Source organism: Strongylocentrotus purpuratus, unplaced genomic scaffold, assembly GCF_000002235.5.
Source record: "Strongylocentrotus purpuratus isolate Spur 01 unplaced genomic scaffold, Spur_5.0 spur5_scaffold_18, whole genome shotgun sequence".
In the NCBI taxonomy this organism is placed as follows: Eukaryota; Metazoa; Echinodermata; class Echinoidea; order Camarodonta; family Strongylocentrotidae; genus Strongylocentrotus; species Strongylocentrotus purpuratus.
This window is the reverse complement of record NW_022145603.1, coordinates 11,209,871-11,281,959: the sequence shown is the minus strand read 5'-3', so window position 1 is coordinate 11,281,959 and position 72,089 is coordinate 11,209,871. Positions and strand designations below refer to the sequence as shown.

At 38.3% G+C, this 72,089-nt stretch overlaps 3 protein-coding genes and 1 long non-coding RNA gene across 5 annotated transcripts in view; 2 read left to right on the top strand and 2 right to left on the bottom strand.

The window, feature by feature from the left end:
* Nucleotides 1-8,910, top strand: part of LOC100892391 (hemicentin-2) — a 23,374-nt gene extending 14,464 nt beyond the window's left edge. The window contains exons 9-14 of one of the 2 annotated variants that reach the window (XM_030989200.1): nt 160-450; nt 1,919-2,191; nt 3,056-3,139; nt 3,700-3,859; nt 4,436-4,594; nt 6,694-8,910. In XM_030989200.1, coding sequence (XP_030845060.1) covers nt 160-450; nt 1,919-2,191; nt 3,056-3,139; nt 3,700-3,859; nt 4,436-4,594; nt 6,694-6,892 — 1,166 coding nt within the window. In that variant the 3' untranslated portion in view covers nt 6,893-8,910. The remainder of the gene's footprint in view (nt 1-159; nt 451-1,918; nt 2,192-3,055; nt 3,140-3,699; nt 3,860-4,435; nt 4,595-6,693) is intronic. The other variant, XM_030989201.1, reaches the window with a different exon arrangement.
* Nucleotides 8,911-24,680: 15,770 nt separating this feature from the next.
* Nucleotides 24,681-26,918, top strand: LOC115925528. The gene is made up of 3 exons (XM_030989569.1): nt 24,681-24,735; nt 25,603-25,815; nt 26,433-26,918. The coding sequence occupies exons 1-3, from the start codon at nt 24,681-24,683 to the stop codon at nt 26,726-26,728; spliced, it is 564 nt and encodes a 187-aa protein (XP_030845429.1). The 3' UTR covers nt 26,729-26,918.
* An 11,590-nt stretch (nt 26,919-38,508) lies between these two features.
* LOC105436631 (ankyrin repeat domain-containing protein 50-like) lies at nt 38,509-48,779 on the bottom strand. The gene is made up of 4 exons (XM_030989567.1): nt 48,210-48,779; nt 47,451-47,675; nt 39,479-39,572; nt 38,509-38,773 (listed from the first exon to the last, which is right to left on the bottom strand). Exons 1-4 carry the CDS (start codon nt 48,757-48,759, stop codon nt 38,509-38,511), a joined length of 1,134 nt encoding a protein of 377 aa, XP_030845427.1. The 5' UTR covers nt 48,760-48,779.
* Nucleotides 48,780-68,114: 19,335 nt separating this feature from the next.
* Nucleotides 68,115-70,647, bottom strand: LOC115925322. Its single transcript, XR_004064619.1, has 3 exons — nt 70,522-70,647; nt 69,063-69,266; nt 68,115-68,356 (listed from the first exon to the last, which is right to left on the bottom strand). It is a non-coding gene; the product is annotated as an uncharacterized LOC115925322 (long non-coding RNA).
* Between the last annotated feature and the right edge of the window lie 1,442 nt (nt 70,648-72,089).

The following is a 72,089-nucleotide window of genomic DNA, read 5'->3' as shown; positions in this document are numbered from 1 at the left end:
TCCTAACCCTTCCTTATTCTTAAGTACGGAACTCTTACAGAAAGAAAATTTGAAAAATAGCCAAATTAATTTATCGGTTCATGAGAACGCCGACGAAATATGAAATATACAATTTTGGTTACTTTTGATTTTCCAAACTATTTTTTAAAATCTTTTCAGCTTCGGCAGCTTTACCACGAATCACCGAAAGCCCGTCCAATGCGACCGTCTACATTGGACAATCCATACGTTTCCATTGCCAAGCATCAGGCGACCCTGTTCCCACTGTAAACTGGTTGGTGGACGGTTTCACTATCGGTGTCCCTCCTCTTGATCGAGACATGCGGTATTCGTTCAATGGCACCGATCTCGTCATTGATCACGTCAATGTGCGCGATGCCGGGAAGTATACGTGTTTGGTCACCTCGCCGCATGGCATGGAGCGAGTCAGTGCACAGCTGCGTATTAGAGGTGAGATTAAAGGAGGGGTAATGGTGGTGGAGGTGGAGTTGGAGGTGGAGGTGGTGGTGGTGGTGGTGGTGGTGGTGGTGGTGGTGGTGGTGGTGGTAGTGGTGGTGGTGGTGGTGGTGGTGATGGTGAGTAGGTTGAGGAGGAGGAAGGAATAATGGGGATGATGATTACAATTACGATTGTGATGGTAATCAATAATAGTCGAGATGACGAAGAAGATGATAACAGGAATGATAGTGATGATGATGATGATAATGGTGATGGTGAGGGGGTCGAGGAGCAAGAATAGTGATGGTTATTATAATTATGTTGGGTGATGGTAACACAAAATAACCAAGATGACGACGAAGATGATAACAGTAATTACAGTAATGATAGTGATGATGATGATGATGAATAGGAGGCTGAGGAGGAATGGTGATGATGGTTACAATTACGATGGTGATAGTAATCAAGAATAGTCGAGATGACGAGAAAGATGATTACAGTAATGATGGTGATAGTGATATTGAGGAGGGCACGGAAGGAAGAATGGTGATGATGATTATAATTACGATGGTGATGGTAATCAAGATTAATAAAGATGACGAAGACGACGATAACAGTATCGATAATGATGATGATGATGATGATGAAGGGGAGGTTGAGGAGAAATGGTGATGATGGTTACAATTACGATAGGTGATAGAAATCAAGAATAGTTGAGATGACGAAGAAGATGATAACAGGAATAAATAGTGATGGTGATGATGATGGATAGGAGGCCGAGGAGGAATGGTGATGTTGATTATAATGACGATGGTGATGATAATCAAAAATAGTTGAGATGACGAGGCAGATGATCACAGTAATGATAGTGATGATGGTAATGATGATGGTGAGGGGGTTGGGGAGGAAGAATGGTGATGATGAATTATGATTAAGACGGTGATGGTAAATCAAGAATAGTTGAGATGACGAGGAAGATGATTACAGTAATGATAGTGATGATGGTAATGATGATGGTGAGGGGGTTTGGGAGGAGAAATGGTGATGATGATTATAATTACGATGGTGATGGTAAATCAAGAATAGTCGAGATGACGAAGAAGTCAATAACCGTAATGATAGTGATGATGATAATGACGACGACGGTGAGAGGGTTGGCGACATTGATGATGATGATGACAATGAATACAAAATAGTAATGATGATGAAAGTGTTGACAATTTTGACCGTGATTACGATGATGGTGATTATTGAAGCTTAAGACAATAGTCAAAGATGATCGTAATTACAATAATGGTGATGATGACTAGAATGATGATTAAATGGGGATGATAAACACTGACCATATTACCTCTGCTCAAATGCCAGCTCCTCCATCAGGACGACTTTGTTCATGCTCCTACCATCTTTTCACTCTCTCCTTCCCTTCACCTCATCCCTTTTCCTCATCCTCATCCTCATCCTTTCTCCTCCAACTCAGAACCCAAACTCGAAATGGAAACTGCCATCAGCGACACCAACGTCATCATCGGCGACGATCTCGTGCTTACCTGCGAGGCGAGCGGCGAGCCCGAACCCAGTCTGACCTGGTACCGCAACGGTCTCCCAATCAATGAAACCCTTCAGAGATTCTCCCTCGAAGAGAACTCCCTTATCATCCCCATCCTCACCTCCAAGATGGGCGGTTCCTACAAGTGTATCTATGACAACGGGGTGCTGACGGCGTCATCTTCGGCGATGGTAGAGATCCTTGGTAGGTTGACGTTACATCGCGTTGCGTTATTTCATGTTACATTGTGTTATGTTACATCAGCGACTGCGCTAATTTTTGAGTTACGCGTTACACAATATTATTGTATGTTATCTGAAGTCTTCTCATGATTCATCATGTCAATAACATTAAATTGTGTTCATTGTGCTATGTTCCGTCAAGCTGTCCCACCACCCGTCATTTTTCTTATCATTTCAGGGTGCTTGCTTTTATGATCAAAGTAAAAGAAAATAATGCTACAAACGTGTTGTTTTATGTGTATTTTTATATTTTCGCTTAATTTTTTTTTACTGCTCTTTCACTAATGCATGTACTTCAATTGCACATGAGATGTGAATTGGCGCAGAACAGCGTCAGAGTGGTATTTGACGCACAATACAAAGAGTGATCGTGAAATTAACAGTGCAAATATTGTGCTGATTTAATTCTGTGTGGGTTGGGTGCATTCACAGAGCTGCTTATTGCGGCTAGTAATTCCAATCCAAATGACGTCATATGTGCAACCAGCTTTGTCAAATCGAAATGAGAAATTAAATGAGCAATCTTGCATGTAATAAAGCAACCACAGCAGCACATCACTGGACAAAAATGTTTTTCTCAGAAGGTAATTTAAGCAGTGACCTAGCTTCATGGGCATCAGGAGAAAGGAAATGTGGACTGTTCTTTTTTAAACCGCATCATTTTTTTGTCTGTCATGTAGAAACGGACATTTCGATATTCTTTTTTAAGTTCTCTGCCAATACTAACTTAAAACTTTGATTTTCATTAGTTTTTGTCACTACATGTTGAGGCAAAGTCGGTGTTTTCGGGTAAAATTAACCTTCATTCGCTCATTCTTCACCGCAGAGCCTACTGCTATCACTCCTGCATCATCAATGCCGCCCCCTATGTCAAACTCAACGACAGCCACCCCGCAGCCATCGGGCACGAGTAAGCATGAGAAAATAGCATGTAATTGCAATCCCGCCTTAAAACAAAGTCAAAACAAAATCATTTTGCTCATATTTCTTTTCCTTCTGCATTGCAAGTTCGGGAGATGAAAAGTATGACTGATTTTTGGTGCCGTTGCAATTGTATTTGAAATTGTAATTTGTATATGGAAAATGGGACCAAAACAATGGAGAAGAAGAGAGAAGAAGAAGAAGAAGAAGAAGAAGAAGAAGAAGAAGAAGACAAAGAGAAGACAAGGAGAAGAAGAAGGAGGAAAGAAGACGTAGGGGAGGACGGAAGTTAAAAAAAAAAATCATTTTTAATTTGAGGAAAACAAGTTTGTGTCAATAAATTCTAAAATAAATCAGTGAAAAAAAGCTTCTGTGTGAAAGAAGACAATGTTTATTGTGGATGCACTGCTCCACGATAGCATAATTAAACAAGCATGCTAGTCTGATCGTGATTCTTCAGATTCAGAAATACTCGATTCATAATGAAATTATTCTAATATACGATAAACCAATGCAATCTTTTCCTTAATTTGCATGAATCTATTGTAGATGATATGTCAGATAATGATTTGTCAGAACTTGGAACCGCTCCCTCATCTCTAATGGAACTCAAACTACGTCGCTATGACGTCACAGACACAGGCATACCAGACCTGTTTCGGGGATGGGCCGACGTCCAGGGACAGGGCGCCGCCAACGACTATTGCAGGTAAGCAAATCCAATGGATATTTGTGAACAGTATACGAAACAAATTTCCCAATTCCTTTTATTTAAGTGCACATAAAGTTCACATATTCTTAAAGCTGCTTTATGACAATTGGCTTCCTCTCGTTCAATAGATTGAATGTCATTGAGTCTGTTTGATCATCATCATGAAATAAACAATTCAATTTTATATTATATAAATATTGACTGCTCATGACGATGATAGTGGGAATTATCACTCCCAAGGTGGTGTTCATACCGGCCCATCTATCACCCCGAGGCGAAATGTCATTGAATTATTAACAATGACTTTGTAGTGGTCGTTGTTAATCTGAGAAAGAAATATACATTGTTTTTTTAAAGCACCGCTGCACTACTTACAGCTACTTGCGCCATCTTTATAGCAAACAATGTCTAATCGGTGACCGTTGGTCCCCCTTTTTTAATGTTAATTGAGAGCTGATTTGATGAGATAACCACCTGTCAGTGACCTTGCAGGGAGCTCTAATCCCTTCTGGAGAAACTAATGTAGACGGGCTTTAAATATTGATCTAATATTGGAATCTTATGTGCATTCAGAGTGATTGAGCCAGTGGAGGGACAGTACCAGCTCTCCTGTGTCCTCGCCGGGAGTGAAGGGGAGGTGAACTACACGACGAATCTAGGCTTCGAGATTGGTGAGAGAAATACCTGGTATATGAAGGATGAGGACGGCGATGGAAGAGACGATTACTGCAGGTAAATACTCCCTTGAATACACTTTGTCTAGATATAGTCCAAGTTCTTGGTTTAGGTCATGTTTAAGAAACGTGTTACTAAAATCAAATCATAAATTTCCATGTATGAAGGATGAAGATCGTGATTGCAGGTTGGTTCTCTCTTGAATATACTTTCACATTCAAGTTCATATTCAAGTTCAAGTTATACTTCAAGTTCAATTTCAAGCTCATTTTAAGAACATTTTAAAAAGACATGGTTCAGAATTAGCATATTTTATTGGAAGGATGAAGTATAAACATAAAAGAGATGATTACTGCAGGGAGATTCTTCCTTGAATACAATTTATGTAGTCGTGTCGTGGTCGAGTGGATACATCGCCAGACTGTCGATCACAAGGTCTCCGGTTCGAATCCCGCCGTGGCACTAATGTCCTTTGGAAAGACATTGATCTCCATTTGCCACACGGCACCCAGGTGAAGTAAATGGGGACCGATAGGAAGTAACTCCTTGAATGCTGTGAGCACCGAAATCGGTAGCCTAGCAGAGCCGGGGTAATATTGGAGCGCCTTGAGCACCCTTCAGGGTAGATTTGTGCGCTATATAAATATCCAATATTATTATTATTATTATCCCTCAAGATAAGCTGAAATCATGTTAATATTGGTGCTAAAATACAATTTAGAATTAAAGTTCTAATCATCCGTGTATGAAGGACGAAGATGAAGATTGCAGGTACAGATACTCCATTGAATGCACTTCCTAATTTTCAAGTTCATGATCTAGTTTAAGATCTAGTTTAAGGTCAAGTTTAAGAGCAATCGTGCTTCAAAATTAATGGCCTAGCATCAGTATATGAAGAATTTAACTGGATATGGAAGAGACTATCATTGCAGGTAGGTTATAGTTCATGACACAGGCTTATGTTTACGCCCATTGATTTACCTTGAAATGATATTAAACCGTATGTGTTCTAAACTGTGTCGTAACGAACGTGTCATTTTCATTTATTGTGTTAAATAAGTACATACAATGATACAATGATTTAAACCTTGTTATTCTCCAGATACATTCGTCATTTAAACCTTGTCATTCCCCATATGAATTTATCATTTGAACCATGTCATTCCCAAGATGCATTCATCATTTGAACCCTGTCATTCCCCAGATGCATTCATCATTTAAACCTTGTCATTCTCAAGATGCATTCATCTTTTAAACGTTGTCATTTTCCAGATGCATTCATCATTTAAACCCTGCCATTCCCCAGATGCATTCATCATTTGAACCATGTCATTCCCTAGATGCATTCATCATCTAAACCCTGTCATTCCCCAGATGCATTCGTCATTTCAACCTTGCTATTCCCCAGATGCATTCATCATTTGAACCATGTCATTTCCAAGATGCATTCATCATCTAAACCCTGTCATTGCTCAGATGCATTCATCATTTAAACCTTGCCATTGCTCAGATGCATTCATCATTTTAAGCATGTCATTTCCCAGATGCATTCATCATTTAAACCTTGTCATTCCCCAGATGCATTCATCATTTGAACCATGTCATTCCCAAGATGCATTCATCATTTAAACCTTGTCATTTCCCAGATGCATTCATCATTTAAACCTTGTCATTTCCCAGATGCATTCATCATTTAAACCTTGTCATTCCCCAGATGCATTCATCATTTAAACCTTGCTATTCCCCAGATGCATTCATCATTTGAACCATGTCATTCCCAAGATGCATTCATCATCTAAACCCTGTCATTCCTCAGATGCATTCATCATTTAAACCTTGCCATTGCTCAGATGCATTCATCATTTTAACCATGTCATTCCCCAGATGCATTCATCATTTAAACCTTGTCATTCCCCAGATGCATTCATCATTTGAACCATGTCATTCCCAAGATGTATTCATCATTTAAACCTTGTCATTCCCCAGATGCATTCATCATTTAAACCTTGCTATTGCTCAGATGCATTCATCGTCTAAACCCTGTCATTCCCCAGATGCATTCATCATTTAAACCTTGTCATTTTCCAGATGCATTCATCATTTAAACCTTGTCATTCCCCAGATGCATTCATCATTTAAACGTTGTCATTTTCCAGATGCATGCGAGAAGCTGGCCAAGGAAGATGGGTCTACTGCACCAAGGCGGGGGCAAACGGTTTCTATGGCAACCCTGATGCGGAGGACTTTGAGACGAACGAGGTATCGTTCCGCGCCCCCGGACCGGGTGAGGAGTTGAAGAAATGCAGAAAGAGGAGAGTGGACCCGTTCTTCGGATTGCCAGAGACACTGGAATAAAAAGGGCGTTGCCTCTCTTCAATTCTGATTAAAAGACTTTAAATTTAAAGAAGGATGTGAGCAACTGTTCGTGGTAGCAGAAGATGTTTTGTGTCAGAACTCAGATGAGTAGCTGAGGTGTCTTTGAACTGAATATAAACGCTGGAGCAATGGACGCTGTGCCTCATTTCGGATAGCTGAAAACTTTTGTAACAATAATGAGATGTGAGCGTCTAATAGCAGGATGTTACATCGTTTCCTTCTCCACATTTTTTTCATTCATCTTATTTATTCACTTTGGGGGAAGCTGACGACAGAAATATCCGTCTATTAAAACAATGTCAAGTGTCAGTGATGATGATATGCCATACCCGCCTCTCTTACATTGGTCAGTTGTGATATATAAGAGTATTTTTTAAAATGGAAACTCCAGGGGAATACCCGTCTGTACTAAGCACCTGTCCTCTTCCTGATCCACGACCAAAAAAAAAATCAATTTAATATTCCTTTAATGGACTAATGTCGACTTTCGTCACAAATGCATTGTATATACTCCAATCAACGTGGCAGACTGGAGTTTTAATCTGTAGTGAGTAAAAGAGGTTATGATTTGTGAATATGCCATTAAGAATGCGGCGTGGGGTATATGACTATCTACTTTTCAGTTTTTCCTTTAAGAATCCCTGTATACTTCTTTCCAACCTGCGTTATGAATTAATAAAAGTTATTGTGCTAAGCCTCAGAAACAACCCTGCAGCTTTAAAGGTGGTATTGTTCTACTATCAATATTAATCAAACCAGTGAAGGTATTATGAGAGTCGTATAAAACATGTTTCTATATCAGCATTTCAATTATAAAATATCGACTTAAAACTATGTTTACCATGAATAATAATAATAAAAGTGTACAGGAGTAACAATTTAGTCTATTCTTCTAGGAGCCATGTTAGGAATCACTTCGTTTTGGAGTAGAAATCCACGCCAAAACTATTCGAATCTACTAACTCTCAAAACAGCTATCAAACCATTTGTATGGGATGAATTCAAATTACTTCGAATCATCGGGTCATCGCGTCGGGTCGGGGGTAATTTTTATAAAATAACCCTCTCATCTACAAATGGTCTGTTCCACTTTACACGACACTTTACACGACACACGAAAACTCTACGGTAAATCTTCCAAGGGTCGCGTCCTTATAACATGCATTTGCACATAACTTTCCGCTTTCGTTTCACGAAAGGTCATGTAACGCGACCACCTGACCAGACACGGTGATCCGATGACTCGCAGTAAGCCAATCGCGTGGCCAGAACTGAGCGTTATCTATACCAAGCAAAATATGACAATCTGGACCTATCAAAGACAGTATGATTTAAAGTGTACATATTTGTTAGATTGAAGAGTGGATGTAATGGTTGATGAAACGTAAAGTTCAACTAGTATTCCTTATTATTATAAAATGTTATAGTTCTTGATGGATGTTTAATCTGATAGATCGCGTTTCCCAAATGGATGTCCTAGATCGTACATAATCAAAGTCTTCCAGAAGGTGGTTCTCTTAAATACCAATGTGAAGTTTGTCATGTACATTAAGTGTATGTTAAATGTAATATAAGTTACATTTAATTTCTAATAAGTCCATATCACATTTTTAATACCAATGTAAATTATACATGTTAGTTGTTTGTTATGTATTACGTGTAAGTCCACGTAATGTACAAACGCCAATGATAAGTTAAAAGTATATTGGAATTCCGCATATAGGAGGTAAAAGGGGGAACAAGTTGTAGATGCTTTATACTGGAATGATTTCTGAATTTTTGTATTCGCTTATCATTGTACATTTTACGAGTTCGCAGCTTCATAAAGAGGTGGTGTTTTATAACTGCTTTCTATAACATGCAATGGCTCATCAAAGAAAAATACTTAATGAACCAGTTCGTGTACATATATTTGTCGTAGGACCTTTCTACTTTGTTATCATTGTTGTACAGTATTATTGTTTCTATTAAAATATCTTTGATATACCTCAAAGTGAGATGTCGTCTTCCATTCACACTTTTACTATCGTTTTACACTGCCTATATTATATAGGCCTTAGGGCTTGTAACGACCACTTGAGTAACATTCACACTTATACTATCATTTTACACGGCCTATAATCTATAGGCCTTAGGGCTTGTAACGATCACTCAAGTAAACATGTTGTCTTTCATTCACACTTTTACTATCGTTTTACACTGCCGATATTATATAGGCCTTAGGGCTTGTAACGACCACTCAAGTAACATTCACACTTATACTATTATTATACTATCATTTTACACGGCCTATAATATATAGGCCTTAGGGCTTGTAACGATCACTAAAGTAAACATGTTGTCTTTCATTCACACTTTTACTATCATTTTACACTCACTGCCTATGGACCTTAGGGCTTGTAACGATCACTCAGATAAATATGTTGTCTTTCATTCACACTTTTACTACCATTTTACACTGCCTATATTCTATAGGCCTAAGGCCCTTTTACACTTTCACGGATCGCATCACGGATCATCCCGGATCTTAATCCGGGGTGTTCCGGCGTGCGACACCACGATTTCTTCTCGATGCCGGTGTGGATACGTTCCGAACTGGGTGTATACACGGGCAAGTACGGTGTCTCCACGGACAGACAAGGTAGCAACGCGGACCACGCCGGAAACGCATACGGAGCTAACACGGATTTCAATGAAGAGCACGGAGGCTACTGGGTACTTTTACGGTCCTTAAGGCCCTTTTACACTTTCACGGATCGCATCACGGATCATCCCGGATCGTGTAAGGACCGTAAAAGTACCCAGTAGCCTCCGTGCTCTTCCTTGAAATCCGTGTTAGCTCCTTATGCGTTTCCGGCGTGGTCGGCGTTGCTACCTTGTCTGTCCGTGGAAACACCGTACTTGCCCGTGTATACACCCAGTTCGGAACGTATCCACACCGGCATCGAGAAGAAATCGTGGTGTCGCACTCCGGAACACCCCGGATTAAGATCCGGGATGATCCGTGATGCGATCCGTGAAAGTGTAAAAGGGCCTTTACACGGAGGTGTACGTTGTCTATTGGGATATCTCCGGAATGTTGACGGGTGACTTGAGCTTGTAGGCGCTCATTTGATATACGGAATTTCAAACCCGGATGAAACCGGTGTTAATACGGACCTCCCGGTGTCTACACGGACTGTCCCGGAGGTATTCGGCGGCTACACGGAGGTACACGGTGCCTACGGGGAAGAGGACGGATTGTAAAAATTAAGCAAGCTTAATTTTTCCCCGGATATGCCGGTACGCCAAGGATCACGCCGGATGCCTCCCCGGTGTATACACGGTAATGCCGGAGATAACACGGATGATCCCGGAGCGACGATCCGGGATGATCCGTGATGCGATCCGTGAAAGTATAAAAGGGCCTTTAGGACTTGTAACGATCACTCAAGTAAACATGTATTCAATTCACACTTTTACGATCATTTTACACTGCCCATATTCTATAAGGTTTAGGGCTTGTAACGATCACTCAAGTAAACATGTCTTTTATTCACACTTTTACTATCATTTTACACTCACTGCCTATAATCTATAGGCCTTAAACATAATGTCTTTCATTCACAATTTTACTATCATTTTCCACTGCCTATATCGGACCTTAGGGCTTGAGACTCTCACTCAAGTAAACATGTATTCAATTCACACTTTTACTATCATTTTACACTGCCCATATTCTATAGGGCTTAGGACTTGTAACGATCACTCAAGTAAACATGTCTTTTATTCACACTTTCACTATCACTTTACACTGCCTTTATTCCATAGGCCTTAGAGCTTGTCGCAATCACTCAAGTAAATATGTTGGCTTTCATTCACACTTTTACTATCATTTTACACTATATAGGCATTAGGGCTTGTAACGACCCCTCAAGTGAACATGTCTTCTATTCACACTTTTACTATAATTTTACACTCCCTATAGCAGTGGCGGATCCAGGGGGGGGGGCCGAAACGGCCGCGGCCCCCCCTATTGGCGGCGCAAAAAAAAAGGAAGAAAAAAAAGAGGAAGAAAAGAAGAGGAAAAAAAAGGAGAAGAGGAGAAGAAAAAAAGGAGAAGAGAAAAGAAAGGAGAAGGGAAAAGAAAAAGGAAGAGAAGAGAAAAGAGAAAAGAAAATATAAAGAAGAAAGCCCAACTCCCAACTATTATGTTAGAGCCGTTTTCCTTGCAACATTGCCCCGAAAAATGTGTTTATTTTGGTCCGCGGTGTCAGAACAAGTGTTACGCGCCCCCTCGCGCCGTGATTTATGACCATGAATCCTTCATGATTCAGCCGCGGACCCCAAAAACCCACATTTTTCGGGGCAATGTGGCAAGAAAATCGGCTCTAACATAACAACGGGCAAGATCGGGCAGCCAAATTTGGTATCAACTTGAAGCTTAGACATCAGATAAAATGGTGGTATTAAAATTTAAGCGGTACACCGTGGAGATCTAAACATTTCTTCTGGATTTATAAAAAACATGGATAATTAGTCCATTTTTCAGTGAATTACCCTATAATATATCATGAAGATTGTGTTTCTATTAATTTTAACCCATTCATTCAACGAAATGAACTATCATGAATATGTGAGAGCAATTTCAAATCAATAACTTAAAAACTTCATGTTGAATTAAAAGATTTTTAAAAAAAGTCACTTTTGCACTAAAACTGTGAATATGTAGGATTTTGCTGTTTGAAGTAGTAAATCTATACCCTTATTGTGCATACCGGAATTAAATATTTCACTGAGGTACTCCTCTATGTATTACTTTTCAACTGGGCAAGAAAAAAAATGAAAAAAATAAATCACCCAAATTTAGTTTTTGGAGCACTTTGGTTCCTCCCTGGCCCACTGTGCGGCCCTCGCCCGATAACACAAAACTATGATATGACGCTCCCGGCCGTGATTTATCCATGGTTAGTGTAATAGATCTTTTCTCCCTTTCATTTCTACTAATTATTGTGTGCTATCACAATCATGATTGTTTCATTTTCCCTTTAAAGCAGGCGCGTAGCCAGGGGCGGTAGGGACAGGAAGAGGGCATAGGACGAAAAAGGAGCAGACAAAGAAAAAAAAAATCTGACAAGTCGAGTACGGTACAACGAATCGTCTTCTTTCTCTAATAATTTAATGTAATGTCAAAGCTTCCGCGCTTCGCTCGGGAGGGGGGCAACTGAAAACAGACAAGGAATGGTAAAACGAATCGTCTTCTTTGTCTAATAATTTAATGAAACGTCAGAAGTTTACGCGCTACGCGCGGGCGGGGAAAAACTGAATTCAGCCAAGGATTTAGAGTCGAAAATGGAACAACGAATCATCTTATTTCTCTAATAATTCAATGAAACGTCAAAGCTTCCGCGCTTCGCGCGAAAACTGAATTCAAACAAGGATTAAGAGACGAGAATGGTACAACGATTAGTCTTCTTCCTCTAATAATGTAATGAACCGTCAGAGCTTACGCGCTACGCGCGGGCGGGGAAAAACTGAATTCAGACAAGGATTAAGAGTCGAGAATGGTACAAAGACTCGTCTCCTTTCCCCTTATAATTTAATGAAACGACAAAGCTTCCGCGCTTCGCGCGAGAGGGGGGAGGGGGAACTCAATTCAGACAAGGATTAAGAGTTACGAATCGTCTTCTTTCTCTAATAATTTAATGAAACGTCATAGCTTCCGCGCTTCGCGCGGGAGGGGGGGGGGGGCACTCAATTCAGACAAGGATAAAGAGTCGAGGGCGGTACAAAGAATCGTCTTCTTTCTCTAATAATTTAATGAAACGTCAAAGCTTCCGCGGTTCGCGCGGAAGGGGGGGGGGAAACTCAATTTAGAGAAGGATTAAGAGTCGAAAATGGAACAACGAATCATCTTTCTCTAATAATTTCATTAAACTATGAAAGGCCAAAGTTTCCGTGCTTCGCGCGGGAGGCGGGGGGGCTGAATTCAGTCAAGTAATAAGAGTCGAGAATGGTACAACAAATCTTCTTCTTTCTCTAATAATTAATGAAACGTCAAAGCTTCCGCGCTTCGCGCGGGAGGGGGAAAATTGAATTTCAAACAAGAATTAAGAGACGAGAATGGTACAAAGAATCGTCTCCTTTCCCTTATAATTCAATGAAACGCCAAAGCTTCCGCGCTTCGCGCGGGAGGGGGGGGGGGGACTTAATTCAGAGAAGGATTAAGGGTCGAAAATGGAACAACGAATCATCGTTCTCTAATAATTTCATTAAACTATGAAAAGCCTAAGTTTCCGTGCTTCGCGCGGGAAGGGGGGGGGGGGCTGAATTCAGTCAAGTAATAAGAGTCGAGAATGGTACAACAAATCTTCTTCTTTCTCTAATAATTAATGAAAGGCCAAAGCTTCCGCGCTTCGCGCGGGCGGGAGGAAACTGAATTTAGACAAGGATTAAGAGTCGAGAATGGTACAACAAATCGTCTTCCTTCTCTAGTAACAATTAATGAAGGGTCAAAGCTTCCGCGCTTCGCGCGTAATGGAGGGGGGGGGGACAGCGAGCTGCCCGAATATGAGTTTTTGATATCTTTTCTCGTTTATTTTGGTGATAAATAACACTTTCACAAATTATTGTTGCTCGCTCGCTTCGCTCACTATTTCGAATCGTGAAACCAGAAAATTACTTTCCGGGCAAGAGGCTATAGCCCCCCCCCCCCCGATGAAAATGTCAAAAATTCTACCGGTATCGTGCTTCTAATATGACCTTGTCAGTATTGGTATGTTGAGTTGAAAAAATGGTCTGCGCAATTTTCAAATTTCCGGCCCCCCCTATTGGAAAATCCTGGATCCGCGCATGCCTATAGTGTTCTATAGGCCTATAGACTTCAGATGTAAGTCTTCGTTTGAAGAAGCAAGAAGCAAAGTCCCTCATCTGAAGGATTGTGCTTTATAGATTTGAAAGTTGGAATTTGAAGGCATCAGACATTACGAGAATCAATGCCCTTGAAATGTGTATTTAGAGGAGACTTCTCAGGGTCACCTGGAAGGACAGGAGGTCAAATATATTGGGTCAGGAACAGCGTTAATGGTACGAAATGAAGAAGGAATGGAGGCACGAGTCAAGAAGAGGAAGATCACAAAGTATTGGCACTGGAAAAGAAGAGAGGAACGTGTTGTACTAGGAACGGTCGAAGGCAAAGTTGAAGGGAAGTCTCGCGATGGTAAGGCGTCCTGCGGGATGGAAAGACAACGTCAAGAATTGGGAAGGTCGATTGGGAGTAGCGAGATTGAATGCGCAAGAGAGAAACCGACGGCCAGAAGGGCTACGGCATAACATACATGAAGTATAGTATATACAAATATACACTGTCTTGAGAGGTTCTGGTTAAAACTATGCGCAAGAGGTGACTCCAATGGTACTATTTGTTGAGGGGCGCAGCCCCGAAGCAAATGGTACTTTTGGAGTCACCGAGGCCTATAGTTTTAACCAGTACCTCGAATAGAAGGCATGGTATAATTGTTTTATATCCTACATCAAAAATGTATTTTATAAAAATACAAAAATAAACAAAACATTTTTGGGAAGAAAAACAAATTTAGAACAAAAAAAATGTCAATTTTTATCTAAAAAGATTTAAAATATTTTGTTTTCATTAAATTACGATTGAAAAAAAAAATCAATTAAAACAAATTCACATTTTGTTTCAAGTCCCAAATAGTAATCCCAAACAGTACTCTCATATAGTACTTTCTAAAAAAAATAGTTCAAATATTCCTGGTCATGTGACGAGCTCTCAACCAATCAAGAGCCAACAAATTTTTGATGCAGGATATAATAGTAACTATATTTAATATGGATTACATTTTAGTTTCAATGATTAAACGGAGTTAAGATATGGTAATATTAGCAAAGGCAAAAGAGATAGAGAAGAGACAGAAGATAAGGAACTAGGAAGGATGGCAGAGATTTAGATAGAAGAAAAAAAAGGAGGGAAAGTGGAGAGAACAATAAGCCTGTGAAAGCATAAAGGAAACATGTTGGGAAAGAGGGGAGAAGAGAGGGAGAAGTAAAACTAAATATATATATATATTAAGAGAGAGAGAGAGAGAGATTAAAAGAAAGGGTATGTTATATTATGTTACAGTGTTACTACTAGTACTACTACTACTAAAAATAATACTAATTATACTAATAATGATAATGATAACAATAATTAAAATAGAGTGAAAAAAAAGACGAATAAAAAGAAGAAGAAGAAGAAGTGGAAGAAAAAGGAGAAAATAATTAAAAGAAAAAAGAGACGAAGTAGAAGAAGAAAAAAGAAAAAAGTAGAAGAAAAAGAAGAATAAAACAAAGAGGAAAAGGGGAAGAAAAACATATGAGAACAAGAACAAGAAGGCGATGACGAATAATCAATAATGCAGTCCGTTCGCAAAATAAGGATGGATGGTACAAGTGTTTCAGAAATATTTTCTAAATACCAATTAATATCACACCCAAATCATAATTTCACTACGATGTAAATTACACGGCACATCCACCCTCATATGGTCTGAAATTAGATCATCACTTGAGAGTTAATATGAGAGATCGAATGGGGGTTATTTTCTTAATTCTTCCGGTACTTCATCATGTTTATAGCAGCGAAGCAACTAGATTAACTATGAACCTTGGTTACTTCATCGACAGATTGAGAATTTGAATTTGTTACAGGGCTGGTAAGAATGGGGTTGCAAGACGCCAGTACCCGTTTTGGGAAGATGGGGACACCTTCCTTCGGGACAGCATAATTGGTTCGAGCTGAACACATGGTGGCATTACTGAAAATTATTTTATGAAGTTTTAGGGCGGGATTTTCACGTTTTTGGTGGTATCAAAAAGAAAAGAAAAGAAAGAAAGGAAAGAAAAGAGAAAGCAAAGAAAGAGAAAAAAGAAATGAGGGAGAAGAGGAAAGAAAGGAAAAGAAAGGAAAAGAAAGAAAAGGAAGAAAAGGAAAAAAAAAAGAGAAAAGGGAAAGAAAAGAAGCGGGGGTGAAGATAGGAGAGAGGGGGAGGTAAGAGCCTGAGAAAGGAGGAGTGGGAGTAAAAGAAAGGGGGGGGGGGTTGTGGATGGAGTCGTCTCGCAGGCGCGGATCCAGGATTTCTTAGGGGAGGGGCCCAACTTTTTTTTTTTTTGCTCCCGAAAATTTGAAAATCGCGCCGGCCGAAAAGTCGCTCAGGGGGGGGGGGGGGGGGGGGGGGGGTACAGAGCACAATTTTTTTTTTTTTTTTTTTTTTTTTTTTTTTGCTCCCGAAAATTTGAAAAACGCGTCGGCCAAAAATTCGCTCTTGCACCCCCCCCCCCCTTGAGCGCCAGGGGGGGGGGGGGGGGGCCCAACCCCCCAAAAGGTAAAAATCACGTGATTTTACATGATTTTTTTCTTAAGGGGGGGGGGGGGCGGGCCACCCGGCCCCCCCCCCCCCCCTGGATCCGCCACTGTCGTCTCGTCAACGAAGCAAGAAAGACATTGGTAAATATGTTGCTGTGTCGGGTCAGCTGTGTCGGTATTCTTGCTCGATCCTCGTGTACTATATCAATGCAGAAGTTTGAAGTCGGTCGGCCGACAAGTTTTTTTTCCTACGAACTGTGACTTTTTATCCGCTGTGACGACTTCGAGAGTGACTACAACTACAATACTTGTATTTTCTCGAAGTTTTACTTTCCTATAATATAAGCTAAAGAAATCAGAGGTTTAACATTTTCGGAGAAACTAATTCAAACAAGGATTAAGATTTGCGCGGGTGGGGAAAACTTCATTTAGACGAGTCGAGAACGGTTCAACGAATCGTCTTCTTTCTCTCATAATTTAAGGAAACGTCAAAGCTTCCGCGCTTCGCGCAAGAGGGGGAACTGAATTCAGATAAATAGAGCTCAATAAGAGTCGAAAACGGTGCAACGAATCGTCTTCTTTCTATTATAATTAAATCAAACCTCTAAGCTTTTCGCGCTGGAAGGGGGAAACTGAATTCAGACAAGGATTAAGAGTCAAAAACGGTACAACGAATCGTCTGCTTTCTCTAATATTTAAGGAAACGTCAAAGCTTCCCCGCTTCGCGATAAAGGGGAAACTGAATTCAGACAATTAGGGCTTATTAAGAGACGAAAAGGGTATAACGAATCGTCTTCTTTCTCTAATAATTGAATGAAACGTAAAAACTTACGCGCTTTGCGCGGGAGGGGGACATTTTATTCAGACAAGGATTAAGACTCGAGCACGGCTCAACGAATCGTCCACTTTCTCTAATAATTTAATGAAACGAAAAAACTTCGCGCGGGAGGGGGGAAAACTGAATTCAGATACGGATTAAGAGTCGAGAACAGTAAGCCGACACCTAATCGTCTGCTTTTTCTCATCATTTAAAGGTGCTATGTCCCTTTTTCATCCAACCTCATATTCTGTAGAACTTTGCATTATGAATATGTCATGTATGTCCTATCTGTGAAATTTAAACGTTAGCAGTGTCCTAATATTCAAATTATGCAAGGAAACCCGTTTACTTGCTAGACTTCACTGTCAGACACTATTGAGTGACTGAATGGCTTTGTTTCTTCTTTGGTAATAACATACATAAAATGAGCTGTAAAGGTTACATGAGCATTTGTCTACATCAATAACACACTTATTGTGATGGCGCAGCATAAAACGTATGACCATTCGGTAAAATGGTCTGAAAATCAAGACTATTACTTATTGGCTCTACAGCTCCTAAGTCGATTTGTCAACTAATAGTCGTTATTTCCCAACTTGAAGATATTTTCAAGCCCCACTTTTCATTAGGGAAGTTCTAAATTAGTATTATCTTTCAAATGCCGTTGGAATTTAACCTTTTCATTTTGTTGGCCTGCAAATGGGACATTGTACCTACAATGATACGTCAAAGGGGGGGGGGGGGGGGGAGAAACTGAATTCAGACAAGGATTAAGAGTCGAGCACTGTTCAACGACTCGTATAATTTCTCTAATAATAAAACATTTAATGAAACGCCATAAATTCCGCGCTTCGCGCGGCAGGGGAGAAGTGGATTCAGATAAGGATTAAGATGAATTCAGATAAGGATTAAGAGTCGAGAACAGTACACCGAATCGTCTGCTTTTTCTCATAATTTAATGATACGTCAAAGCTTCCGCGCTTCGCGCGGGAGGGGGGAAACCTGAATTCAGACAAGGATTAGGAGTCGAGCACTGTTCAACGAATCGTCTACTTTCTCTAATAATTAAAAGAAACGCCATAGCTTCGCGCGGGAGGGGGAGAACTGAAATCAGATAAGGATTAAGATGAATTCAGACAATGATTAAAGGGGCATGTTCCCCGTATTCCAGAGGGCGTTCAAAATACGTACATAAGTAATACCAATCGCAATTCGGCTCTAAGATTCGGATGCTGTTTCCGCCCAAATTTGTGACGTCGCGATCGGCAGCAATCAGCTGGCTTGGCGAAGGCAGGCCAGGCCGCGCTTACTTTGATTGACAGCTGTATGCAAATTAGAAGTCGACCTTCGGAACCAAGATGGCGATGACTAGAGCAGCGATAACTACACTGGCGGGAACATCGAGCACGGTTCAACGAATCGTCTACTTTCTAATAATTTGATGAAGCGTCAAAGCTTCCGCGCTTTGCGCGGGAGGGGGGAGAAACTGAATTTAGATAAGGATTAACATCGAGAACGGTACAGCAAATCGTCTACATTTTATAATAATTTAATGAAACGTCAAAGCTTTCGCGCTTCGCGCTGGAAGGGGGGGGGGAGACTTCATTCAGACAAGGATTAACAGTCGAGATCGGTACGATAAATCGTCTTCTTTTCCTAATAATTTAAGGAAACGTCTAAGGTTCCACGCTTTGTGCTGGAGGCCTAACACCGACACCCCCCAAATGAGCGCGCTTCGCGCGCTCTTTAAGTGATTCGCTTGCTCACTACCGCCCCTCCCTCAAATAAGATCCCAGCTCCGCACCTGCATTAAAATATATAGCTTTGATGTTGACTAAGTTGACGAAATAATTCGTATATTTATGTCGTCGAGGATAATGATCATTTGCGCATACGCAATTACTATAGATAGTCCATAGGAAAAACAATTTAGCCTTCAGCCCCGGGTTTATAGGGTTAAATTTGTAGATATTGGGACATTTAATTTTGTCGGTAATGGGTGGCTAGTTTTGTCGGTAATTGTTGGCCTCTACACCCCCCCCCCCCCCCCCCCCCACACTGAAAAGGGTCTAGCGACGCTCCTGCCTATAGTGTTCTATAGGCCATAGACTTCAGATGTAAGTCTTCGTTTAAAGAAGCAGAAAGCAAAGTCCATCATATGGAGGATTGTGCTTTATAGATTTGAAAGTTGGAATTTGAAGGCATCAGACATCACGAGAATCAATGTCCTTGAAATGTAGATTTAGAGGAGACTTCTCAGGGTCACCCGGGGGTGTTTTACAAAGATCCTAAGTCGAACTTAACTCTAAGTTGGACTTAAAAATTATGGAGAGCCATTTGTAGTCTTAAAATGAAATATATTCAAGAGCAGAAATTCAATTATTTTAGACTTTTTATAAATTCCACATCAAGAACATGAAATCTCCTTGATAAATAGAAAATATGAATGATTTGTATCATCATTTTATGCCTGTTAAAATCACTTTTGTAACTATTTTTATGGATGCTAACGGCTTTCCATAATTGTTAAGTCCAACTTAGAGATAAGTTCAACTTAGGATCTTTGTGAAACGCCCCCTGGAAGGACAGAAGGACAAATATATCGGCCAGGAACAGAGTTAATGGTTCGAAATGAAGAACGAATGGAGACATGGGTCAAGAAAAGGAAGATCACAAAGTATTGGCACTAAGAAAGAAGAAAGGAATATGTTGTACTAGGAACTGTCGAAGGCAAAGTTGAAGGGAAGTCTCGAGATGGTAGGCATCCTGCGTGGTGGATAGACATCAGTACGAATTGGGAAGGTCGATTGGGAGTAGCGAGAGTGTATGCGCAAGAGAGAAACCGACGGCCGGAAGGGCTACTGCATAACATACATGAAGTATAGTATACAAATATACACTGTCTTGAGAGGTTCTGGTTAAAACTATGCGCAAGAGGTGACTCCAATAGTACTATTTGCTGAGGGGCGCAGCCTCTTGCGCATAGTTTTAACCAGTACCTCGAATAGAAGGCATGGTATATTTGTTTCATATCCTGCTTAAAAATATATATATATATTTATTATTAAAAAATATTTAAAAAACATTTTTGGGGAGAAATTTTTATCCAATTTTTATCCAAAAAGATTTAAAATATTTTGTTTTCATTAAATTAAGATTTAAAAAAAAAAAAAAATATATATATATATATATATATATATATATATATACATTTTTTTTCTAACTCCCAAACTTACTCCCAAATAGTTCTCTCATATAGTACTTTCTAAAAATAGTTCACATATTTCTGTTCGTGTGACGAGCTCTCAACCAATCAAGAGCCAACAAATTTTTGATGCAGGATATAATAGTAACTATATTCTATATCAGGCGCGGATCCAGGATTTTCCAATAGGGGGGGGGGGCCGGAAATTTGAAAATTGCGCAGACCTTTTTTTAAAACTCAACATATCAATACTTACAAGGTCATATTAGAAGCACCATACCGGTACAATTTTTGTCATTTCAATCGGGGGGGGGGGGGGCTATAACCTCTTGCCCGAAAAAGTAATTTTCTGGTTTCACAATTCGGCTAGTGAGCGAAGCGATCGAGCAAAAATTTGAGCATAATAATTATGTACATGCATATTAATAAAGTGTTATTTATCACGAAAATAAACGAGAAAAGATATCAAAAATTCATATTCGGGCAGCTCGCTGTCCCCCCCCCCCCCATTACGCGCGAAGCGCAGAAGCTATGATGTTTCATGAAATTATTAGAGGAGAGGATTCCTTGAACCATTCTCGACTCTAAATCATTGTTTGAATTTATTTCGTCCCCCCCCCCCTCTCGCGCGAAGCGCGGAAACTTTGACCTTTCATAGTTTAATAAAATTATTAGAGAAGAATTAGAAGATTCGTTGTTCCATTCTCGACTCTAACTCCTTGTTTGAATTTAGGTCGTCCCCCCCCCCCCCTCTCGCGCGAAGCGCGGAAGCTTTGACTTTTCATATTAATTATTAGAGAAAGAAGAAGATTTGTTGTACCATTCTCGACTCTTATTTTTTGTCTGAATTCAGTTCCCCTCCCCCTCCGCGCGAAGCTCGGAAACTTTGACCTTCCATAGTATTGAAATTATTAGAGAAAGAATTAGAAGATTCGTTGTTCCATTCTCCACTCTAAATCCTTGTTTGAATTTAGTTCGTCACCCCCCCCCCCCTCTCGCGCGAAGCGCGGAAGCTTTGACCTTTCATTAATTATTAGGGAAAGAAGAAGATTTGTTGTACCATTCTCGACTCTTATTCCTTGTCTGAATTCAGTTCCCCTCCCCCTCCCGCGCGAAGCGCGGAAACTTTGACCTTTCATAGTTTAATGAAATTATTAGAGAAAGAATAAGAGGATTTGTTGTTCCATTCTCGACTCTAAATCCTTGTTTGAATTTAGTTCGTCCCCCCCCCTCTCGCGCGAAGCGCGGAAGCTATGACCTTTCATTAATTATAAGAGAAAGAAGAAGATTTGTTGTACCATTCACGACTCTTATTCTTTGTCTGAATTCAGTTACCCTCCCCCTCCTTTGACCTTTCATAGTTTAATGAAATTATTAGAGAAAGAATTAGAAGATTCGTTGTTCCATTCTCGACTCTTAATCTTTCTCTGAACGTAAAGCGCAGAAGCTTAACTTTTTTTTAAATTATTAGAGAAAGAAGACGATTTGTTGTACCATTTTAGACTCTTGATCCTTACTTGGATTTAGTTTTGACGTTTCATTAAATTATTTATAGAGAAAGAAGACGATTCGTTATACCGTTCTCGACTCTTAGTACTTGTCTGAACTGAGTCCCCTCCCGCGCGAAGCGCGTAAGCTTTGACGCTTCATTAAATTATTAGAGAAAGAAGACGATTCGTTGTACCATCCTCGTCTCTTAATCCTTGTTTGAATTCAGTTTCCCCTCTCTCCCACGCGAAGCGCGGAAGCTTTGACGTTTCATTGAATTATTAGAGAAAAGGATAATTCGTTGTTCCATTCTCGACTCTAAAATCTTGTTTTAATACAGTTTCCCCCCTCCTGCGCGAAGCGCGGAAGCTTTGACATTTCATTACATTATTAGAGAAAGAAGATAATTCGTTGTTCCATTCTCGACTCTATATCGTTGTTTGAATTTAGTTTTTCCCCGCTCGCGCGTAGCGCGGAAGCTTTGACATTTCATTAAATTATTAGAGAAAGAAGACGATTCGTTGTACCGTTCTCGACTTGTCAGAATTTCAAAAATATTTCCTTGTCTGCTCCTTTTTCGTCTTATGTCCTCTCACTGCCCCTACCGCCCCTGGCTACGCGCCTGCTTTACAGGGAAAATGAAACAATCATGATTGTGATAGCACACAATAAGACTAGTAGAAATGAAAGATTTATTACACCAACCATGGATAAATCCATGGTTTTACCAACATGAGTTCAAACACAAGCACAAGCGAGTTGGTATGAGCTGAATCCAAATGAAGGGCAAAATAAGAGTTGTGAAGCGGCCCTACCGCTAATTTAAAATTTGACTGTTGAGTATATAGCTTCTATTTAAAAGACATCCAAAATAGTGTGCCCTTTTTAAATTTCTCACTAAAGAGTGGTGACCTTTGTAGCGCAGGGGCTGTTTTTAACGTTTTACTTTGAATCCGCGGCTCGAGATTTTATGCGGCCGGCCCGGCCCCCTCTATTCAATGACGTTTGCCAAGCCTACTGGAATGACCCCAAATCTCCCGATTACAGTTTTTCCCTTATTCGTTGTTACTGTCACTAAGCGCCATTTCCTCCCCCCCCCCCCACCCCCCCCCCCCCACTCACTCAGTGTTATCTAGGGTACGCGCAATTATGTTCCCTCTCTTTGAAAGCACCCCTATATCACTGGTGTGTAAAGTCAGTACGGGCCGGACTTTGTTGCGTGAAAAGTAATCCTTTTTTGGAGATTTTGGAAACACAAATTGGGGGGGGGGGGGGGGGGGGGGAACTTTCTTCGTTATCATTTCTCCTTTTTTTCCTCTCTCTCTCTCTCTCTCTCTCTCTGTTTCTTTTTTCTTCTTTCTTTTCTCTTCTTCTTCTTCCTCTTTTTTTTTTTTTGCGCCGCCAATAGGGGGGCCGCGGCCGCCCCCCCCCCCCTGGATCCGCCACTGTATATGGATCACATTTTAGCATCAATGATTAAACGGAGTTAAGATATGGTAATATTAGCAAAGGCAAAAGAGATAGAGAAGAGACAGAAGATAAAGGAGCTAGGAAGGAGGGAAGAGAAACGGAAAGATAGAAAGAAAAAAAGGAGGGATAGTGGAGAGAAGAATAAGCCTGTGAAAGCATAAAGGAAACATATAAAGGAAGAGGGGAAAAGAGAGTGAGAAGTAAAACTAAATATATATATATATATATATATATTAAGAGAGAGAGAGAGATTGAAAGAAAGAGTATGTTATTTTATGTTACAGTGTTACTACTACTACTAATAATAATAATAACAATACTAATAATGATAATGATAACAATGATTAAAATAGGGTGGGAAAAGAAGAATAAAAGAAGAAGAAGAAGAAGTGGAAGAAAAAGGAGAAAAATAAGTAAAAGAAAAAAGAGACGAAGTAGAAGAAGAAAAAAATTAAACAAAGAAGAAAAGGGAAAGAAAAAAATATGAGAACAAGAACAAGCAGGCGATGACGAATAATCAATAACAAAGTCCGTTCACAAACATAAGGATGGATGGTACGAGTGTTTCAGAAACATTTTCTAAGTACCAATTAGTATCACACCCAAATCATAATTTCACTACAATGTAAACTATACTGCACATTCACCCTCCGATTTAGTCTGAAATCAGATCATCACTTGAGAGTTAATGAGAGATCGAATAGGGATTATTTTCTTAATTATACCGGTACATCATCATGTTTATAGCAGCGAAGCACATAGATTAACCACGAACCTTGGTTACTTCATCGAAGTTTTCTTTTTTTTGTTTTTTTATTTTTGGAGAATTTGAATTTGTTAAAAGGCGGATTATAATGGGGTCGCAAGACGCCAGTACCCGTTTTGGGGAGATGGGGACAACTTCCTTCGGGACAGCATCATTGGCTCGAGCTGAACACATGGTGGCATTACTGAACATTATTTTATGAAGTTTTAGGGCGGGGTTTTCACGTTTTTGGTGGAATCATTTCCTATCGTCTTTACAAGTTACCTATCAACTTGTCCATCTCTCTCTCTCTCCAAGTCTCTGCCCCCCCTCTCTCTCTCTCTCTCTCTCTCTCTGTATTCTTAAGTGTCTCTTGCTTTACTATCGGATGGGGCGCCTGGCCCCGTAGCCTCCCCCACTTCAGAATAATATCTAGACATTTTTCTTCATCAGTCTAAAGAAAACGTCCCATTCTCGTTTGAGGGGGGCGTCACGGGGTTCCCTATAATTTCACAATTCAGGATACGCCACTGTTTTTAGATGCATCTCAGGAAATGTTTGAAGGCCATTTTACTTGAAGAATAACACGATATGGTGCTTGCAGAGAAGTGATTTATCATTATCATTTCACCTCCCTTCCACATCGGTGATCTTGTTTGGAGCTTGGAAAGACTTTGAATTTGCAGAGGAAAAATGGCGCCCTTTCTTCTCGCTTTGATCATATTTGGAGTCGCAGCTAGGTCGGATGGTAAGTGACAAGAGGATATCCCGTTTAATCTACGTTGTCAGTTTCATCTGATGACAGGTATATATGCCGCGATGTGCTTTCGATAAAGAAACAATAATTGTTCTATGATTTAAAAAAATGTGAAGAGGCATAGACAGGCTTAATGACATGTTAAGTTAGTCATGCCAGGCGACAAATGTTATATTTATTGATACATATTGAGATATAATAAGTGTATTCTTCAGAGAGAAATTATGCTCTACACTTTTCAAACATTCAAATATCACTTATTTAATAGATATTACTAAACGTTCAATACTCAGATACTAATAGAAAGGCTATATATATGCGCTGAGCATTTTTACAACATCCTGATAAGTGATTCCTCCAAAACGTTATTGTAAATTAAGCTAAGTTTAAAAGAAACTTCAATTTTACATCTGCCAATAGTCAGTAACGGCACATTAGCAAGCGTTGTAAAGTACATAGTTTCCAAGAAAATATGTAGAAAATACAAAAGTGATTTTACCCCTCCCTTCCTTTCTCTTCTCCCCCTCCCTTCCCACTTGTTTCCTTTCCTCTGGTTCTCAATTTCCTCTCTCTCTCTCTCTCTCTCTGTCTTTCAACCTATATGTCTTCGTCTCTAAATCTATATTTTCTCCTATTAATCTCTCTCCCTTGCTCCCTCCCTCCCTCCCTTACCCCCTCCCCCTTCCTCTCTCTCTCGCTCTCTCTCTCTCTCTCTCTCTTTCTCTCTCTTTACTATCTCTCTTTATTATCTCTATCTCCATCTCTCTTCTACTCCGCTCCCTTTCACTCTCACCTTTTCCCCTTCCTATTCCTCCATTAACATTCCACTAACTCCCTTTGTCTCTCTCTGCCTCACAGCTCGGTCAAAGACCAGTGACATCCCGGGCGACGACGAAGACGGGTACCAACTCGACGTCAATCTCTACGAACTCTGTCACAACCTGACGACATATGACGGCGGGATGGTCGACTTCGTGGTCGAAAACATCTGCCCGTTGGTCTTCGGTGATGAAGAGGAAGGCTCTCACTGGCCTGGCAGTGGGCCTGAGATTTTAACCTTCACAGATTTAGGTATGTTTGTGATATGTTGATGACGACGACGATGATGAGGATGATGATGGCAAAAATATGGAAGATGATGATGATGATGATGATGATGATGATGGCGAGAATAGGGATGATGATGATGGCGAGAATAGGGAGGATGATGATATTAATGAAGATGATTCACAGCTTTTCTATGGCGCCATAATATGCCTGTTAAAATTGTTCAACGGTGCAAGCTCGTGCACTCTTTGTTGGTTGGTCTAATTAATGTATTCATGATGTAGTCCGAGCAGGTCGATTATTGAAGGCCAAATAGAATAAAAAGAAGGTTTCCCTGGAATGCTGTGAATATTCCTAAAAAATGTACGTTGACAATAATTGTATGAAATATTCAGATGAATCACGAATGTATATATTAAAAATCTCTCTCTCTCTCTCTCTCCCTCCCCCCCCCCCCTCTCTCCCTCCCTCACTCCCTCCATCTGTCCCTCCCTCCATACCCTCTCGCTCCCCCTTCTCTCCTTCCCTACTTATTCTTCCTCCCTTCATCAATCCATCTTTCACCCTCTGCTCATCACCCCTTCTACCAATCCACCCTCCATCCATCCTTCCATCCCTCCATCATCTTCTCACCTCCCCAGTCCAAGCGCTCACCCCAAATTTCATTTACCAGAGACTCATCAGAGCGATGGTCGAGAGTACCTGCAAATCCGAGGGCAAAGGGCAAAGGCTAGATTCCTTCTGTCGTTTCCATCGGGACGGCATCGAAGTCAGCGGCGTAGATGGTGGTAGTGGTAGTGGTAGTGGTAGTGGTGATGGGAGTGGTGATAGAAGTGGTAGTGGTGATGGGAGTGGTGATAGAAGTGGTAGTGGGGATGGTGTCTATGACTTTTCTGTTTATTGGAGTAGTATGATTGACGGTGACAATTTCTGGTAAATGAAGAAAAAAATCATGAATCGTAAGACACATTAATTTTGAATTGCGATTATAAGTCGATTAGGTAAAAATGTATCACGTTTATGTAGTGCTACACACAACATGTTTTGGTCTTGACATGCTTGATGTAAGGGTTTCCATGTGGCTATACTATTTCAAAATATTTCAAAATAAAAGCTTCAAATGTTACTTCTACAAAGAGATATTGCAATTTTAAATTTCAGTGAACAGCGATACATCTTTTATTTATTTTATTTTATTTTGTTTGTATTTTTTTAGGCAAAAGACTCTTTGCTCTCTTTATCATGGTAATGTTTTTCTGGGTAAGTTTACTTACGTTTTCGATTTGTTTAGATCATTTCAATTCTTCATCTATCAAAATTCCTAAGCATTTGGTGAATTGAACTCTTTTGATCAAATTGCCATTTAATGAAATGGGGAAAGATTCAACTTTCCTGAGATTAGCACAATAATCTATTAACATGACACAAGATATGTCAGTGTTAAGAACGAGACGATTTTTCTTATTCCATGCTTGTTGAGTAAACTAGATAACGCATCGTATATATCCACTCGCAAAAAATAGGACTGTTTATATTTCGTGCCACATTCATTCAAAATCGAACGCAGAAAAGATGAATAAATCTATGATTGATACAACAAAAATAAAAAATAAAATAGCAACTGGTACAGAGTACCTTTAAAGGGACTTGGTAACATTGTTCACATGAGAGAAAGTGGTGTTAAGGTAGTGACTTTAATGCTAGATGTACAATTAAAGATAATCTGAACCTTTGAGTGAGAACGGACCATTATTAATTCTACAAATCGAGAAAAAATGATCTGATCGATTCCTTAATTCTCCCATCTCCCATCTACAATGTTACAATTTAGGTACATTTTAGGTGAATGTAAATCGTCACAAAGCAATAAATTGGCTCTGTATACCATCCCAAACATTTGAGTGTTGAAAGATTTTTAATAGCCTGTTTTATGTTGTTTTTTTTCATGGAAAAATGGTTGGGGAAAATTCAAAAATGGTTGGGAGAATTTACTGTTAATCACTGTTAGAAGGTGTTGCACAGTGACGCCTTCAAAGAAACCCATATATATCTTTGTGGTTTGAGAATTTGTTCAGAATTGTTTGCATGTCAGAGGATAAGTACAGTAGAAGGAATATAATAACTAACATTTTATACAAAAAATTTGCACTTTTTTCTTCAACCTTCAACAATTTAGCCAATACGATCATACTATTTCTGCTCCACTTGCCAAAAAAACACGGTGACCGCTAATTAATTATTTAAATCAAAAATAACAATACATGAGCCGGCTAATTGTGGGTAATATAAGCAGCACGAAAATGCCAACATAATAGCCAACATCGGCATAGGCTGAAATACGACGTAAAAGGCGTTATTTAGTGTTTTTTCAACGGTTTTTTTTCAAATTTTTCAAAATATCTGATATTTGTGGTGGTACACAAGTATTAGAATTTGTTATATTTCAGCCGTCTCTGAACCGATTTTGATCAAACAAAGATGATTTTGTCATTTAAATATTATGTCCTTTCAAATTTGACACTCAGTTTTTCATTATCTCACAAACAAATTATTTTGTGTAGCGCCCTCTGCAACAGAACTCAACTTTCCCTTTAAAGCTTTTCGTCTTTTCGAGCATTATTCTTTCGCGCACTTTGTTCCTACACTCTAAAAAAAAGATACCCAATATTGGGTAAAATTTCACACTTTACGAGGGTAAAAAGGGAACATGCATGTTTGTTGGGTAAAATTTGACACAGGGGTGGTTGGGTAAAAATTTACCCAGCAAATGTTTAATGTTTTACCCAACTGATGTGCGATATATTTGACCCAATGTAAAAGGTAAAATGTTACCCAACGACAACCATGTTCCCTTTTTGACACAACATTGGGTAATTTTTACCCAACTCATCCTGGGTACTCGTTTACTTTGTTCTTGTGTAATTTTTTACCCAAAAGTTGGGTAAAATTTTAACCCAACCTTATTGTATGAGTTTTTATTTTTACACAGGTTTGGGTAAAAAAGAAAATTTGTCCGAGGAGTTGGCTGGAAAAGTACATGCTATATGTAGTGTAGTGTATAAGTAGCAGACCTCTCTCTCTCTCTCTTGGCTAGACAGTCTTTCGCTTGGCGTGCTCGCAGTAGGTGACTGCATTGCGGATGACATTCTCCATACGAATAATGTGTTGTCCAGAATTATGAGGAATTTCCTGTCCATATTGAGAAGATTTACACGCATTCGTGCAAATAAATGCTGCGGAAAGACACAAGTGCATGACCGTGGTCTATTTCGAACAAAGTCGTCCATCCTCTGTCGATCTTGAACACGATTAATTCGATGAACAGCTAATTCGGAACGACCGACCACGCTAGCGCTTCAATCATAGTTTTTAACATCAGTTGTGTCATAATACCAACGTTTAGGTGTCAAAACTTGTGTTTACCCAACGCGTGGTTCAAATATTAATCTGCATCGTTACTTTCTTACCCCGGAAATGCGCACAGTCGAATTTTGATATGACACTATGGCAAGTGTAATGAAATTTCGAAGGGACTTGGTGTTTGGCACAAGGTTGGGTAATACTTTACCCAACTTTTTGAAACAGCGATTTTGCACAGCAAAATTTTGCACTCTATTTTTAGAGTGTAATAGCATCAGTTTATATTGTATTGTCCAACTTCGGCTTTCTGATCATTATTGCAAATTACTCTGATGATTGCAAGACGAAAAGTCGTTGCTATTCACCAAGTTTGCAAAATAGATAGTAGAGAGAATCTTCGATTTGTCCTATAAATGCTTTAATAGAAGAATCATGTCCTCCTGTTTTATATAAGTTAAAGTAACCTAGTCATAGTTGCATGGTGAGACAGAGTTTTGTTAAACACGGTCTGTTGTTAGACAAAATATATGATTTAGGCAGAGGAGGCTGCTGGAAATGCGAAAAAGGTCATAACTTCTCAATCGTATTCTATTATTTGTCTTGCTAGATATTTGTTTCAGTAAATTAGTACCACGTTTGACCATCTTTGGGGGAGTTTTCTAGGGTATTACGAGTTTGATTGGAATTGTAAGTTCTTTCGGCTCAGATACCAAATAGGGTTTTTTGTTTCTTTATCTAGACCTTGCAATACGATTCGATATTTCTCCTTTTCATTTTATGCTTGGCAGAATTACATCTTGTTTGTTGTTCTGTTTGTTTGTTTATTTACACTGACAATAAATTCAATCTTAACGGAATGTTCATGTTTTCATGGGAATTTCCAGAGTATCTCAGTCTACTATATGATCTTTTTTTTTTTTACGTGTAAGTGAATGTAAAATGAGGGCAACAAGGTCCTACGTTTATTTATTTAGCTCTGTGTTATAATTTTTAGAGAAATGTAAAGCATGTTAAAATTAACGTCAATAACGTCATCATAACAACAACAACATATTTTTTTAAAAACCAACCCTTGTAGTAAGTTCATTTGGATAAAAGCAGACAAATCAGAGAAACATAATGGCAAAAGTTTGAAATAAATCGGACCAATAATAATAAAGTTATGAATGTTTGAAAGAAAAGATCATTACAGCCATATGTCAAACAGGCAATTGTGTTAGTGAGTTGTGACATAATAATATTAGTGAAGGGGTGGGGAAGAGAAAAGAGGGAGAGGACAGAAGGAGAGAGGAAGAGAGAGAGAGAGAGGGAGAGGAGAGAGTGGAGCGAGAGAGAGGGAGAGAGAGAGAGAGAGAGAGGGAGGAGAGGAGAAAGAGGGAGAGAGAGAGGGTGACAGAATATTAGCATTCTACACATCCTTGTATGAAGGATGGAGACGGATATAGAAGAGATGATTACTGCAGGTTTGCATTCAAGTTTATGCTCAAGTTCAAGTTTTCGTTCATAGCTGACCTTTGAAATAAATGACAATTTTCTGAGTGTAAACTTTTGTTTGACTCACACGGTATAGCTGAGGCGATGAGCTGAGCTTAATTAACGCGAATTGATTGTGAATTCGAGTACTCCACAAAAATAATGTCATCGAGTCGAAAGCTACTTTTTTTTTTGAAAACTTTGGATTTTTAAGCTTTAGATTTCGAGTTTTTAGAGAGCCGTATCTCTTCTGACATACACTAAAAAAGCACATAAGCTAATTGATATAATTGTTTTTCTATGGCTCAAAAGTTTTCCATTGATATTCAATTTATTTATTTCATTTTTCACTTTTCGACAGGTTCTTCAGCTTTTCACAATAACATTTTGTTTTAATATAATAATTATTTATTAACCTCACCCGGAGGGGTGTGGCGTCGACGCAAACAATTGAAAAAAGCCAGATACCCCCCCCCCCCCTTGCCGATTGTCTGGTGTTGTCTCTCCAATTAGTTTCGTATATAAGCCTTTTGATTGAATCTATGATAAAAATGAAACAAAAGTGACAAAATTGGGTGTTTTCGTAAGTCGTACCTTTTTTTGTTGTTAACTCTTTAATAGTTTCTGGGATAAACAAAGCACAGTACAGACAATTAAGTGAACCTTAGAATATTTCATACGAAATCATACATATAACAGATCTTTGTGGATGACCATTTAATATTTACGATAAATATTTCAATTGTTTATCAAATATCTTAGTTTCTCTGTCAACCAATTCATTACTAATGTACCATAGATTTAATACTTAATAACTATTTCCATAGTTGCATTCAATATGATAAACTCTTCGAAATTCTTAACAAGATAGCTCTAAAGTATCCATGTACATAATTGTCGTCGCAACGCAACGCCATTTCATATAACTTGACATTATACATGCACATACATGTAGTGTACGTATGATCTTAAAGGTTTAACTTCTGATGAATTGATCACTTTTCCTTAAGTGTTCGTTAATTGTGTGAGTGTAACAAATGTCAAGAAGGTAAATCTTATTTTCTATGCAAATGATATCACTGTTTTATACCTGACTTTTCACATTTCACATTTACGCTATTCTAATGAACGCTACGCACTTATTTACATTTACATCGATATATTTACATAGAAATCGCAAACATACATCTGAACAAGACAGATAAGAGTATAAGGTCAATTAAGAATATTTACATACAGGTATGTAATATATCTCGCGTCATATTTAAAATCATCCAAATGAAGGTTCGACTATTGAGAAAGCACAAGGGTTATCGCATGTTTTTTTTACAATTTACAATAAAACTGTAGATTCCTTTTGTATGTACAGATATAAGAATAATTGTAATGTATATACAATACAGAATATGCCTCTGAATGTTGCAATGCATCTTCATGATATTACTTTTGTATACCTCACATTTCACATTTACACTATTCTAATGAACGCTACGCACTTATTTACATTTACATCGATATATTTACATAGAAATCGCAAACATACATCTGAACGAGACAGATAAGAGTATAAGGTCAATTTCGAATATTTGCATACAGGTTTGTTATATATCTCGCGTCATATTTAAAATCATCCAAATGACGGTTCGACTATTGAAAAAGCACGGTGTTATCGCATGCTTTTTTTTTTTTTACAATTTACAGAACCTGCAGATTCTTGTTGTAAGTACAGATATAAGAATAATTGTAATGTATATACAATACAGAATATGCCTTGAATGTTGTAATGTATCTTTATGATATTACTTTTGTATACCCAGGGTATGTGAATTAAAACACCTCCCTGGTATACCTAACATTTTACAGTTACACTATTCTAATAAACGTTGCGCACTTATTTACATTAACATAGAAATCGCAAACATACATCTGACCAAGACAGATATAAGGTCAATTGAGAATATTTGCATACAGATATGTTATATATCTCGCGTCATATTTAAAATCTTCCAAATGACGGTTCGACTACTGAGAAAGCACAGAGGTTATCGCATTTTTTTTAAAACAATTTACAATGAAACTGCAGATTCCTGTAGTATTTACAGATATAAGAAGAATAGTAATGTATAAACAATACAGAATATGCCTCTGAATGTTGTTATGCATCTTCATGATATTACTTTTGTATACCTGACATTTAACATTTGCACTATTCTAATGAACGCTACGCACTTATTTACATTTACATCGATATATTTACATAGAAATCGCAAACATAAATCTGTTTGATCGATGGATCGTTAATTTTTATTCAGATACCAATAATTTAAAAAGTATTCACGTCATAACCTACATAGAAGTAAAATATTACAAAACGTTAGCAATGTTTTGGGTGATTTAAGGTATTTGTTATATTTACAGAACTTAATAAGGATTGAACTCCCAAAAGTAAGACAAATCTATTTGATTTTCGTATGCAGAAACATGAAGGTATAATGTTTGGCTTCTGAATTTTCGATACCAATCATTCCAGATTAAAGATTCGAGACATTTATGTTTTACCATAACCATAAAAAAGCATTTAAACAATAATACCAAATACAATATGGAATATGGAAAACACATTCTTGTAAGAAAAGAAATAGTAAACAAAAATACCAAGTAAATACAGAGTCAACTCAATCAATAACATAAACTAAATTACACAAAGAAGCACATACACCAAATCTTTTACAGGCACACAAACATTTAAATGTAACAATCCTAAGTAACCAACAATTTCGATTAATTATTTAATAGGTATCTACGACAAAGCTTTTTAAACGTAGATAAAGTTAAACTTGATTAGATGTGTTCATCTAACTGACTCCAACATTTTATCCCAAAATAAGATAATGGGTCTAGAGAAGATGAAAATTTTACTTTCGATAAATGAAGCTGATGTCTTTAATGAGATGAATGTGAATGAAAATTTGAATATGGAACATAATTTCATTTCGGAAGTCATGAATGTCTATATTTACGTATTTTAAACTTCAAAACATAGAAATGAAGAAGAAATATGGAGAGGCATAATACTCTGCCCCCCCCTCTCCGAGCGCTGCTTCTGCTTGTGTCTTAGAATGATTTGGTTTCATTCCTTTGTAAGAATTGTTATATGCAAGACTATTTTTTTCATTTCATTTCATTTATTTTTTTCATATTTCTCATGTTACATATACATTTCCAAATAAAGTACAAGTTGTTTTTTGTGTGATACAATAACAATCTATTGATACATAATAAATAACATAAAGATAACTGGTCAATATAGAGTACTGATTTAACTGAGAGAAATATGATGGGACCTACATGAAAGGAAGCTTGTAAATTTGTAGGCCCCAGTGAAATAGTTTGTGGTAATGAATGGAGGACGGATATAAATAGTGACTAGTCCAAATGAATCAACAACAACAAATGAAATAATAAAGAAGCATGCGGTGGTGCTTTTTATATTGTTCCTCCCTTTTTTACAATGTAGACACAAGTACACGTACTTAAATGATTGTACAATGGGTGCCTTCAATGTTGGATTAACATATCTGAAAGAAAACACGAAAGCCTTCAACATTTTATACCATAAAGATGGAACAATAATGTATATGATGGACAGCGTAAGTGGTAGATATATATAGATAGTTATTGAATTTTGATAATAGTATTTGTACGCACAATGTCTCAGAGGAATATTGCAAATACAAGCAAATCTAGTTCAATGATAGCTTTGGTTTATTGACTCGAAACCAGAACTCTTTCAACTCTTTATTTGTTTATTTATTTATTTATACATGGTTCATAACAATGCATAGTATGATCAAGATAAACATAAACAAACGATATCATTAGACTTACAAAGGCAATAACAATCATGACACATTTGAATAAATATTGCATGGGGAAACACACAGAAGTCTTTCAATATATATAGATAGATAGATTCTTTTATTGATCCATATTCAAAACATAGAAAATTGGCCTCCACTGGCAGCACATAAACAAATACAATGTAGTTTCAAAATCATTGATAACCACATAATGTACATAAATTCACACGAGATTCATGACATAATATGTATATATATATATAATTATATATTGATATATATACACATGTATATGGCTAAGGTTTTAGACGTTGTCACACATATACCATTCAATTTAACATGTATTCTTTAAAGGTAGAGACCAGTTTTGGAAACGTCCCCCTCTCAAAAAATGAAATGGAATCTTTTATTACTAATCATGTGAAAGGATATGTTTTGACTAATACGTGATGATACAAATTTTGCCGGGAAACCGCCTATATATATTTGGTAAATTATTATATCTAACCGGACTGGATAGCTATCATAGGGTAGTCTCATTTACATCTTTTTGTGTACAGTGCTTGTAACTTACCAAGACTGGGCCAACATTCTTATCATTTTGATGATTCGAGAACCTTGCAGTACATATCAATACTTATATGCTAGATGATCAACCTTTTCTGATCAATTCCACAACGTTTCTTTCACAATGCAATCGCATGACCAGAACTGGTCTATACCTTTAAGTGATACAATCCGAACATAATACATTTGCTAAATACTACTTGCAATAGAAAACTGTCTACAAAAATGTGTTATGTTCAACAGATATAAAACATTTACCACTCATTTTTGTTCACGGTCATTGCATCTTGACGTCATTCATATGCCATTCTATAAAATATTCAACACTTGTTTCATGATTTCAATTTAAAGTCATTTCTTTACCATGTTTGGCATATTGACAGTTTTATTACATGGTAAGATTAGTCAACGCAATTGTACACGAATATTTGCAGTTTTCTAGGGTACCAGAGGAAAATTGTTCCCTAACGAGGTTTATTTACAGGTTATATGGGGGTCCCATATCTGATGAATGAAATGGTACGCTACGCTCATTAAAAAACTTCGCCTATGAATTAATGTCGGCTCTTACAACTGAAGAACCAAAAATCACGTTTCCCGAAGGAGGTGATCTGAGAATTGAAAATTCAAAAGACTAAACTTTGCCGATCATATCAGGGCCCCGTCTGATAAAGAGTTGATATTAATCGCAACTATTTACATAAGAGATAGGGGACTGAGAACTTGCGATTGATTAGCAGACTTGCGTTTGATTAGCAGAGTTGCGATTAATTGGATAAATCGCAACTCTTTATAAGGCGGGGCCCAGGTCTGTTGCCAATACCTGATGAGTGACAAATCATGCTTCTCTTTTGGCTCCACTTTCAAAAATGCATTGGGCTTTTCTTTTCTTTTCTTTTGTTAGAATTTTTTTTCCTCATGCTATTTTTAACAATCCTACTTTATTTCGTTTGAATCTGGAAACCGTAGTTTACCCACGAAATTCCCTTTTTTCAGGGAGTTTTCTTCTTTCTTGTTGGTGAGGCAATATTTAGTTCCATAAAAATTAAAATGAGATTAATGATAACTTGGAGTATTGTGGAACAAGCTCCCAGACTATAGGAGGTCCATGAACCATTATCGAATGGAAAAGGACGCATGCACACAAATGTGCGCCTCTAGTGTCCCATATAAGAACCGACGCATGTCACAGACTAGGTGTTGTGGCATGCACCTGTAATCCAGCTAAAAGTGGAAGTTACAAACTGATTCAACCGAGGACGCAGGTTCGAAACTGAGTCACGTCTTTCGGATGGTGACGTTTAAAGGTCGGTCCCCAGACGTCAATAATCATATCTGATTGATACACGTTTGTAAATACCCAATACACACACCCACACACAGAGACACTCGTCGCCATTTCACACGAAGTCAGCGCCATCCCCTATAAATATGCGGCACCATCTCAGATAGAAATGAGCACTTTCACATATGAAATCTTTGCCACAAAGCTACGATAAAAGTCGGCGCCATCGTACATGAAGTTAACGCCATTTCCCGAATTGACGCCATTTGTTGAAACCTAGGCCATCCTCTATACGAAAAATCAGGCAACACTTTAATACAAAAATTGTGCCATATCTAACATAAAATCTGCGACGCTAGTCTCCCATAAAAATCGGTGCCATTTCAATAACATTGACACAATGATTTTTAAGTACAACAGAGAATAAGCCTAGAATATGTTTGAAACTCGATGGACATATCATTGAGCAAATCAGTAATTACATCTACTTAGGACAAAATATCACAGATGGTGCCAGATGCGAAGCAGAAATAAAAAGAAGAATAGAATTTGCTCGGAATACATTTCTGGCAATGAAAGGATTATTCACAAATAGAAAGGTGAAATTTGCGCTTAGGTTGAGACTAGTAAACTGTTATGTATAGTCTGTCCTACTGTTTTGAGCAGAAACATGGACAATAAACAAGACCATGGAAAATAGAATAACATCTTTTGAAATGTGGATCTACAGAAGAATGATGAAAATATCCTGGAAACGAATGAAAACCAACAAAGAGATATTGCACATGGCAGGGCGTAAACAAATTGCACTAGTAGGATTAGTTCAGGAGAGAAAAATCAAATACTTTGGTCATGTTAAAAGGCACCAAAGCCTCTTAAAGGATGTATTGGAAGGAAGAGTGGAAGGAAGTAGACCTAGAGGGAGAGCCAGAATCAACTGGGAAGAGAATGTCAAGAACTGGAGTGGACTAAAACTGCAAGAGTGCACCATAATGGCAGAAGATAGAATGAAATGGAGAGATGTTGCAATCAACCTCCGAACCGGGAGAAGATACTCAGGTAAATAGATAGAATGTAATGAAACCAAGGCGGTCCTCCATACCAAAATAATCGGCACCGTCTTACATACAATCTGCGCCGTTAGCCTCCCATAAAATATGGTGCCATTTCACCGAAAATCGGCGCTTTTTCGCATGAATTTGGCGTCTTCGCTTATAATTGGCCTATATCTACACGTGGACAAACGTTAGTACATTGTACGTATATATATCTTAGCGCTCAATCAGCAAATCGGTATTCTGAAAGGTCACTTAAGTGCCCTTTTCAAGTTAGCACGAGGTGCTTTGTGCGTATGCTTTCAAGTACGGTTATGGAGTGCGCGAAGTAGTTAAATGCGGAGTTAAAAGAAGTTTGCTATTCTGAAAACTGCATTAGCAGTCAATTAATTTCAAAAAGATAAAAGATCTTTTAGGCCCTTCGCATTTAAAGGACACTACGCTCTTTTCCTGTATTTTCATGTTAAGTAGATGATGTTCAATCGAAAGGATGACACGTTTGATTAAATTAGAATTTCCTTATTCATTTCATTACGACAGAGCGGTGTCAATTATACTTTTAAAACATTTGGTGGGTGTTTCAAGTGAAGCAAATTCAAATTATCACACGGCCCTCTGAAACCAAGTCTCACGATCTATGGTTAACTTTACAACTTTCCTATGTCGAAGTTGGCGAGCGTATTCATCCCTTGCTTTGCTACAGCGCATATGATTGGTAGAAACGGACTAAAAAGAAGGAGTGGGCATTTTTTAATTCAAATGTAGAGTACCGCTCACGACTGAAAGGAAAAGCTAAGTGAGATTTCAGAATGCCAATTGGATGTATATTACCACCTGCTTAACATCAAGCATTAAACGAAAGTTAAATAAGCTTTCAGAATACCGCCCCTGGTAGATTTTTGAATTCTTGTAATTCTGCTCAAACCAAATATAATAACACGTTAGGGATGCAGAATAAGTATTACACGATACAAAGAACGTAACAAATAAAAAGAATATATACATTTTTACAAACATGGTGGCTTACGCAACACCTACAAGTTCGCGTTATGATATTTAGCCCGTATAGTTGATAGGAAAAAAAGTTATTATGCTGCGAATGTTACACAGAATACACCTAATCCACGTACTTGTCTACAAGTCCTCCTGCGTCTACCTGGATGAGGATTGCATTTAAATCCTTTCTGGTCCGAGTTGATGCAGCTTTCCATTTTTGAAGGAGGTGTATGTACTGCTCAGTTATCTGTCTATAATCATGTCTGATACCTTCAGCGGTGCTGTAATCGATGCCAAGAGCAACGTAAAGAGGGCTCCACTGATTAGGTGGTAGAAGCCTTGCTAGTTTCAGGATATTCTTATCTGTCACTTTCTGTTCATCTGGACTGAAATTTAAGAATTGTATTATGCTGAGGCAAAAAGGTTACTGATTCTTTTTAATTCACTCCCCCAGAGAAGAAATACATCTTAACTCTTCGAAACTGTATTATTAAAATATTTACATAAGTAGATTACGAAGTGAACTTGCAACAGAACGAGAAAGGAAACGTGCTTTTAATAAACAGTGAAGTCGCGGCTCGGGCCGAAATTGGCCATAATTTTTGGTATGGTGTTTTCAAGTGTCCCTCTTGGAATGATTTTCGAGATTTCTTCTTGAGTATGTGAAAGCCTTGAGATTGATCAAAATCAACAGACATTCTTGCTGACAACACATGCACTTCGGACAAATATTTTGTCCAAACCTTTCTGATATTTCTTGTAATATTTCAAGTAAAAGGGGCATTTGAAGAGCAATCCGTTTCAAGCATAATTTCTACCAAGATATTCATCTACCCTCATACAAAGATTGAGAACGCTCACAAAGTGTTTTTATTTTTTATCTGGGCCCTGTCTTACAAAGAAGTGCGATTGATTTGGATCAATCGCAAGCCCTCTAATCAATCGCACGTTTAAAGTCTCCTATCTCTTATGTACATAGTTGCGATTGATATCAACCGCAGAAAAGTTGCGATTAATGTGAACTCTTTGTAAGACAGGGCCCAGAACTCAGCCTGCTCTTTGAAATAATATATTATAGATTGTATACATACCCTGATAGCGTTGACACCCCTGCTGATTGTGATGGTGCATCCATGTCACAGAATGCTGCTTCTGCTGCTGTTTTCATCGCCACGTTTGTTGTTTCTGTTGTTTTTATACCATTATTTAAAAAAAAGTAACGAGATGTGAGTTTGGGAATTAATGAAAAACAAGGTCCATTCCGGTCAATGTCATGAAAAAACAGAGTGTAACAAGTTTAAGGCTGGTCTTAGAGCAATTTTAGCATACAACTTAAAAGACAGGTATTTATAATTGCTACTCTTTAAGAGATGCTATGGGGGTCGCTTCTATCATTTCAGGTCCTGAACTCTTCCAAATGCCTGATTTACAGTAGACGTGCGTGAATAACTAAACACTCATATTAAGATTACTTGTGTACTCGTGTAGTGATATCAAATAGAAGAGTATTAACTGTAGAAAAGGTAGAAATGTGTCACATGACACATACATCTTGAACTTTAAATAAATGTATCATGTTATGGTTATACTTAAAGATGAAGTTGAGTTCTGGTCATGCGATTGCATTGTGAAAGAAACTGTGTGGAATCGACCAGAAAAGGTTGATCATCTAGCGTATAAGAATTTGTGTTATTGCAAGGTTCTGGAATCATCAAACTGATAAGAAATTTGGCCAAGTCTTGGTAAAGTTACAAGCACTGTACAGGCAAAAAGCCGATCACAGAACCTGTCTCATGAAAATGCATTTGTGTAGAAAATGAATGGGGAAAAAGATGGGTCAGAATGAAGTATGTCAGATGGGTCAGAAAGAAGTGGTACAGTAAATGGAAATACCCATAAATATCACAGATAGCAAAACAGAACGTTGCAAACTTGATACTGCACACTACTTCTTTAAGTTTCAGATGTTTACAATCATAGCTTCTTTTAAAGTCCCTCTTACGTTATTCCCCGCTAATAATATTTATAAATACGTTGTCCGATGTTAAAAATAGGCTGTTGGAAAGCAAATTTTTTTTACTTTTATAGATTCATTCATGTTTTGCTGCTTCGCATTCGCATTTGAAATAAATTTCATTCTTAAAGGCAGACCCGTATCATACACGAAGTTGTGTTTAATTTTTTGGACATGTTTACAATAATAGCTCCTTCTCAAGTACCTCCAACGACGTTAATTCGCGCTAATAATATTTATAATTGATTTTATTTATTTATTTTATTTATTAGTCTTTTTTTAGAAGGGTGGCTCCATCAGTAGTTAAATACTGTTTTCCGTGGAGGCCCTACAACATAAATACAAAATTTACAACCATATTGATGTAAACAATCCAAATCGAAACTAAAATGAACTTATTTACGACATTTTCGAACAAAAGAAAGAAACAAAAACAACACAATGGACCAGTTCAATGATTTAAATTATTATAACGCCAAAACAAAAGAGTAAATGATGCATTTGATGGCGCATTTCTTAAAAAATAGGTAAACTATTCCAAAAAGCCGCACCATCAAATGAAAAACTTTGGGTAAAATTAATCCTGCGTTTTGTGTGCTGCGCGTTCTAATGTTATGTACAGATTGGGTTATTTGAAACATTTGTAAAATAAAGACAGGAGTTTGATTTTCAAAAACAGAGTAAATCATTTTACATTTGAAATAATTCCACCATTTTGAATGCTTACCCACTTAAGTTTATTAAAATTCCTTGAGTTGGGCTTCTTACATTGGCCTCCAAGAATACTCTGGCCATTTTCTTTTGTTGTTTAATGATTACATCTCAAACATTGTGTGAACAATTAGACCATGTATTACAACAATTTTCAAATAAAGGCAACATTAATGCATTGGCAAGAAGCTTCAGTCCCTCCAAAGGTAGGTATCTTTTTGAACGACCAAGTAATGCTATCCTTGACCCTATCTTTTTACTTGTTTTTTTTTTAGTCACGTGTTCTTTCCAGCTCAATGCTGGATCTAGCCAGACTCCTAAGTATTTATAGGTATTAACCTGAAAGATTTGGTGTTGCTCGAGTTGAATGCAAATAGATTTTTCAAGTTAAGTCAATTTCATTTGTGAACTAAATAACATAAATTCATTTTTGTGTGGTTTAATGCCAGATTGTTTTCTTTTACCCACTCATAAACTAGTTTCAAATCAAAGTTCAAGGCCGATTCAATGTCCTCACTTCTTTGACTACTATAAAACAGTACAAAATCGTCTGCATATAACATCGCTTGGCATTTGGATACTACCACAATAGCAGGCCTATACAATTGGCGCCTTGTGGTACGCCTGACAAAGTCGTACCCCAATCTGATTCAAATTGTCCAAGTAGAACCTTTTGTTTCCGATCAGTCAAGTATTCCATGAACCAATTAATTTCTTGACTCGGTATACCGTACTTAAAGAGAAGATTGAGTTCTGGGAAGATCTGAAAAATAATGTGTGAGCGTTATTATTGTTATAATGCAAGTGTGAAAGAACATCAGATAAAACATGTTCCCTAAAAAGCATGGCTCTTTAAATGCCGTCATATTCTAAAAATGGCATGTAACATCGTAAAAATCGGCACGGATTTTTACGCCACGTGTTCGTGTAGTCCCATATACATCTTTCCGTGTACAGTGCTTGTAACTTTCCCTTTAATACAAAAATGTATCATGGTAACCATGGTACTTTTGACCAAATTACCATCCACCATGGTAACCGTGGTTATCATGGTACCAAAACAATGAAATACATTGGGTCATTAAACAATGTTTTTTCATTGTTTCGGTACCATGATAACCATGGTTACCATGGTGGATAGTAATTTGGACAAAAGTACCGTGGTTACCATGGTACATTTTTGTAATGGTTACCAAGACTTGGCCAAATTTCTTATCATTGTGATGGTTTCAGAACCTTGCAATACACACAAATACTTATATGCTAGATGATCAACCTTTTCTGATCGATTTCACACCGTTTCTTTCACAATGCAATTGCATGACCAGAACTCAACTTCATCTTTAAATAGCTTTTCTAACAGTATTTTGCGATCCACAGAGTCGAAAGCCTTGCGCAGGTCTATGAAGACTGCGCCTGTCGTGTCACCCTTGTCTATTAAGCTTATCCCTATGTTAAAAAATAGGCTGTTGGAAAGGAAACACAATCTACTTTAAAGCGAACCGGTAACATTGATGAAGGTTGGTGAAAAACTGCCTAACTTTTTTTTATGAAATATAACTTATTATATTCCTTCTACTGTTCTAACGCTCTAACATGCAAAACATCCTGGAACAAATTCCAAACCACAAAGATTTTTATTTGAAGGCGTCAATGTGTAACTTCCTCTAACAGTAAATCCCCCAAACAAATTTTGGAATTATCCCAACTGTTTTTCGATAAGAGATAAAACAGGCTTTAAAAAATCTCTGAACACTTGAAATGTTTGGAATGATATTTAAAGCCATATCGTTGCTTTGTGACGATTTACATTCACTTGAAATTAAAATTTTTATTGTATTAATATAGTTGGGAGAATTTAAAAATCGATTAGATCAGTTATTCCCCACGAAAATCAATAATAATGGTCGGATTTCACTCAGAATATCAGATTTAATGATTGTACATCTAACATTGAGGTCAATTCCTTAGCACTATTTTCACTTATATGAACAATGTTACCAAGTCCATTTAATTTCATTCGTGGTTTGCTGATTCGCAATCGAATATAAAAAATAATTATAATTTTAAAAACAAACCCGTATCACTCGCGAAGTTCTTGACCTCAGCTCCTTTGGTGAAAAGATATTTGGTGACATCAAGAAGACCTTTGAAAGCAGCATCGCGTAATGAAGTCGAACCGTCATTATCTCCCTTATTCACCCCAGTTCCTTGACTGGTGAGATATTTGGTGACATCAAGATGACCCTTGTTTGCAGCACTGCGTAATGCAGTCCTTCCGAAACTGTCTCTCTTATTCACCTCAGCTCCTTGGCTGATGAGATATTTGGTGACATCAAGGTGACCATTGTTGGCAGCACTGCGTAATGCAGTCCTTCCGAAACTGTCTCTCTTATTCACCTCAGCACCATGGCTAATGAGATATCTGGTCACATCAGGATGACCCTCGTAAGCAGCAAGGCTTAATGCAGTCCAACCGTCATTGTCTCCCATATTGACCTCAGCTCCTTGGCTGATGAGATATTTGGTGACATCAAGATGACCATTCCTTGCAGCAAGAATCAACGCAGTCCCACCCCTATTATCTCTTCTATTCACCTCAGCTCCTTGGCTGATGAGATATTTAGTGAAATCAAGAAGACCTTTGAAAGCAGCATCGCGTAATGCAGTCGAACCGTCATTATCTCCCCTATTCACCTCAGCTCCTTGGCTGATGAGATATTTGGTGACATCAAGGTGACCATTGTTGGCAGCACTGCGTAATGCAGTCCATCCGAAACTATCTCCCTTATTCACCTCAGCTCCTTGGCTGATGAGATATTTGGTGACATCAAGATGGCCCGCTTGAGCAGCAAGGATTAATGCAGTCCAACCGTCATTATCTCCCCTATTTACCTCAGCTCCTTGACTAATGAGATATTTCGTGACGTCTAGATGACCATGGAAAGCAGCATCATGTATGGCAGGCCTACCGTCATGTTCTCCCTTATTCACCTCAGCTCCTTGACTGATGAGGTATTTCGTGACGTCAAGATGACCTTTGTTGGTAGCATTGTGAAATGCAGTCGTACCCACATTATTTCCCATATTGACCTCAGCTCCTTGGCTGATGAGATATTTGGTGACATCAAGATGACCCTTCCTTGCAGCAAGAATCAACGCAGTCCCAGCCCCATTATTTCCCCTATTCACCTCAGTTCCTTGGCTGATGAGATATTTGGTGACATCAAGGTGACCATTGTTGGCAGCACTGCATAATGCAGTCCTTCCGAAACTGTCTCTCTTATTCACCTCAGCTCCTTGGCTGATGAGATATTTGGTGACATCAAGGTGACCATTGTTGGCAGCAAGGCTTAATGCAGTCCAACCGTCATTGTCTCCCATATTGACCTCAGCTCCTTGGCTGATGAGATATTTGGTGACATCAAGATAACCATTCCTTGCAGCAAGAATCAACGCAGTCCCACCCCTATTATCTCTTCTATTCACCTCAGCTCCTTGGCTGATGAGATATTTAGTGAAATCAAGAAGACCTTTGAAAGCAGCATCGCGTAATGCAGTCGAACCGTCATTATCTCCCCTATTCACCTCAGCTCCTTGGCTGATGAGATATTTGGTGACATCAAGGTGACCATTGTTGGCAGCACTGCGTAATGCATTCCATCCGAAACTATCTCTCTTATTCACCTCAGCTCCTTGGCTGATGAGATATTTGGTGACATCAAGGTGACCATTGTTGGCAGCAAGGCTTAATGCAGTCCAACCGTCATTGTCTCCCATATTGACCTCAGCTCCTTGGCTGATGAGATATTTGGTGACATCAAGATGACCCTTCCTTGCAGCAAGAATCAACGCAGTCCCACCCTTATTATCTCTTCTATTCACCTCAGCTCCTTGGCTGATGAGATATTTAGTGAAATCAAGAAGACCTTTGAAAGCAGCATCGCGTAATGCAGTCAAACCGTCATTATCTCCCCTATTCACCTCAGCTCCTTGGCTGATGAGATATTTGGTGACATCAAGGTGACCATTGTTGGCAGCACTGCGTAATGCAGTCCATCCGAAACTATCTCCCTTATTCACCTCAGCTCCTTGGCTGATGAGATATTTGGTGACATCAAGATGACCCGCTTGAGCAGCAAGGATTAATGCAGTCCAACCGTCATTATCTCCCCTATTTACCTCAGCTCCTTGACTAATGAGATATTTCGTGACGTCTAGATGACCATTGAAAGCAGCATCATGTATGGCAGGCCTACCGTCATGTTCTCCCTTATTCACCTCAGCTCCTTGACTGATGAGGTATTTCATGACGTCAAGATGACAATTGTTGGTAGCATTGTGAAATGCAGTCGTACCCACATTATTTCCCTTATTCACCTCAGCACCATGGCTGATGAGATATTTGGTGACATCAGGATGACCCTGGTAAGCAGCAAGGCTTAATGCAGTCCAACCGTCATTGTCTCCCATATTGACCTCAGCTCCTTGGCTGATGAGATATTTGGTGACATCAAGATGACCCTTCCTTGCAGCAAGAATCAACGCAGTCCTACCCCCATTATTTCTTCTATTCACCTCAGCTCCTTGGCTGATGAGATATTTAGTGATATCAAGATGACCATCGAAAGCAGCATCGCGTAATGCAGCCGAACCGTCATTATCTCCCTTATTCACCCCAGTTCCTTGACTGGTGAGATATTTGGTGACATCAAGATGACCCTTGTTTGCAGCACTGCGTAATGCAGTCCTACCTTCATTATCTCCCCTATTCACCTCAGCTCCTTGGCTGATGAGATAGTTGGTGACATCAAGGTGACCATTGTTGGCAGCACTGCGTAATGCAGTCATTCCGAAACTATCTCCCTTATTCACCTCAGCTCCTTGGCTGATGAGATATTTGGTGACATCAAGATGACCCGCTTGAGCAGCAAGGATTAATGCAGTCATTCGGAAAATATCTCCCCTATTTACCTCAGCTCCTTGACTAATGAGATATTTCGTGACGTCTAGATGACCATGGAAAGCAGCATCATGTATGGCAGGCCTACCGTCATGTTCTCCCTTATTCACCTCAGCTCCTTGACTGATGAGGTATTTCGTGACGTCAAGATGACCATTGTTGGTAGCAAGGTAAAATGCAGTCGTACCCACATTATTTCCCTTATTCACCTCAGCACCATGGCTAATGAGATATTTGGTGACATCAGGATGACCCTCGTAAGCAGCAAGGCTTAATGCAGTCCAACCGAAATTGTCTCCCATATTGACCTCAGCTCCTTGGCTGATGAGATATTTGGTGACATCAAGATGACCCTCCCTTGCAGCAAGAATCAACGCAGTCCCACCCCCATTATCTCTTCTATTCACCTCAGCTCCTTGGCTGATGAGATATTTAGTGGTATCAAGAAGACCTTTGAAAGCAGCATCGTGTAATGCAGTCCAACCTTCATTATCTCCCCTATTCACCTCAGCTCCTTGGCTGATGAGATAGTTGGTGACATCAAGGTGACCATTTTTGGCAGCACTGATTAATGCAGTCATTCCGAAACTATCTCCCTTATTCACCTCAGCTCCTTGGCTGATGAGATATTTGGTGACATCAAGATGACCATTGAAAGCAGCATCACGTAATGCAGTCCTACCGTTATTATCTCCCTTGTTCACCTCAGCTCCTTGGCTGATGAGATAGTTGGTGACATCAAGGTGACCATTGTTGGCAGCACTGCGTAATGCAGTCATTCCGAAAATATCTCCCCTATTCACCTTAGCTCCTTGGCTGATGAGATATTTGGTGACATCAAGATGACCCTCCCTTGCAGCAAGAATCAACGCAGTCCCACCCCCATTATTTCTTCTATTCACCTCAGCACCATGGCTAATGAGATATTTGGTGACATCAGGATGACCCTCGTAAGCAGCAAGGCTTAATGCAGTCCAACCGAAATTGTCTCCCATATTGACCTCAGCTCCTTGACTGGTGAGATATTTGGTGACATCAAGATGACCCTCCCTTGCAGCAAGAATCAACGCAGTCCCACCCCCATTATCTCGTCTATTCACCTCAGCTCCTTGGCTGATGAGATATTTAGTGATATCAAGGTGACCATTGTTGGCAGCACTGAGTAATGCAGTCATTCCGAAACTGTCTCCCTTATTCACCTCAGCTCCTTGGCTGATGAGATATTTGGTGACATCAAGATGACCCGCTTGAGCAGCAAGGATTAATGCAGTCATTCGGAAAATATCTCTCCTATTTACCTCAGCTCCTTGACTAATGAGATATTTCGTGACGTCTAGATGACCATGGAAAGCAGCATCATGTATGGCAGGCCTACCGTCATGTTCTCCCTTATTCACCTCAGCTCCTTGACTGATGAGGTATTTCGTGACGTCAAGATGACCATTGTTGGTAGCATTGTGAAATGCAGTCGTACCCACAATATTTCCCTTATTCACCTCAGCACCATGGCTAATGAGATATTTGGTGACATCAGGATGACCCTCGTAAGCAGCAAGGCTTAATGCAGTCCAACCGAAATTGTCTCCCATATTGACCTCAGCTCCTTGGCTGATGAGATATTTGGTGACATCAAGATGACCCTCCCTTGCAGCAAGAATCAACGCAGTCCCACCCCCATTATCTCTTCTATTCACCTCAGCTCCTTGGCTGATGAGATATTTAGTGGTATCAAGAAGACCTTTGAAAGCAGCATCGTGTAATGCAGTCCAACCTTCATTATCTCCCCTATTCACCTCAGCTCCTTGGCTGATGAGATAGTTGGTGACATCAAGGTGACCATTTTTGGCAGCACTGATTAATGCAGTCATTCCGAAACTATCTCCCTTATTCACCTCAGCTCCTTGACTTATCAGATATTTCGTGACATCAAGATGACCATTGTTGACAGCACTGTGAATTGCAGTTCCATCCACATTATTTCCCGCATTCACCTCACTTCCTTGGCTGATGAGATATTTTGTGACATCAAGATGACCCTCCTGAGCAGCAACAATCAACGCAGTCCAACCGTCACCACCTCTCCTATTCACCTCAGCTCCTTGGCTGATGAGATATTTGGTGACATCAAAATGACCCTCCTGAGCAGCAACGTGAAATGCAGTCCAGCCGTCATTATCTCCCCTATTCACCCCAGCTCCTCGGCTGATGAGATATTTCACTACATCAAGTTTACCGTACCTTGCTGCAATGTATAAAGGAGTCCATCCTTTAGTATTGCCCTGATTCACTTTTGCCCCCTGACTGATAAAGTATCGTACTATATCAAGATGACCATTCCTTACAGCGCTGCATATTGCAGAGTAGCCGTCCTTGTCTTCTTTGTCCATATTAGCTTCATGGCTGATGAGATATTTCATGACATCAAGATGACCCTTCTGAGCAGCACTGTATAATGCAGTCCTACCCATGTTATTTCCCTTATTGACCTCAGCTCCTTGGCTGACGAGATATTTCACTATATCAAGTTTACCGTACCTTGCTGCAATGTATAAAGGAGTCCAGCCTTTAGTATTGCCCTGATTCACTTTTGCCCCCTGACTGATAAAGTATCGTACTATATCAAGATGACCATTCCTTACAGCGCTGCATATTGCAGAGTAGCCGTCCTTGTCTTCTTTGTCCATATTAGCTTCATGGCTGATGAGATATTTCATGACATCAAGATGACCCTTCTGAGCAGCACTGTATAATGCAGTCCTACCCATGTTATTTCCCTTATTGACCTCAGCTCCTTGGCTGACGAGATATTTCACTATATCAAGTTTACCGAACCCTGCTGCAATGAATAAAGGAGTCCATCCTTTAGTATTGCCCTGATTCACTTTTGCACCCTGGCTGACAAAGTATCGTACTATATCAAGATGACCATTCTTCACAGCGCTGTATAATGCAGAGTAGCCGTCCTTGTCTTCTTTGTCAATATTAGCTCCACGGCTGAGTATGAATGTTATTGCTTTAAGACGTCCGAGTGATGCAGAAAGATGTAAGGGTGTTTGTCCATCTGGAGTCGCCTTCTCCACATCAGCTCCATGATTTATGAGATACTCGATGACATTCTCATGGCCATTCTGGAGCGCTATGTGTAACGGTGTGTTTCCATTTTGGTTTGTCTGATTAATGTTTGAACCAAGTTTTAACAAACTTTCTACGGCTTCAAGATTACCCCGCAACACTGCATCGTGGATCTCTTGATTCACATCATCCATATTTGATAATGTCTCGCGGCATCACTGGATCAGTAAGTTCTCTGGTCGCAGAGGATTATGTCCTATACATCTCTTCACTGTGTAATCAGAGAATGCCCAGAGTAACATCAGATTCGTTTGTCATCGAAGCTCGGTCTGTTTGAACTGTGCATAGAAAAAAACGGAATACATGTAGATCAAAACTGCACACGACTAAACAAATTAAAAGTTAATCGTAAAGCCTGGTGATAACGATTCTTATTATAAGTGACAAACTTGCATAGAAGTGATAACAAAATTGAACTTTAGATTGATAACTCTCTGCAAATATCAATATTAACCAAGGCACCATACCTACAAGCATTTCTTGTTTAAACTCGGGAACCGACGTTTGATACGTGCAATCTACAATTAATTTTGTTTCATATCTCACTTATCGCTTAAGGCCTAATCAGATAATGCATTTGTGTTATTGTTTTTATTGTTTATTCACTATTTCTGTATAGTGACATAACTTCTACATTTAGTGTAAGCAGGTAAGTGGTATAGCGAATTAGAGCAAACAATGAGATGGTTAATTCTCTCAGCAGCAAATGAAATTGTTCTAACAAATCAAATGTATTCCTACCGATTTGGGAACTTTTCGTGTTTCAATAGTAAAGGTTCCTTTATAAGACTTCTCACACAGTCCCAACATACTATGAAAATATGTTTCTTTAGTCTATATCTCATATGAATGATGACTCATGTCCCTTTACAACAAACCCCTGCAACCCCCCCCCCCCCTCCGTCTCCCTCCCTCCTGGCCTAGAATATTCCCACGGTATGTTTACAACTTAAGAAAAAATGGATACATTTCAGTCAATTTGAAGTGAACTTTTCAAGGTCTCCTTTGAAAGTAATTCAATAATTTATTAATGCTTATCTTTACTCCCACTCCCTAAAAATATTACTTTTCTGTCAAAACATTTTCTTCTTTTTCCAACCCACAGCTGACACAGGTTCCTATCAGAATTCAAACAGATGCAGCACAGCAGTTTAATCATTAATTTCTTTCAAATAATGAAATAAAAAGACATAAGCAATAACTGTTTATACTAACATTGTCATCCGCATTGTTTGAGAGTGAAAAGATGACGCACAGAAATCATATGTAACCAGGAGCGCTTCTAGAAGAATTTCGTTTTTGGTGGTTGGAGGGCTTTGGTTGGTTTGCGGGGGATTTGGTAGTTGCTGCATTAATGCACCCTCGAAACTTTTAAGGGGATTTAAGACATCAATGATAATAATAATAATAATAATAATAATAATAATAATAATAATAATAATAATAATAATAATATGTCTTGTTTACCCAGGGTAGCCTCATCCGTATTCATACTGTTCTCCCTGAGGGCCCTGAGCCCCCCCCCAAAAAAAAAGAGAACCGTTACTGCATACGTTGAGATTTGTGTCGTATCTGAATGCATATTTGCAATGTGCTCGTTGAACTTTCGTCCATTACCCTAATACTAGCCTATAATCTAGGCGGAGTGCCGAGCTTTACCCTAATACAGGCTCATTGACGCATAATATAAAAACACTTATAACGATACCTTCAATATATAGTGACAGGTTATGAACATTTTATCAGCATGCTAAACAATCTAAGTCCATATAGATATCCTATGCCATTATTTTTAACATTTCAATGTTATAATGATAGATAAATTATATATCACACAAGCTTGCTTGGGAATGGTTTAATCAGTAAAAAATAATGTAAGGCCTGACCCTCTTTCGTAAATTGAAGTATCGATAACAACTGCCACTGATCTATTAATAAATTACCATATAACTAAACGAATGCAAGTATTTCAGTAGCTAATGATAAGTATTGTATCTTAAAATATCAAGATTTATGTAAAAGGGCCCAGTGTGCAAAATTATTGGTGGGTCTATTCTTGGAGGATATACGTGTATTATGGGAGACAATCATTTTTGTTTAAATGCATGTGACTGCTTTTAATTGTAATGCAAAACGAAGAGATAAAAATACATGAGGTGTGTGTGTGGGGGTGCGCGCGCCATTGTGTGTGATAGTTTTCTTGTAATCAATTTTATATTGATGATGATCGAATATTTTGCATTTTAAATTGTTTGATTTGTATTTGATTGTATTGTAGGGTAGGGGCTGTGCGCGCGTGCTCGCGCGTGTGTTTTGGTGTGGGTGTGGGTGTGTGTGTGCGTGCGCGTGCGTGTGCGTGTGTGTGTGTGTGGGTGAGCGTGTGTGTGTGTAAATCCAAATGGAGGATTCCCTCAAAATGCAGTTGCGGTCGATAGTTAAGGGTAAAGTTTCAACTTCGACAATTATGATCATTCAGTGCGCTCAACAATAGATAGAAACAGTAAATAGAAATAATACAAAATAATAACAATTGTATTAAAACACTATTAGTACTACTTCTAATTTTGATAATAAACATAATGATAAGGAAACAAAAAAGAAGATGGAGAAAAGGAGAAGAAGAATAAAAAGAAAGATAAGAAGTAAAAATAAGCAGAAAAAAGGAAGTAACAATTATTATCACACCCAAATCGTAGTTTCACTACATTGCACATCCGCCCTCATATAGTTTGAAACAAGATCGTCACTTTTAAGTGGTCAAGTTGGTACCCTTTTATTAATTCTGACGGTACTTCATCATGTTTATAGCAGCGAAGCACTTGGAATAACCGTGAACCTCGGTTAATACATCGTCGGATTGAGAGTTTGAATTTCTGGTTCCAGATAGGGGTGCAAGATGCCTGCGCCCGTCTTTGGGGAGGTGGGGACAACTTCGCCGGGGGCAGCATCATCGGTTCGAGCTGAACGCATGATAGCATTACTGAAAATCATGTTATGATGTATCCTCTTCTATCGTCTATACATGTTGCCTTTCACCTTCTCCATTTCTATCCCTCCCCCCCCCCCTCCTCCCCCCCCCCCCTCTCTCTCTATTTCTCTCTTTCTCTTTCTCCATCTCTCTCTCTCTCTCTCTAAATATATATATATCCTTAATTTTCTCTTTCTTTGCTATCAGATGGGGGCACCTGGCCCCGTAGCCACCCACTGCAGAAGAATAGCCGGAAATTTTGCATTTTTTTCATCATCAGTTTAAGAAAACGCCCCATTCTCGTCTGAGGGGGCGGCAGGGGGTTCCCTATAATGTTTTTCGAGATGCAGGTCAAGGAACGTTTGAAGGCCATTTTACTTGAAGAATAACTCGATACGGTGCTAGAGGAGAGGTGAATCATCATTATCATTTTAGTTCCCTGTAACATCGGTGATCTTGTTTGGAGCTTGGAAAGACGTATAATTTGAAGAGGTAAAATGGTGCCCTTTCTGCTCGCTTTGATCATAATTGGAGTCGCAGCTAGGACGAAAGGTAAGTGACCATTTCCATGGTACATTTCATCCGATGATAGGTACATGCAACGATGAGCTTATCGATAAAACAGCAATTGTATGATAACAAAATATGAGGCTTAATAACATGTTAAGTTAGTCAGGCTTTTCGAATGTTATGTTGATTGAATCTTTTCGAGATATGATAAGTGTATTCTTCAAAGATTATTTATGCTCTACACTTTTTAAACATTCAAATATCACTTATATAATAGATATTACTAAACGTACAATACTCAAATAGTAATAGAAAGGCTATATATATGCGCTTAGCATTTTTACAAGATGCTGATAAGTAATGCCTCCAAAGTGTTATTGTAAATTAAGCTAAGTTTAAAAGAAATTTAGTTTTTATATCTACCAGTCATCATTAACGGCACATTAACAAGCGTTGTAAAGTACATAGTTTTCAAGAAAACATGTAAAAATACAAAAGTGATTTAACCCTCCCTTCCTTTCTCTTCTCACCCGCCCCCCCCCCCCCTTCCCACTTGTTTCCTTTTCTCTGATTCTCACTTTCCTTCTCTCTCTCTGTCTTTCAACCTACATGTCTTCCCATCTAAATCTATATTTATCTATATTAATCTCTCTCCCTTGCTCCCTCCTTTACCCCATCCCCTCTCTCTCTCTCTCTCTCTCTCTCTCTCCCTTACAATCTCTTGTTTTTCTTTCTACTATCTCTATCTACATCTCTCTTCTACTCCGCTCCCTTTCACTCTCACCTTTTCCCCTTGCTATTCCTCCATAAACATTCCACCACTCCCTTTGTCTCTCTCCGCCTCAAAGCTCGGCGAAACACCGGCAACATCCCGGGCGACGACGAAGACGGGTACCAACTCGACGTCAATCTCTACGAACTCTGTCACGACATGACAACATATGACGGCGGGATGGTCGACTTCGTGGTCGAAAACATCTGCCCGTTGGTCTTCGGTGATGAGGAGAAAGGCTCTCACTGGCCGGGCAGTGGGCCTGATATTTCAACCTTCACAGATTTAGGTATGTTTGTGATATGTTGATGATGATGATGATGATTATGATGATGATGATGGCGAGAATAGGGAGGATGATGATATCAATGAAGATGATTCACAGCTTTTCTATGGCGCCATAATATGCCTGTTAAAAAATTATTCAAAGGTGCAGGCTCGTGCACTCTTTGTTGGTTGGTCTAATTAATGTATTCATGATGTGGTCCAAGTAGGTCGATTATTTAGGGCCATAGAATAAAAAATGGTTTCCCTGGAATGTTTTGAATATTCCTAAAAATGTACGTTGACAACAAATTGTTGAAATATTCAGATGAATCACGAATTTATATATTAAAATTCTCTCTCTCTCTCTCCCTCTCTTTCCCATCCTCTCTCTCTCTCCCTCTCTTTTCCTCCCACTCGCCCTCCCTCTCTCCCTCCATCTCTCCCTCCATCTTTCCCTCCCCCCAAACCCTCTCGCTCCCTCCTTCTCTCCCTCTCCCAAATCCCTATCACTTCTTCCCTCTCTCTCTCTCCCTCTCCCTCCATCCCCTCCCTCCATCCCACGATCCCTCACGTTCATCATTCTATCCATCTCTCCCTCCACTACTGATCCCAACCCTCCCTCATTGACCCCCCCCCCCTTGTCTCCATACACCCCTCCATTCATCTCTCCCTCTTTCCCTCCCTCCATCCATCCAACCTTCCCCTCACTACCAACCATATCCCTCCATCGATATACGTCCTCCATTCATCTGCTCTATCAAACCTTCCCTTCCTCCTTCCCTCCCTCCTTCCTTCCCCTTCCCTTTATCCGTCCACTCCTGTATGCCTTTCTACATCCCTCCATGTATATCTCCTACTCTCCGTCCTTCCCCATCTCCCTCCCTCCACCAATACACCCTTCTACCCACCCATCCCTCCTTCTCTCATTAATCTCTCCCTCTCTCGAGATATTTCCCCCTCCCCCCTCCCACCCTCATCCTTCCTCCTTCTCTACTCACTCCTGTCCCCTTCTCCCTACTCGTGTACCGCCCTCTCTCCTTCCCTACTTATTCTTCCTCCCTTCATCAATCCATATCTCACTCTCTGCTCATCACCTCTTCTTCCAATTCACCCTCCGTTCATCCATCTATCCCTCCATCCATCCTTCTATCACTCCATCATCTTCTCACCTCCCCAGTCCAAGCGCTCTCCCCCAAAGTCATTTTCCAGATACTCATCAGAGCGATGGTCGAGAGTACCTGCAAATCCGAGAGCAAAGGGCAAAGGCTAGATTCCTTCTGTCGTTTCCATCGGGACGGCATCAAAGTCAGCGGCCTAGATGGTGGTAGTGGTAGTGGTAGTGGTAGTGGTGATGGTAGTGGTGATGGTAGTGGTGATGGAAGTGATAATAGAAGTGGTAGTGGTGATGGTAGAGGTGATGGAAGTGGTAATATAAGTGGTAGTGGTGATGGTAGTGGTGATGGTAGTGGTGATGGTAGTGGTGATGGTAGTGGTAATAGAAGTGGTAGTGGTGATGGTGGCTATGGCTTTTCCGTTAATTGGAGTAGTTTGGTTGACGGTGACAGTTTCTGGTAAATAAAGAAGAAAAATCATGAATCGTTTGACACATTAATTTTGAATTGCGATTATTAGTCAAATAGTTAAAATGGATGATGTTTATGTAGTGCTACACACAACATGCTTTGGTCTTGACATGCTTGATGTAAGGAGTTCCATGCGGCTATACTTTTTCAAAATAAAAGCTTCAAATGTTACTTCTACAAAGAGATATTGCAATTTTAAGTTTCAGTGAACAGCGATACGTCTTTTATTTATTTTATTTTTTATTTATTTCTAATCTTTTGACAGGGTAACCCATACACCAATAAGTAGTGGTAATCCATGGGGCCCTGAATAAACATGAACGTATTTACATCAAAAAGCATAACGTTTATACAGAACAGTTAAAAAATAATACTCGTTTGCAAAATAAACATATATCATTAACCTAGTCATCATAACGCGACTTAACTCAAACTGTTTGTCTAGTGTCATCCATTTAAGACTTGTGAACAAATCAGCCGACGGTGTGTCATATGTCTTGTTCAATATTATTCTTACGGCCCTCTTTTGAATTTGTTTGCAACTTAGTATGAGAATGAAATCTGTTCAACCATACAACAGATCAGTAATTTTATCGTGGCAACAGTAGACTGTTATAAAAAATAACTTTAAGGATTTTTTAGGCAAAAAAACTCTTTGCTCTCTTAATCATGGTAATGTTTTTCTGGACTTACGTTTTCGACTTGTTTAGACCATTTCAATTCTTCATCTATCAAAATTCCTAAGCATTTGGTGAATTGAATTCTTTTGATCAAATTGCCATTTAACGAAATGATGAAAGGTTCAATATTCCTGATTATAGCACTAGAGCCTATCAACATGACACAATTTTTGTCAGTGTTAAGAACGAGACGATTTTCCTTAATCCATGCTTGTTGAGTAAACTAGATAACGCCTCGTATATATCCCCTCGCATAGAATAGGGCTATTTATATTTCGTGCCACATTTATTCAAAATCGAACGCAGAAAAAAAGATGAATAAATCGATGATTGATACTACAAAAGTAAAAGAATAGCAACGAGTACAGAGTAACTTTAAAGCTTTCCGTCTTTCGAGCATTATTCTTTCGCGCGCTTTGTTCCTTTAGCATCCGTTTTGATTATGTATTGTCCAATTTCGGCTTTCTGTTCATTATTGCAAATTACTCTGATGAATGCAAGACGAAGAGCTTGAGTATATTTTAGTCGTTGCTATTCACCAAGTTCGCAAAATAGATAGTAGAGAGAATCTATATATATGATTTAGGCAGAGGAGGCTGCTAGAAATGCGAAAAAGTCATAACTTCTCAATTGTATTTCTTTAATTTGTCTTGCTAGATATTTGTTTCAGTAAATTAGTACCACGTTTGACCATCTTTGTGGGAGTTTTCTAGGGCATTATGAGTTTAATTGGAATTGTAAGTTCTTTCGGCTCAGATACCAAACCGGGTGTTTTCTTCTTCTTTATCTAGACCTTGCAATACGGTTTGATATTTCTCCTTTTCATTTTATGCTTGACAGAATTACATCTTGTTTTTTTTTCTGTTTGTTTGTTTGTATATTTATACTGACGATAAAATCAATCTTAACGGAATTTTCATGTGTTCATGGTAGTTTCCAGAGTATCTCAGTCTACTATTATGATCATATTTTATTCAACTTTTTTGTCTACGTGTAAGTGAATGGAAAACGAGGGCAGCACGGTCCTACATTTATTTACTTAGCTCTGTGCTATACTTGTTAGAGAAATGTAAAGCGTATTACAATTTACGTCAATAACGTCATCATAACAACAACAACAATTTTTTTTAAAACCAACCCTTGTAGTAAGTTCATTTGAATAAAAGCAGACAAATCAGAAAAACATACTGGCAAAAGTTTGAAATACATCGGACCAATAACAATAAAGTTATGAATGTTTGAAATAAAAGATCATTACAGCCATGTGTATGTCAAACAGGCAATTTTGTTAGTGAGTTGTGACATGATTAGTGAAGGGATGAGGAAGAGAGAAGAGGGGGAGAAGAGATGAAGGGAGTGAGAGAGAGAGAAGAGGGAGATCAGAGAGAGGGATGGGGAGAGAGAGAGAGGAAGCAAAGGAGAAAGAGGGGGAGAGGGGGTGAGAGAGTATTATCATTCTACACATCCTTGTATGAAGGATGGAGACGGATATAGAAGAGATGATTACTGCAGGTAGGTTCTCTTTTGAAAGTACTTTTGCATTCAAGTTTATGCTCAAGTTCATGTTTTCGTTCATAGCTGACCTTTGAAATAAATGACAATTTTCTGAGTGTAGCCTTTTTATTGACTCACACGGTATAGCTGAGGCGATGAGCTGAGCTTAATTAACGCGAATTGATTGTGAATTCGAGTACTCCATATAGATGATGTCATCGAGTCGATAGCTATTTTTTGTTGTTGAAAACTTCTGATTTTTAAAGCTTTAGATTTCGAATTTTTAGAGAGCTGTATCTCTTCTGACAGACACTAAAATAGCACATTATTGACTCAAAAGCTTTCCATTGATATTCAATTTATATATTTAATTTTACACTTTTCGACAGGGTCTTCAGCTTTTCACAATGACATTTTGTTTAATATAATAATTATTTAAGAACCTCATCCGGAGGGGTGTTGCGTCGAGGCAGACAATTGACAAAAGCCAGATACCACCTCCTCCCCCCCCCCCTCCCATGACGATTGTTGGTTGACGTTTCTCGAATTAGTTTTGTATATAAGCCTTTTGATTGAATGAATGATAAAAATGAAACAAAAATGACAAAAAATAGGGTGTTTTCGTAAGTCATGACTCTTTTTTTTTCTCTTTAATAGTTTCTGGGATAAACAAAGCACAGGACAGATACTTAAGTATACATTAGAACATTTCATACGAACTCGAACACATAACAGATCGTTTTGGATGACCATTTAATATTTACGATAAATATTTCAATTGTTTATCAAATATCTTAGTTTCTCTGTCAACCAATTCATTACTAATGCACCATAGATTTAATACTTAATAACTATTTCCATAGCTGCATTCAATATGATAAACTCTTCGAAATTCTTAACAAGATAGCTTTAAAATATCCACGTACATAATTGTTGTCGCAACGCAACGCCATTTCATATAACTTGGCATTACACATGCACATACATGAAGTGTACTTATCATCTTAAAGGTTTTACTTCTGATGAATTGATCACTTTTCCTTAAGTGTTCCTTAATTGTGTGAGTGTAACAAATGTCAAGAAGATAATCTTATTTTCTATGCAAAATTATATTAATGTTGTATACCTGACATTTCACATTTACACTATTCTAATGAACGCTACGCACTTACTTACATTTACATCGATATATTTACATAGAAATCGCAAACATACAACTGAACAAGACAGATAAGGGTATAAAGTCAATTTCGAATATTTGCATACAGGTTTGTTATATATCTCGCGTTCAAAATGTTTATAAACATCCAATTGAAGGTTCGACTAATGAGAAAGCATGGGTGTTATCGCTTTTTTAAAAACACAATTTACAATGAAACTGCAGACTCCTGTAGTATGTACAAATATAAGAATAATTGTAATGTATATACAATACAGAATATGCCTCTGAATGTTGCAATGCATCTTCATGATATTACTTTTGTATACCTGACATTTCACATTTACACTATTCTAATGAACGCTACGCAGTTATTTACATTTACATCGTTATATTTACATGGAAATCGCAAACATGCATCTGTACAAGACAGACCAGAGTATGAGATCACTTTCGAATATTTGCATACAGGTATGTCATATATCTTGCGTCATATTTAAAATCATCCAAATGACGGTTCGACTACTGAGAAAGCACGGGTGTTATATCGCTTGTGTAATAATTGTAATGTATATACAATACAGAATATGCCTTTGAATTTTGCAATATGTACCTTCATGAATTTAAAACAGATTATAAAATCATAAATCTGTTTGATCGATGGATCGTTTATTTTTATTCAGACGTAGTAAAATATTTAAACACGTTAGCACTGTTTTGGTTGATTCAAGTTATTTGTTATATTTACAGAACTTAATAGGGATTAAACTCCCAAAGTAAGAAAAATCCACTTGATAATCGTATGCAGAAACATCAAGGTAGAATGTTTGGCTTCTGAATTTTCGATACCGGTCATTCCAGATTAAAGATTCGAGATATTAGATTTTAACCATAACTATTGAAAAAAACATCAAAACAATAATACAAAATACAGTAGAGAATATGGAAAGGACCATTAGAAAAGCAAATTGTTGTGAAAAATGGACCTAGAAAAAAAAAGAAAATACAGAAACTAAATTACACAAAGAAGCACATACACTAGATGTTAACAGGCACACAAACAGTCGATTGTAACTATCCTAAGTAACCACACAATTCGATGAGTTATTTAATAAATAAGTACGACAAAGCTTTTTAAACGTAGAAAAAGTTGAACTTGATCAGATGTGTTTATCTAACTGACTCCAAAGTGTTATCCCAAAATAAGATAATGAGTCTGGAGACGATGCCAATTTTACTTTCGATAAATGATGGTGATGTATTTAATGAGATGGATGTGACTGAAAATTTGAATATGGAACATAATTTCAGTTCGAAAATCATGAATGCCAATATTTACGCTTTGTAAACTAAAATAAAAATAAAGAAGAAACATGGAGAGGCATAGTACTCTGCCCTCCCCCCCTTCCTCTCCGAGCGCTGCTTTTGCTTGTGTCTTAGAATGATTTATTTTCGTTCCTATGTAAGAATTGTTATATGCAAGACTATTTTTTTCATTTCATTTCATTACTTTGCTCATATTTCTCATGTTACATTTCCAAATAAAGTACGAGTTGTTTTTTGTGTGATGAAATAACAATCAATAAAACATAATACATAACATAAAGATAAGTGGTCAATATAGAGTACTGATTTAATCAACTGAGAGAAATTTTATGGGACCTACATGAAAGGAAGCTTGTAAAGCTGTAGGCCCCAGTGAAATAGTTTGTGGTAATGAATGGAGGACGTATATAAATAATGACTAGTCCAAATGAATCAACAACAAAAAAAGGGAAATAATAAAGAAACATGCGGTGGTGCTGTTTATATTGTCCCTACCTTTCTTACAATGTAGACAAAAGTACACATACTTAAATTATTGTACAATGGGTGCCTTCAATGTGGGATTAACATATCTGAAAGAAAACACGAAAGCCTTCAACATTGTATACCATAAAGATGGAACAATAATGTATATGATGGACAGCGAAAGTGGTAGATATAGATAGTTATTATTTTGTGATAATAATACTTGTACGCACAATATCTTAGAGGAATATTGCAAATACAATCAAATCTAGTTCAATGATAGATTTGGTTTATTGACTCAACGCCAAGAACAATCGTAACACATTTGAATAAATATTGCATGGAGAAACACACAGAAGTCTTTCAATATATATAAATATAAATATATATATATATAATCATATATTTATATATATACACATGTATTTGTCTAAGGTTTGAGACGTTGTCACACATAAACAATTCAATTTAACATGTATACCTTAAGTGATGCAATCCACACACAAAAATAGCTAAATACTACTTGCATGAGCAAACTATCTAAATAAAAATGTGTTACGTTCAATAGATATACAACATTTACAATTCATTTTTGTCACGGTCATTGCCTCTTGACGTCATCCAGATGCCATTTAATAACATATTCAACACTTGTTTCACGTCTTCAATGTAAAATCATTTCGTTACTATAAATATTTGGCATGTTGGAAGTGTATTACATGGTAAGATTTATCAACGCATTTGTACACAGTTATTCGCCGTTCTATAGGGTACAAGAGGAAAAAATGTTCCCAAACGACTTTATTTACAGGTTATGTGGGGGTCTCCTATCTGAAAAATGAAATGGTACGCTAATCAAAAGACTTCGCTTTTGAATTCATGTCGGATCTTTTAACTAAAGAACAAACAAATCACGTTCCCCGAAGGACGTGATCTGAGAATTGAAAATTCCAACGACTAAGCTTTGCCAATCATATCAAGGCCCCGTCTTATAAAGAGTTGATATTAATCGGAACCATGTACAAAAGAGATATGGGACTGAGAACTTGAGATTAATTAGCAGACTTGCGATTGATTTGGATCAACCGCAACTCTTTATAAGACGGGGCCCAGGTCTTTTGCCATGTTACCTGATGAGTGACAAATCGGGCCCCTCTTTTGGCTCCACTTTCAAAATTACAAGGGGACCTTTCTTTTCTTTTCCATTTTAAGAAACCTTTTGTTCTCATGCTACTTTTAACAATCGTACTTTATTTCGCTTGAATCAGGGTAACGTAGTTCTATCCACGAAAATCCGTTTTTTTTTAAATATTAAGTGCCATAAGTAATCAAAATGAAAATTATGATAATTTGGAGTATTGTAGGACAAGCTCCCAGACTAGAAGGTCCATGAACCATTATCGAATGGAAAAGGCTGCATGCACAAACATCTGCGCCACTAGTGTCCAAATCACCGCCATTCCCTATAAATATACGGCACCATCTCATATAGAAATGAGCACTTTCACATTTGAAATCTTCGCCACGAAGCTGGTATAAAAGTCGGCCCCATCTCATATGAAGTTAATGCCATTTTCCAAATTGACGCCATGTGTTGAAACTTAGGCCATCCTCTATACAAAAAATCGGCAACACTTTAATACAAATTTGTGCCATATCTTACATAAAATCTGTGACGCTAGTCTCCCATAACAGTTGGTGCCATTTCAATAAAATTGACACAAGGTGATGAAACCAAGGCGATCCTCCATACCAAAATAATCGGCACCGTCTTACATAAAATCTGCGCCGTTAGCCTCCCATAAAATATGGTGCCATTTCACCGAAAATCGGCGCCTTTTCGCATGAATTTGGCGTCTTCGCTTTTAATTGGCCTATATCTACACGTGGACAAACGTTAGTACATAGTACGTATATATATCTTAGCGCTCAATCAGCAAATCAGTATTCTGAAAGGTCACTTAAGTGGCCTTTTCAAGTTAGCACGAGGTGCTTTGTGCGTATGCTTTCAAGTACGGTTATGGAGTGCGCGAAGTAGTTAAATGCGGAGTTAAAAGAAGTTTGCTATTCTGAAAACTGCATTAGCAGTCAATTAATTTCAAAAAGATAAAAGATCTTTTAGGCCCTTCGCATTTAAAGGACACTACGCTCTTTTCATGTATTTTCATGTTAAGTAGATGATGTTCAATCGAAAGGATGACACGTTTGATTAAATTAGAATTTCCTTATTCATTTCATTACGGCAGAGCGGTGTCAATTATACTTTTAAAACATTTGGTGGGTGTTTCAAGTGAAGCAAATTCAAATTATCACACGGCCCTCTGAAACCAAGTCTCACGATCTATGGTTAACTTCACAACTTTCCCATGTCGAAGTTGGCGAGCGTATTCATCCCTTGCTTTGCTACAGCGCATATGATTGGTAGAAACGGACTAAAAAGAAGGAGTGGGCATTTTTTAATTCAAATGTAGAGTACCGCTCACGACTGAAAGGAAAAGCTAAGTGAGATTTCAGAATGCCGATTGGATGTATATTACCACCTGCTTAACCTCAAGCATTAAACGAAAGTTAAATAAGCTTTCAGAATACCGCCCCTGGTAGATTTTTGAATTCTTGAAATTCTGCTCAAACCAAATATAATAACACGTTAGGGATGCAGAATAAGTATTACACGATACAAAGAACGTATTAACAAATAAAAAGAATATATACATTTTTACAAACATGGTGGCTTACGCAACACCTACAAGTTCGCGTTATGATATTTAGCCCACATAGTTGATAGGAAAAAAAGTTATCATGCTGCGAATGTTACACAGAATACACCTAATCCACGTACTTGTCTACAAGTCCTCCTGCGTCTATCTGGATGAGGATTGCATTTAAATCCTTTCTGGTCCGAGTTGATGCAGCTTTCCATTTTTGAAGGAGGTGTATGTACTGTTCAGTTATCTCTTTAGACTTCTCTTTGATACCTTCAGCGGTGCTGTAATCGATGCGAAGAGCAACGTAAAGAGGGCTCCACTGATTAGGTGGTAGAAGCCTTGCTAGTTTCAGGATATTCTTATCTGTCACTTTCTGTTCATCTGATGGACTGAAATTTAAGAATTATAATTGTATTATGCTGAGACAAAAAGGTTACTGATTCTTTTTAGTTCACTCCCCAGGGAAGAAATACATCTTAACTCTTCGAAACTGTATTATTAAAATATTTACATAAGTAGATTACGAAGTGAACTTGCAACAGAACGAGAAAGGAAACGTGCTTTTAATAAACAGTGAAGTCGCGGCGCGGGCCGAAATTGGCCATAGTTTTTGGTATGGTGTTTTCAAGTGTCCCTCTTGGAATCATTTTCGAGATTTCTTCTTGAGTATCTGAAAGCCTTGGGATTGATCAAAAGAAATTCTTGCTGAAAACACATGCACTTCGGACAAATATGTTGTTCAAACCTTTCTGTTATTTCTTGTAATATTTCAAGTAAAAGGGGCATTTGAAGAGCAAACAGTTTCATGCATGATTTCTACCATGATATTCATCAAACCGACATACACAGATTGAGAACGCTCACAAAGTGCTTTTTATTTTCATGGGCCCTGTCTAACAAACAGGTGAGATTGATTTTGGTCAATCGCAAGTCCTCTAATTAATCGCACGTTTGCAGTCTCCTATCTCTTATGTACATAGTTGCGATTGATATCAACCGCAAATAAGTTGTGATTGATATCAACTCTTTGTAAAACAGGGCCCAGAGCTCAGCCTGCTCTTTGAAATAATATATTATAGATTGGCTACATACCCTGATAGCGTTGACACCCCTGCTGATTGTGATGTGGTATCCATGTCACAGAATTCTGCTTCTGCTGCTGTTCTTGTTGCCACGTTTGCTGTTGCTACCATCATTCAAAATAAGAAAACGATATGTGAGTTTGTGAATTAATAAAGGTCAGGTCCATTCAGGTCAATGTCATGAAAATAGAGTGTAACCAGTTAAAGACTGCATGGTCTTAAAGCAATTTTAGGATACAACTTCGAAGACTATAGTATTCATAATTGCTATTCTTTAAGAGATGCTATGGGGGAGGTTTGCTTCTTTTATTTTTGGTCCTGCACTCTTCCAAATGCCTGATCTACTGTATACGTATTTGAATGACTAAATCCCGTTTAAACTGGCACTACTCCTTTAAAGACACACTCATGTTAAGATTACGTGTATACCTGTGTAGTGATATCAACTAAGAGAGTATTAACTGTAGACAAATAAATGTATCATTTTATGATTATGTTTGAAATACACTGTACCAAAATAAAATATACTCTTGTATGTATATGCGTTTATCATCATAATCGGTATTCAGTCATTCATCACGGGCTTTACGCGAAGGATAATGCGGAATTTTTCTCGTTATATGCCTATAAAGATTATTTATGCTAAAGAAAAATGTTAGTATATATTATGTTTTGGGTGTCATAATATTTAACTTTTTTTGTTAATGTTTTTCCTTTTTTTCTACATTTATATATGACCAAAATAAAGTAAGATTTATACATATCTATTATCCCTAGGATCCCATTAAAATAAGTTAATTAACGGCATTTAAAAGGTAATCCTGTCCAAATATATATTCCCTTTGATACACATTTAGATCGTCAATAGTTTCAAATTGAGGTTGAAATTCACAATTAATAGTATCCGCAAAGTTAAGAATTGCATTTGTGTTATAACGTGTGGGTAGCTTATGAAACCCTTTAATTTTGTTTAACAAACTTTTAACGGGAATCGAAAGTTATTCAAATGGAACACGTACTTTATCGACATTTGTCATTCGTAAATTTTCTCAGAAGTCAACCAAGTTCCACAAGACATTGTCATAAAACTACGGAATTAGAGGACTTTTAGACTTTCAGATCAAAGTGTTTAGCTTGTGGTCTCGCCATCATACGTACCATCATATGACAAGTTGAAATGAATCAGGGTAGGATAAGAGGGAGACTCTGTTTGATCCAAGGTAAATTCGAGAAACCTTTGGCTTGCCCCTGACTCGAGTGGCTTCACTTCAAAAGAGAATTGTTTACTTTCAACGAGGTTCATATCCCTTTTACCTAGTATCTATAATAAAAGAAGAATGAATTCAAGGAAATTAAACTTTATTTTTTCTTTAAAAAACAACTTGAAAAGCATAACCTGAAGTTTAAACATCACCACACACTTTAAATGAAACAAGAATATTTTGTAATGGTATATAAATCGCATAATCATGCCTAGGTATATAATAATTGAAAATAAGAAGGCGAGAAAGAGATAGAGAGGGGAAATGTGAGTAATTACGTTGCAATGTATTTTCTTAGTTTCATGAAATCATATATCATAAGGTTTTACTCAATAATTTTTCGTTTCAAATAAATGAAAATAGGCGAAAGGATTAGTAAATATTATAAATAAATTTGACAATAACATTTAAAAACAATATTAGAATTGTGTTTTGACCTAGAACCATTGTGATTGGAATGTACTTACTCAATAACGCTATACAAATTTCCTTTATCAGACCCATTCCCATGTTGATGGCAAATGAGAGCGGGTGTGCATAATTATGTGCATGTGTTTTAAGGGTGCGTGTGTGGTTGGCTGCTGTGCGTGTGTGTGTTCTTGGCCCACTTGACATATTTTAAAAAAATCCGATTTCAAAATGCTCTGCGTTGGCCACCAACAATATGTTTGCAAAATTTCAAGGAAAACCAAGATTGGAAAGGAAGCAAAAGAGTTCTGAAAAATGACGTGAAAGCCGATACGTGATATGATTGGATGGAAAACCTTGTTCAAATGCGATTTACTTAAAGTTTTCCGTGTAAACATATACCGTATTTGGTATCATTCGAAATGGCATGTCATTGCGGTCATGTGAACACCATTGTTATGTGTGTTCAAAGTACGGCAAGCATTAAACCGGTTGTTATATCATGCATAGTAAATTCATCATTTTTGGCGATGACTTCGCGATGTCGTCATTTTATAATTTTTGTTGCCATAACTGTGTGATGACGTCAAGTCAGCTTTCAAATGTAATAAATACAAACGTCTACCAAGTTTCATTCACGTCGGTATAAAGATCGCAATTTTTTAGCATGATGGCAATTTTTTGAAAACTGGAAATTGGGAGGGCAAGTCGGTTAGTGATAAGGCATATATTTTTTGAATTGACTGGAAAGGGCTAACTTTAAAGTATTTAAATCCATAAAATGGTATGAGTTTGGCGAGACACGATGGATTTACGGCCACAGAAAGAAATCCATTTTCAGAACTTGAGAGAGTGCTATTTTTATGGAGCATGAAATTCAGAGCAGACAAAGAAGAAGAATGCAGAACGCAGAACGCAAACAGAAACAAGACATTTACGAAAGTAGTTAACGTAATAAGAATTCAGAACGCGAACGAAGACAAGTCATTGACGAAAATCGACAGTACAATGAAATCCTTACAATCGTCCATTTTCGTAATTTATGAAATTCAATACAAGAATCTTTGTTATGTGACTCGTAATAAACTATTTCATTCACCTACTGTATTACAAATAATTATATCTCATTATTAGTCAGTATAAGAATTGCATACTCCAATTGTTGCTAGGTAGGACAAACATTAGGCTTTTGAATTAAATGTTATTACATTACAAAAATTGCCTATTTTCTGTAACTATCCATACACCCCTAGCTTTGAAATACAGAACATACCATTTCGCCAACTTTCTTTTCATTTTCCTTTGAGCCGTCGAATAACCCAATATTGATATCGCCGCACCTCCATTCTACGAACATTTGCTGGGGTGGATAGAGCATTCTGTACTTCTTCATTTTTTCGTTTGTTTTCTGTTGGAGCAAAACATAATGTATGGTAAAAATCAGCCCCTATCAATCTCTCTCTCTCTCTCTTTCTTCGTATATATATATATTTTGTTCATGCCTTCATATTCTGGAACATCCGTTGTCATGTCAGAGTTGAGAATTCTCGCACTTTTATATATATACAGTGCGTCCCAGAAAAAACGAAACCGAGAATTATCGATGTTTTATCATATCTTAATCACAATTATAATTAATAAATGACACATATTCGTAAAGCTTAGATCCTCTTCTTTCATTTGATGCAACTTATATGATGCATATTTCACGCATGAGTGATTAAGATGAATTTGAAGACAGGAAACCAAAAAGTCATTTGGCGGACGGTATCTGAATTTCAAAGAATAAATCACATTTCCAGAGAGTTGAGTTTCTGCCCTTTAATATGACAACTTAGTCAGGAAAAATGAGCTAGGAATAACAAAGTTCTGTTTGTTTAAAGTAGTGCTTGCATTTCCATAATTTTATTAAACGAATTCGTTTTCACTGGCTGCCTGCCGTAGCAACAAACGGAATTAACAAAAGACTTAACTCCGTTTCGTTGACAATCAGCCGTAGACGAAAGACTTCGTTCTCTAACTTCATTTTTTGTTTTGCCTGTTTACAAAATCTTGTAGAATATCTGGCTGCAAATGCGAAAATCTGAGGACCACCTTTTATTGCATGTTGGTAAATTTTCGAATTACTTGCTGGAATATGTGCTCCGACACACCACCCATCCCCCCCCCCCACCTAAAATTATATACAACGGCCCAAGCCGCCCAACGCCCTTATCTGTGTCTCACCTTAATGACATCAACGAGATCATCATATATGCAGAGTAGCACTAAGTGCGTTAATCCTTTCGTGACAGGTGGTTGTACATATGGCGTGCACTCGACCCTCTTTCCGACGAAGTACCGTTTGATTAAGGCCACAATCCACCAATCACTGAAATGATCTACATATAGATCCAAGTCCTTCGATCTGACGTCACAACGTGGACAACCGTTGGTGGATGCGGGAATTCTCACAAAAGTTGTTGAGTCTATAGCAACGAAATTAATAACATAAATATTATAAGGTCTAGGAACGTGAGACATAGCTTTACAGCCCAACACACAAGCAAGAACCTGAAGAAGACCTCACAAGCCGAAAGCTCGTAATAAACTTGTAAAGTACAGCTACGTCTCATGTTCCTAGACCTTTTTCTTCACGCCTATATATATATATATATATATATAATCCATCAAATTATTTAGAGACAGCATATATGTATGCATCAACTTTCACTATGGAGTAGAACAAGGGTCATCGGCCAATTAGTTTTCTTCTTCCTATTCCCACCATTCTTTTTTTTTGGGGGGGGGGGGTGGAGGGGCGAACAGGGGGCATGTGCTTCAGGATACTGAAGGTGACATGAATTTGTTACTATTTTGAATTTTAACGATAATTTTAATTATATTTAGTGTTATATTCCAATGTCCATTTTTTTTCGTTTGTTAGATAAAAGAGGCATTTGAACTGCGGTTAATGTTATATGATACTTGCTCTTGCGACAATATTGCTCCGCTTTAATATCCTTAACTTTAACCATGAAATTAACACAACACCTAACCATATCCCCAACCCTATACCTAATCTGGAACTCAATTGCTACCCTACCCATCTGCCTATAACTTTAACGAAATAAAGCGCGGAACAATTGTTGTCGCAGGAGCTTTTGTCAGGTCCCCGTGGTAATTGCCCCAGACCTTTGTTGCGGGTGTAGAAGACGATCTCTGCACGTCTTGGATTGGTGAAATGTGCATTATGGTCCAATGTGACCTTGATAGTTTCGCTGAGCTTGGCTCCAGAAGGCGAGAATCTGATGCCGCATGATATTACTACTTCATTATCTTGAAGGGTAAGTTCTTGAGGACTGTCTGTCAAAAACTCCCAGTGCACTTTCTTGCCAACTGAAAAATAAAAGATGGTGGAATGTACAAAATTTGTTAATTTTCTCATATGTAAAAGATTATTTAATCTACTTGTCATCATGACCAGCATGTTTTTTAGAGTTGTACGATGATCACCATCATCAACATTATCACAATCACCATCATCACCAAAATCATCACCATAATCAATGCCATAATCATCATTATCATCATTTTCACCACCGCCAACACCATCATCACCAACACAGTCAACATCATCACCACTATCACTACCACCATCATACCTCTGTCACACCGGCAGACCTTTCTAAAGACCGACCCCAAACCGACCTATTTTAGCCATTAGGTGTAATATCATCGATTGTTCGGTTTATCATCGGTCTGGTGTCGGTGTCATTGATGTGACTGAGGTATCAGCATCACTGTCATCATAATAACCATCGTCATCACAATTCTACTCATTACTACAATCTTCATCCTCAGACCAAACACACCCATATGCGCACACATAAACAAATGAAGGTGCGGTGAGTGCGTATTAGGTTTGTGTGCCACAATCATGAGGCAATATTGTATCATGAGTTAACATTGTTAGTCATGTATTTCATGTTTCATACTTTACTGTTTCATTGTGTACATTATTATTACCATTGTTATGTATCTGTTTGTATTTGTTTTGGTTGTAATAAACGAATAAGATTAATATAATTATGGACCAGGCAAAACAAACTTTTAGACCGGCTGTTGCAGGTTTGCTAAATGCTTGTATGCAGGTCACCTAATGTTTTGAGGGAGAATGCGTAATTTCCTTGTCTAAAGCCATTTAGTATCCAGCAAAAGTTGTCAATTACTTCTACATACAATGTACTTCAAATACGTTCGTCGTCGATCTTTACCCAGGGAATGAGCCTCCGTTATTCTTCCACTTAGCTCTCTTCTATTCCCCATTCCTTCGTGTCCACGGCTCAATTAAATAATGGGTAATTTTTGTTGACGGCTAAATCGTGTATAACCTTAACTAGGTAAAGGAGCAGAACATTATCTGCTGATGTCTCAGTTTAGGCCAAAAGCACTATTTGTCCTGTTTTCATATTTATCTTCGACCAAATTTTTAAAACGATCATACTTTCAACATATCAACGCGTTTTGACGATACAGTGCCATCCGTACGTACTTGTTTTAGAGTTCTCTATCGAAAACTGTCTCATTGAATGGCAACGCATATCATATTTGAATAAGCTGACAATTGTTTTACCTTCACTTGCCACATTACCTTGGTTCTTGGAGGACTTGTCACCTATAAGAGGTTGGTCAATGGTTGATGTAGGCTCCCGTGTCTGTCCTCCTGAGGGCCCTTGCGCTGCTTCTATTTTCCGAGGGAAATCTAGTCTTGTCAATCCACATGCTTTTTGGAAATGGGAAAAGATAATATTAAAGGTAATACAAAGTTTTGGAAAATTTTTAAAATGGCTGGATAGCGATTCTTTACAATTTTGATTTCGATGCCCCTGAGGATGTATTATAAGCACTAGTAAATTTAGCCCCTAAAACACTTCAGCTTTTGAGAAAAATTGAAGATGGCCGCGCTCATGTCATGAATATTCACTAAGCAAAAAGCCGATCACAGTACCTCATTTTCTCATGAAAATGCCTCTGTATAGAAAACGAATGGGAAAAAAGTGGGTCAGAATAAAGTGTGTCAAGTGGGTCAGAAAATAGTCGTACAGTAAATGGAAACATCCATAAATAACACAGATAGCAAAACAATTTGAAGTGAACGTTGCAAACCTGATACTTCACACTACTTCTTTAAGTTTTAGATGTTTACAATAATAGCTCCTTCTCAAGTACCTCCAACGATGTAAATTTGCGCTAAAAATATTTATAATTAATTTGCCCGATGTTAGAAAATAGGCTGTTGGAAAGCAATTTACTTTAAAGTGAACCGGTAATATTGTTGAAGCCGGTTGATGAAAACATGCCTAACTTTTTATGAAATTTTACTTATTGTATTCCTTCTACTGATCAAACCTCTAACATGCGAAAATATCCTGGAAAAATTTTCAAACCACAAAGATTTTGATTTGAAGGCGTCAATGGGAAACTCCCCCCCCCCCAAAAAAAAAAAGAATAATAATAATAACAATAATAATAATAATAATAATAAATCAATAATATTGGTCTGATTTCACTTAGAATTTCAGATTATCTATGATTGTACATCTAAACATTGAGGTCACTACCTTAGCACCATTTTCACTTATCTAAACAATGTTACCGCATCCCTTTAACATCATTCGTGGTTTGCTGCTTCGCAATGGAACATGAAATTAATTTCAATTTAAAAAGCAAACCCGTATCACTCTCGTAGTTCTTGACCTCGGCTCCTTGACTGATGAGATACTCGGTGACATCAAGAGGACCATTGGAAGCAGCACCGAGTAATGCAGTCCAACCATCATCATCTCCACTGTTGACCTCAGCTCCTTGACTGATGAGATACTTGGTGATATTAAGATGACCAAGTTTGGCAGCACTTTGAAATGCAGTCCTACCTACATTATTCCCCTTATTCAACTCAGCTCCATGGCTGACGAGATATTTGGTGACTTCAAGATGACCCTTCTGAGCAGCAACGTGTAATGCAGTCTGACCGTCATCATTTCTTTTATTCACCTCAGCTTCTTGACTGATGAGATATTTGTTGACATCAAGATGATTCTTCTGAGCAGCAACGTGTAATGCAGTCCATCCCTCATTATCTCCCCTATTCACCTCAGCTCCTTGGCTGACGAGATATTTGGTGATATCGAGGTGACCCTCCTGAGAAGCAACGTGTAA

Coding starts and splice junctions, on each gene's coding strand:
- LOC115925528 (XM_030989569.1), top strand. CDS start 24,681: ATGGCGCCCTTTCTTCTCGCTTTGATCATATTTGGAGTCGCAGCTAGG. Junction 24,736..25,602: donor AGTCGCAGCTAGGTCGGATG/GTAAGTGACAAG, acceptor TCTGCCTCACAG/CTCGGTCAAAGACCAGTGAC. Junction 25,816..26,432: donor TTTAACCTTCACAGATTTAG/GTATGTTTGTGA, acceptor TCACCTCCCCAG/TCCAAGCGCTCACCCCAAAT.
- LOC105436631 (XM_030989567.1), bottom strand. CDS start 48,759: ATGGACAAAGAAGACAAGGACGGCTACTCTGCAATATGCAGCGCTGTA. Junction 39,573..47,450: donor GAATAAGGGAGAACATGACG/GTAGGCCTGCCA, acceptor TAAAAACAACAG/AAACAACAAACGTGGCGATG. Junction 38,774..39,478: donor GGGGTGTCAACGCTATCAGG/GTATGTATACAA, acceptor CTTAAATTTCAG/TCCAGATGAACAGAAAGTGA.